The sequence below is a fragment of the Rhea americana genome, unplaced genomic scaffold, assembly GCF_003343005.1.
Source record: "Rhea americana isolate MKP2758 unplaced genomic scaffold, rheAme1 scaffold_54, whole genome shotgun sequence".
NCBI lineage: Eukaryota > Metazoa > Chordata > Aves > Rheiformes > Rheidae > Rhea > Rhea americana.
In genome coordinates, this window is record NW_028186690.1 from 2,171,045 (window position 1) to 2,243,133 (window position 72,089).

General features: G+C 37.4%; 1 long non-coding RNA gene across 1 annotated transcript; it reads left to right on the forward strand.

Annotated features, from left to right (window-relative positions):
- Positions 1-15,453: 15,453 nt before the first annotated feature.
- Positions 15,454-29,437, forward strand: LOC146588116 (uncharacterized). Its single transcript, XR_014897488.1, has 3 exons — positions 15,454-15,510; positions 23,016-23,128; positions 28,857-29,437. It is a non-coding gene; the product is annotated as an uncharacterized LOC146588116 (long non-coding RNA).
- Positions 29,438-72,089: the final 42,652 nt, after the last annotated feature.

A 72,089-nucleotide genomic window follows, 5' to 3' on the forward strand; every position in this document is an offset into this window, starting at 1 on the left:
TCATTAGACTTTTTGAACAATTAAAGCCTGACAGTTCAGCCATGCAGAATTTCTTTTTCTTGCTTAAAAATGAAATGCAGAGATTGTTTTCATCAAATGGAATCTTTGTTTCCTCATCTTCTGGATGCATTTGTAAACAGCTCATTCCCCTGCTCCACTGATTGTTTTCTATGGTCATGACAAGTCTTATTAAATCTACGAATGTTCAGTTTTAACTTTTTTAAAGAATAATCAGGGGAATTGATAATCTGTAGAAAGAGAATAATTGTACTAGATACCATCAGTGAGGATTGAACTTATCATCTAATTTTTGAAGTATAAAATCTGCATACTTGTATTAAAATATTTATGCTTGTGGGTAGAATTTTCCACAGTCTAAGGGAACTGAGCCTCTAACTTCACTGGGTTTAGATATCTAGCTTCTTCTGAAAACTTCCTTCTGCAGCAAATGTAGCAAGTCAGAAAATAGAAATATGTGTATTGTCATGACTGCCTGATTGGGCTTTGCCTTACAAAGCTAATGTAAAAGCTTTCCTCACCTTCCCTGCCATTAAAATATATTCTATGGTTTACCTCAAATATACCAGGATCTCTTGGATTAAAATAAATACAAACATTCATATTCTGGACCAATATCTATCACTATGATCAGTGATGATAATCATCACAAGTTTTATTTTTCCTCATTTCTCTCTATATTGCTAAACTACTGTCAACAGTAAAGAGATCCTACCAGGAGAATCAAGATCTAGGCTCAAGTAAGCTACAGCAGCCTTACTGGATATTTACCAAAATTCTATATATCTAAGCACATATAAAACACCTTTATCATACATATCTAATGATAAAGATACGAGAGCACACAGTATTTTTATAAACAATGGGAGCAGATAAAGAGATATGTGTGGTGACTCAGTTTGATGTGGATGAGGACATTTTTGTTCAGACCCGCCTCTGGTTTCCCAGAGCCAGGCATCCCCACCTGCCTTTAGACAGAATTTATGCTCTTGCAAGGCTGTAATATACGTAATTGCTTTTTTATCCTATGGTGGTCACTGCAGTCTGTTTTTTGCAGTTCCAATAACTGTCACTTCCTTATTCAAGTTTCAGCTGAAAAAGAGAATTCATAAATCTCACTTAATGTCACATATCATTTCCAATATTATCTGGAAAATATGTGAGGGGAAGACACTTAAAAGTCTAAAAGAATCTGTGATTCTTAGGTTCATTTGCCAGAAGGGAGCTTTACTAAAAAGAAAAAGAAATATATTTACGTTGCAAAACTTTTGCCATATGTAAATGTTTGCAAGGAAACAGGTGAGCATCCATACCTTGCCCTAGGATGCAGGAGCAAATTGTGTGTATGAGCTGAATAGGAGCTTGATATAAGTCAYACCTTTTCATGATTCATAATCTACTATTTCTATTAGAAAATAGAAATACTTTTTTAAAAATGTATCACAGAATAATATGTTTGAAATTATTAGGCCTCTCATGCTAATTTAATAACAGACAAAATTAAGTACCCATAGCAGTAATGCTAGGAAAGAATCTTTGAAAAATCCGGAAGGTTTAATGTTTAATGTTAATTTAAGGAATCACTAGCAAAGTCAGCTGCAATGCAAATTGAATCAAATGCAAAAATTAGTTGCATTCAGTAGTTAATAATTTCTCTGTTGCAGAAAGCTTTCATGAAATATTGTGTGTTATTATAAATATTTTATATACAGCTGAATTGCTAATAACTTATGGGAAAATAAGAATTTATACTTGTACTATGTATGTATGTATGTACTTATACAATAATAGATAAATATAACACAGCTGACAGTAATTTTTTGGATATATAAGACAATGCACAATATTCTTACCCATCATAAAGTATCAGAGATGATACTTTAGGCTTACAGAGATAGGCTTACAAATCCAGCCAGACACTGGATAAGGATGTGTTTGTGCAGGGCTGTCTCTGCTTTCCCGGGACTAAACAGTTCGTCTCTGTGTACCTTCAGACAGATCTTGTACTCCGGTGAGCTTGTCCATCTTCTCTTCTGTCCTCTTGCTTACTCTGCTTGCTTCTGGTGGTGCTGAAAGGCAAGCAGGCGCGCCGCCGCCACGTCCGCGTGTGGAGGGCCCGCGCCAGTGCGATGGGGTGAATAACTGTACAGTTGCCCTGTTGCCCCTGCTCTTCTCCCACACCTCGGACCTCGCCGCTGAATTTCAGAGAAGAAACGCCATGCAGTCGCTTAAGCAATTTCACAGAAYTGTGAACTGCAACCCACACTCAGTGGATTATTTTTGTAAACAAAACTATGAGGCAGTAACTGATATTTCTACACTCATGTGACTCCTGTCATTTCACTGTAATCTGCGCTTCACTGTACAGCGCCCGAGTGGGCTCCCATCCGATTCCCCTTAAGAGATGGCCTTTCAGGTCATGCAGTGCCCAGTCAAACCAGTCGTGTGTCACCTGAGCACCCCTGCCCAGAGGGAAATACTGCCTTCAGCTCTCTCCTGAAGCTCCATCACAAAACAGACCGAAAACTCTTATGACAGGCAATAATTCCTACCCTGGAAAATATTGTTTGAAACAGTGATGAAAATCCAGCTTGGAATCCACAGCAGTGATGTATTTGCTCTGTTTTCACAGCAAGTTTGAGTAAACTCYTAGGCACGGGCAGCTCTGTAACACTCTGCCATTCTCAGGCGTAAGTGTTACCCCGAGTAGAGCAGGGTCTTTYGCATACTTAAACCTACAGTTTCATCAACTTGGGAGCTGTCTTCAGGTTTCCAAGCTGCCTTGCGCTTCTGGAATTTGATTATCAGCTGAAAAAAGTGTATAGTAGGACTATGAGAAAGGTTCGCAATAGGACCTTGGGACATGAAAGGGGGAAYCCAGAGCTGTGTTAAGTACTTAGGCTGCAGTTAGGGGAAAATTGTTATTCCCACCAGTATTCACAAGACAGAAGATTAAGGAATGTTTTTAGTTCTAAAACATTAACTATCTGAACATTTTTCAGTTACACAAAAATAGTTCTAACAGGCGTCTTACTTATGGAAGGATGAAAATAAAAGAACATAACACTCTTCCCCTCCTCCCTTTTTTTTTTCTTGTACAGAAGATAGATTATATTTGATTTGCATGCACCTCTGTATGCACAGTATTTTTGACAATAAATAATTAACTGGAATTATGGAATATTTGGTAGGCCACATTGCTCTCCTTCAGGAAATATTTTCATTAACATTTTCAAAGTTTTTCAGTTGTGAAAAAGAGGAGATAGGAGAACCCTCCTGTGGCTACCTTAAAAGCCTCAGGTACCTTTGGTGATTAATGAAAGTGTAGTAGATAAAGCCTAGTAGATAAAGTTATTCCATATCACCTGCAAAGGATCCTGAATGTAAAAAAAAAAAAAGTAGAAAACATGAACTGTTGCTTAATTGCTTAAGCCATCAAGTAGTGAACAGCCACATGGGAAACAATTACTCACTTAGGCCGCAGACTTTTGTAGTCAAAGGCAATCCATCCACAGAACAAGTGTTGCTGGAGCCCTGCCGTAGACAAGCTTTCAGCTGCCCGTGCATTTATTCTTTTCTCTCGTTCTTGTGTCTTCCGACTGCCAGCAGCAAATTCAAGCAGTGCTTTGCTGAGACCTTATCATCAGCCCAAACTCCATCTGAGCCATATTTCAGCATGACTCTCATAAATTTTATTGAACAGCCTCACTACAGTGTTTGATTTCTGCCCCCCCCCCCACATGTAAGTTGTTGGTGTTCACATTGCTAAAATGATTAAGATCTAGTCAGATGAGAARGCACTCGAAAAACTGTGAAATCAGTTGCTTCAGCTGAAATGAAGAACTGAAGATTGTAAGTAGGCCCTCTACTTTTACTTTGTATGACTGGATAAAAATATAATGTAGTCTATAATCACTAAGTGTAGTTTCTCAATATTTTGGATAGGGATGTTAAGTGCCAAAACAACTTCCCATTAGAGTAAACAACTTTGTGGGTAAAATGGAGATGAGTGTAACACTAATACTATAGCCTAACTTCAAAGTTGCTTGTCAGGCTTGATTTGTGTTCGCATTGGTTTGGAAAGGTAGGCAGAGAATATTTCATCTCACTAAGAATAGTGTCAATAACATGTTAATAGAATAGATACCAGTTTTGGTAGCTAAGGTTTGGGAACATACCTTGAAATATGTTGAGTTTAATTTTGGAGTTTGTTGAAAACTTACAGGCCACAGTGACTTGAAATAAAGCTTTTGGTTCTCTGCTTTTCTCAGGTTGGGCACATGTCTAAAATTGGATAGCTAAAAGTGGAGCCATAAGTAGCTCAGAGATCTTGCTCTGAAAAGGTATCCGAGCACCTAAACGCATGGGCTCTTTGAAAATGCCCAAATAAATAGGACTACAAGGATGATCYGAGGGCTGGAGCACCTGCCCTRTGAGGAACGGCTGTGAGAGCTGGGCCTCTTCAGCCTGGGGAAGAGAAGASTGAGGGGGGATCTTATCARTGTGTACMAGTACCTGAAGGGAGGGTGTCAAGGGGATGGGAACAAACTCTTTTCAGTTGTCCCATGYGACAGGACAAGAGGAAATGGGCAGAAATYGAASCACAGGMAGTTCCGCCTGACCRTGAGGGGGAATTTCTTCMCTGTGAGAGTGAYGGAGCACTGGCACAGGTTGCCCYGAGAGGTTGTGGAGTCTCCTTCTCTGGAGACRTTCAAGACCTGCCTGGATGCAACCCTGTCTAACATGCTCTAKGTGACTCTGCTTGAGCAGGGAGGTTGGACTAGATGATCTGCAGAGGTCCCTTCCAACCTTACTGATTCCATGATTCTGTGATAATTGTTGCAGTGGCATAGAAATGAATTGATAGGACTGAAGGACTGAGGAGAGATGAATGTAGCTTGGACTTATCTACGGTGATCTTTCYGTGGGAAGGAAGAGTAGAAGAATTGCAGTGGAAGCTTTATTTGATGGTATATCAGTGGTTTAAACATAAAAACTCTGAATCTAAAGATGTCATTGTTTTTGATTGTATTAATGGATGCAAAACGTAATTGAAAAGTTTCAGTAATTTTTTTTCCAGGCATTTTTGGAGCCTTAAAAATAAAACCTCCCTTCAATCAATCTACTCATTAGAGCAGTCACTMCTGAGAAGCTTTTTCCCGTAGAAAATGTAATTGTTTTGTATGACTAAGCAGCCAAAGAGGTACTAACTCATCAAGCTGATAATGTAGAGCTGAGTCCAGTGCCGAGGAAGAGCCCTGTTGACTTCAGTTTCGTTCTGTGCTTTCAAGGGCAGGATCTTAATAGTAGCATTTCCAGGAATGCTGAAAACATCTGAATCAACACAAATTGAATTGCACAAATTACCTTCCATAAAAAAATAGTTATGATGTTTATTTTCCCTTCAACACTACTGCTAATTTTTATCATCTGGGTTGGCTATGATGTCTGCTTTTATTATTTTCCATTTTACATCTCTGAATTGTAAATCCTAAATGTGACATTTTATTGAAATTGTAGTGGTTTATAGAAACATTAAATGATTTTACGATGTACAGTGAAATTGAATTATATGTGCAAATTTAGAAGTATAGATTATACACACATTTTATGACATGATAAAAAACCCTAGAGTTATTTTTCTTTTAAATGTATACACAGTACAGACTACGTTAATGTTCGTTATTACAGTTCTACTGTATTTAAGGAAATCTGGATACTGGAAAGGAGATCCTTTGATCAGATCTGATTAAACCTTTCCTTCAGCTTTTTTCGGACTGTGGAAGAGAATTCTGCGTGCCTGGAGAGACTGAACTTCTCTTCAAAAGCTTTTGGAACATAATTCAATTCAGTCAGAGCCACCTCTGTAATTCTCTACAAAAATAAGGAAAACTCAAAAGTGTTTGAAAAGGAGTGAAGTTGAACTTTGCTAGAGAGTTAATTGGGGAGGYTTAGGCAAGCTGTACTTTTAAAATAAGTATTATAAAGAACGGAATGGCTAGTGTGCAGATTTTTTTCCATACAACTAAAATATCGTTCTTTTGAAAGAATAAATGTAAAAGTTGGTGTAACAGAATGATGTATAAAAGAGTATAGGTTTTTTTTTTATGTACATAGAAGAATTTCAATATACCCAGTCATCTGGCATAGCTGCAKAAGAAAAAAGATTTTAAAGGAGTCTGACTGTTTCTTAAGCAAATGTATTTTTATGGAAGTTACCAGACTGATGATGTTTTGTGTGCAGTACTTTTTTGTAGTCAAAGGCAATCACTCCAGGGAAAAATCCAAAGACACAGTAGGGAGAAGGAAGGGTATTTTTTCTTATGATCATTTAATCTGTATTGGAATGATGTATGGGCAGTTTGCATTTAAGAGATATAGATGTGCATAGGTTGGAATATGTGACATGAAAACTACCATCTAAGAAGATGTAACTGTTTTCTTAGGTTTGTAGGGCTGTACATTTGCCGTGATCCTAAAATGGCTTCCTGAATACCCAGCTCCTAGGAAGTGGTAGATGAGAAAATATTTACTGTGACGGGAGGAGGGAGATGTTTTTCAGGACTAGAGGGATGATACTATCTCATACTTGGGTACAGTAACCAGCAACAATTACTAAATATAGAGTTTTTCTAAATGTGTTTGTGGTTTTCTGTGATAAATAATTAGCCATTGAATTTCGGGTGCTTCAGGTTTCTCCTTTTCACAAGCTGCTGAATGCGGCTCACTGAGGCCGTTCGGTTCCGCTTGGCGAAAGCGGGGTAAGCAGGAAGGACAGTGGCTAGGCTGGCTTTCCGCCAGGGACGAGGAAGGGATTCGTGTTGATCCAAAATCCTGTTGGAGCTCTTCCTCCACAGAGAAAAGCAAGGGGTGCAGTTAGGAGAGGTACTCAGGCTCAACTTCGGTTATATTAGGGTCTCCTTACGCTTTCTGGCCAAGTGGAGGGAGTTCGGAATAGCTGCGAATTCCATATACTGACACATTAAGGCTAATTTATGCTGCCTGAGAAGTATTAAGAGGGCCTGAGGTTACAGTGACGCAATGAAAATGGATTAAGCTGTCACAGAATAACAAGATGCTGCTCAGTGTCTGAGCCACAGCAAGCAAAGCGAGCGAGCGTGCRAGACCTTAGCCCGCCACCGACATGCAGAAAACAGCTGCGTGTTACCGCCGGTGCTCTACAGCTCTTTCTTTTGAATCCCCAAATCTCTGCAATGTAGCTTTGAACTCAGAATAATTAGTTTGTCTGAGAAGATGAGAGAAAAACAGTTAGAAAAGGTCTGGCTTTATTTTCTGTATCTGCAATTAGCAATTCCGTAATGAAAAAAAAAAAGTCAGAAGTAGAAATAAAAAATGGACCTTAAGTTGTCGTGTTAAGGCTCAGCATGAAAAGAAAAAAGAGATGATATAGGAAATGTGACATAGAAATTTATAGCATGAAAATGTGAGGCTGACTTTATACTAGTGCAAGAAAACTCAAGAAACATCTTAATCCAATTAAAAATATGACTTGTTTACAAGAAGATATTAACAGTTTAATATTTATATATTATAAAAATGTATTATGGGCTAGATATTCTCAATTCTCATTATTCYCTGAGAAGATGAAGCTGAGGGTAGAAAAGCTGGTGAGAAGAATAGCTGTAACTACCTTGAAAAAAGACTTATGTTAACAGCCCATTGTAAAAAAAGTCCCTTTCAGAAGCTGGCTTCCTCTGTAGTCTCCTTCAATTAGCATGAACCCATCATGGATGTGCAATTATACTTCATTAGGGATCCATGAATCCAGGAAATGAAACAATCCATTCTCTTTAGGCTCTGCAGACAGCTACAAGAGATGTGCTTTGTGGACCTAATCTGTTTTCCTTATGTCCCTGCCACAGAGGCCGTTGTTACAAAGCTTGTCTAATGATTTGTTCCAGCCATATTTTCTACTTACGTGGAAATGACACCATCACTAAAAGTTTCTATTCTTTTATTTTTTTCCTGCAAATGTAAGCATTCCATAGGAAGATCAGAGTTGATTAGTGCTATAGTGAGTTAGTTTGCTACTGTGGCAAGGCCTATCAGTAAAGTTGTGATTTATTAACTTATCAGGCTAAAAAAAGCAAAAGAGTTTGTCTTACACTTGGCTTTCAGCAGATGGGGAAAGCCACAGATTAACTGGCAGCAAACAAAGCTTAGAAGTAGCTCACAAAATTGGAACAGATTGTTCTAAACCTTTTGCTTTTCTGCAGTCATGAAGGCCTAGTGCTTCTTTGTTTAAAAAGAAATAAATTTGTTCTGAGAAGCTGAGTCATTTAAATGAATTTTCATTGGCGTATTCAGGCACTAGTGCTTCAGAATAATGTCCTTAATTAATGACTTTTGGAAGGAAGACAAAGCAGAATGAAATTAGATATATTCGAGACTCTGGCAGTAAGAGTTTGCCTAACTTTGAAAGACAACTGATGTGAGATTTCTAAAAAGCTGATGAGAAATCAGAAGTTTCTGTAGAAAGTGCACCTATCAAAAAAATTTTGACATTAATGTGGAAKATAAGATCTGTGTTTCTACATGGCTGTTTGTATAAAGTAGTGACAAGTCTATTTAGCCTGTGTGATATCCATATTTATGGAAGCTGCATGTACTGTAGTGTGAGAAATCATGAGGTAATATATGGGCTGAATTTTCAAACAGAAGACCTGTGAGGCAAACAGTATGTTTACTTGAGGCAGTAGACATTACTAAGTGTGAGTTTTGGCGTGAAAATCAGGCAACAAAAGTCCAAGGTGGAAAGTTTTCCATCTCAGGCTTTTGACGCCCAAGATGTCAACCTTTGCGGATTTTGGAATGAATAGATAGGATTTCTGGTCAAATGAAGAACTTGCACAACCAGAGTGACCACGAACATAATATTAGAGTGGGGAAAAACGGGATGCAGAAAACGAATTCAGGTCTGTTGTTTTTTAGATTGAGACTGATTTCTTGAACTCACACATTCTTAGTGAGAGACCTGACTGTGGACAATCAAGCTGATCTCTTGATCTCAGTGTCACTGTCTGTTCTTTATCAACATTAATTAGGCCAGGTGGAGACAGAGTTCACCTATATCGTCAGGGTTCATATCCTTGGTCTGGGCTGTGCAAAGCTGGGGCTTGAATGTTGGTCTCCATTCCAGATGGTTAGGCTGGTTCACAGCTGTTCTGCAGTAAGCAGGCTGTTTTTCTGTCTCTGATTTCCAAAGGTTTTGGCTGTGTCAGCATTCAAGGAGAACATTTTTTTGGAATCCTGAAAAGCCAAGTGAAAGAGAAACCACCTACTCCCTCAAGTGCAATGGTTGTATCTTGCRGAGAGACAACTGCTAGAGCTCTGGCTGAAAGCTGTGGGTAGGTTCTTAGCACATCCACAGGATGGAAAGAAACTATAAGAAAAAAAAAATCTCATGAAAAGTCAGATGTGACACTGTGACAGAGATGAGATTTTTTTTTTCCTTCTCATTGTTATGCTCTCAAAAATTGTACTGTCTTTTCCACTGGAACTGAACTCTGAGGAAAAAGTTAGGATTTTTCTTTCACACTAATGTCACTATTTATGGGCCTTACTGTGATCTCTCTCTCTCTCTCTCTCTCGTCTCTCTCTCTCTCCTGTCTCTCTCTCTTTCTCCACTGCATAAAGCTTCAGTTTCAGAGAGAATATAAATGTGCGTGTCCCTCTTCAGTAGAGTAGTTTAGATCCCCATGACTATTTGACAAGAGCATGCTTAAATAGATAGACCAAGCTGAATATATACAATGGGCTAAATCAGCTCTTCAATAAAACGAATCACTAAAGTCAATGAAGTAATACTGGTGTCAGTGAGATCAAAAACTGGAAAATGGAATTAAACTCTAATTAAAACTGGCATTCCATCATTTTTTTTTTCACACCGCTATTAAAATAGACTCACTCCATCCTGTCCCCCTTGGTAGTCATTTATTTTCTTTTATAAAAACAAAATAGATTATCACTAAACATCCTAATCTTCCTCATTTCTATATGAATAGAATTGTACTGCAAATGCAGAATGTATTTGTTTCAGTTTTCTCAAAAGAGGGGAAAATAAAGAATTTGTCAAGAGGGAAACTGAACATGACATCTGCTTCACAGCAGAGCAACAACAGCTCTGTTTTGTGTGTCGTCTTTGCATCWTGGTCTTGCTGCTCAACAGCACAATGACAAGATTTAATAAAATGCAGTAGAGGGGAGTATGTTCTCAAATGAGATGTGAAAACAGATGTGTTCTTTAGTTCTAAAGAAGATGAGAGCATCACGCTCAGTAATTTTGGTCTACAATGACACACATTTTACCACTGTTTTTTTAATGAAGTCCTTGTCATGGTTCCATTGTTAAGATTGCAAGACTACTTTTAAGCTTTACTTTATGTTGCTTTCAAACTTAAATTTTGAAAATTAGTCAGAAGAAAGCTCCAGAATTATTCTGAAAGYTGGATCCCCTCCCACCCCCAAAATTGAAGAATTTTATGTTATTACTGTTTCTTTCAAATATCTGTGAAAACAAGCGCAAAGATGACACCTGCCAAAATTATCCTAATATCCTCCATGGCAATGAGGATCACCTATGCTAGCCGCCACAGCAAGTGAGATTGTTAAATATCTGCAACAAGAAAAGCTGATGGGAGAGACAGAAACTTGATGGACGTGAGCAGTTAGGGAGAAGGCCTGCGTGACAGTCTATTTGCAACTGCTTGATTATCTAAGTTGTCCCGTTGGGGTAACTAAGTTGTGTTTATAAACCCGAMGAATAAAAGGATCTCCAAAGAAAGCTTTGGGAAGGGTTTTGTGGTCAACCTTTGAGTTCTGTGTCTTGATATGTGAACCAGGACATAGTAAGGGGAAACTGCGCAAGATGTGGGCTAATTCGTCCTCTAGAAATTCTAAAATGATAAAGCCAAAGTCTCCAGTCTAGATATACAAGGAAACACTGATGTTTCTGGTTCACAGTGAAGACCAGACWTCCTTAGCATCTGGGGCTGGTTGTCCTCTGAAGATATATGGGAAAGATCAGAAATGAACAGATGAGAGCGCATTCGTTTACAATCTGAATTTTAGAGACAGATTTATGATTGTTTTTCCAGAGCACTTTTGGCTTGGAGCATAAGATTGTTTTGAATTGTATAAGGTGATTTCTTTCCTCTCAAATATTATATGAATTTTCAGGATATAAAGTCTAGATATAAAGTCTATTTTCCTTGAGTTATTAATTTTCATGTTTGTAATTGTTTTATGTTTGCTTGATTTTTGGCTGCTGCATTCTTTGCTAAACATTTCCACTTTGATATTAAACTAAACACTTTTTTACTATGAAAATACCATGTAATAGTGAATGTTGTAAGAGGCATCCTTAGTGAAGGATAGTGGTAAAAAAGCCTGGAAGGAATATGCTCTAAAACTAAAAATCATTTTTAATAAGGACTCTGGCAAGTGACAAATTTCTGCATTTATCTCAGAATTCTTAAAATGGTTTGTTCTTCTGTTTAGTAGTTCCACTAGCCTAGCTTGAAAGAATCTGGTATGCACATTTCTTCACAAAGTAATAAAATTGTTTGACAGCATGGATTCATATGGTGAAACCGTTCAGAATTCAATATGCCCAAGAACACTGGTGAGCATCTCTTGTCTACAGGATATGAAAGCATGAAGAGGCTTCTCAGATATCAGACAAAGATAAACATTTTTAGAGGCTGCCAGCATTTTTGAAAGGATAATGCGTACTCTTAATAATCTGCCAAATAAGCTGTTCAAACTGCATTTTGGAGTCAGAYTGTACTAAGAATTTTAGCTAATGAATCTCTCTTATGCTCTATATATCAATCAAACCCAAATACTCTCTGAGCCGATAGTRAGAAACAATTATAGGCACCTTATTTTTTTCTGAGTTTAACTGGCAAAGATGAATATTGATCCATGTCTTTCTATCCACCACTTTGACAGTACAGGAATAACAAAATCTGAATTTATTTAACTGACATCAAGGCTTATTTTGCATTAATGTAGGGAAAGAAACATTCTTGTAATGACTGGAACAAAGGTAGAAAATGATGACTGAACAGTAGGACTGCAAAATGGAGCTCTTAGACATCTGAGTCTTCTCTATTGGAAGAACAGAAATTAATACATTAAAAAAAAATCTCCAAATCCTAAGCATGTAAAATTTAAAACTACTTTTAATTGTGCTAAGTAGTACACCTTATACACTTTAATAGATCAAAATATTCCTCTTAATGCCAATCATTACAGTGGAAGCAACAAAATTGGAAAATAAAAGCAAAACGAGAAGCGTATTTACAGGAGACAACATTTAAAATCTTAATGAGATCTCTCTTGGTGCCAGTACATAAACGGCATGATAAAAGGTCTTTCAAATCAAGGATATTAACAAGTGTTGCAGCTTCCCACACCAAACTCTGAACACAAATGAAAGTTAGAAACAGGTCAGCTCTGTCAAAAGACCTCAGACTCTAAGAAAGGAGAGCTAGTATGAGTGTTCAGAAGAAGATAATCGTATTTTCTAATCAAAGAACTAAAAATACTGGAATAAACAATGAGTTAGAATCATGCAGCATGAAGGGAAGAAAGAGGAGAGCTCGGTATAATTTGTTATGCTTACTTCTGACACTGCTTAGTGTCCTAAGAGGCAAACGTCAGTGGATAGTTCAGCCTCATAGYAACACCTACGGTCTCTGAAAGCTCTCTGTTTTGCACAGCATGTTCAGAAGAGTGGACTACCGTCCGGTTTATCAGTGGGCTGAGCAATGTCTAATGAGCCTTTTCAGGATCAGTGTCTAGTAACATATAAAACGTTTGCACTTGAATAGGGCACAGTTTGAGAAAGCGGACAAAAGCAATAAATCCTCTTTTCTTGTATTCTTTAGGGAAAAAGGAATATAGTCACWAAATCTGATTTCCTGTGACTCTGAGAACCATCATAAATATTGGTGATCTCAACCGAGTTGGTTATAAATCTTAGAATCATTACTTGTTTAGAAAGAAAATCTCTATCAATTATGTATTTTTCTTATTCACTATTTTATGTTTACAACTATTCTGTCTTTATTTCTAGTAGAGTGCAGTGCCAATATCATCTTATGTGATCAGTAACAGCAAAATTATGTGTAGAGAATTCCTAAACTGGTAAATAAGAAACTTAAATGTATTAAAACAGGGATAAATTAATGAATGTGTTAYTAATCACAAAAGAGGATTAACTAAATGAGAATTTAAGATTATGGCAAACAATGTTTATCAATGCAGGCTGCATAAAACAATGAAATTTGAAAGTTACTGAGGGTTCAAGCAGAATAGTACTATGAAGACTATTTTCTATCAAATGTTAGGAATGAAAACTGGTACCATTTTCAAAAACAACTGTAACTGAGTCAGTTACTGATAGGGAATATATAGAGTGTTGTCATTTTAAAAACTAAATTCTATAGGGATTTGAAGAGAGTTGATGGCAAGATTTCCCATAAGCAGAATACATGTAATACATAAAAGCTTCTGAAAAAAACTTAGCAAGGAAAAAGCAAGAGGGAATAGCATACTTTCACTTTGAAATAAATCACATGCATGTAGTTTCCTGATCCTGAAAGTGAGGAAATTCTTTAAGCTGTTACTACTTTCTGTTTAGCTTATTTTCTTTTTATAAGGCATAAATGAGTACAACGTAGGGTACAACTTTGTAAACGTTCTTTTGACAAATCTAATCACTGTTAGAAGAAGACTAAAATAACTGCAGCTGTGCCATTAGTACTTTTCTGTGTTCTGGACATGCCAATTCTAAAATCTATGAGGCAGCACAAAACACCACAATGTCTATYGGGGATCTTCTCTGAGCAATCTATTAATAGTGTAAACAAGATTGCCCTGGAAACAAAATAAAACCCAACCTTTTAATTTTCTGACTTCTTATAATACCACTATGGCTTTTACAAGATATYAAATGAAGGGTTACTTGTACAGTAGATAGAGGACTTGCCATAATTTTACATGCTTAAGGTGCTTTTATGACAGTAAAACAGCTGGAACCTGTGTTAAGTGCATGGGCAGAGTGAATTCTATTTTATCTTCTAATACAATACAATATTTTTAACAGATAATGAAAAATATTTGTTTGCATGATAGCATTAGGTGTTGAAATCAAGGTAGGTTAGGCAATGTGAATGCACCCTTTGACTTGTATGCCTTGGGGGTTAGAAAAAAGAATTATGTCTTAGAAGATAGGGACAAGGTGGGGATAGTTCAGTAATAAAACTATTMTGTGTATAAATCACCAAATGTTATCTGAAATAGTCCATTCACCTCCCTCACACACAGCAGTTTCAGATGTTTAAGCGAAATGAAACCTAGATATAATATTGGAATATTCTTTTACAAAAAGTCATATGGTTCAGATCATTTTACTTACTACAGAAACTGGACAACCCCCAAATCTTTATGATGGAGTACCTCTCCATTCAGTCTAAACACAATGGCTTAGATAAAAATAATGATGCCAAATCATTGCATATTTTGACTTTGGAAAATCACATCTTAGCCAGAATAGTTTTGTGAGGCATATTGAAGCATTGTCCAGGATTTAATTTTATTTTGTATGCAATATACTAGGTAGTAAAACAGTATAATATAAAAAGTAAAAAGATAAATTCATTAAGTGGAAAGAAAAATGGCATTACTTGTGTTTTTCAGATATGCCTGAAGTCACCTTGCACATTTGCAGAGTTAAAACATAGTCAGAAATTTATGAAACAGAAATGCATGAAACTGAATGTTGCAAAACATATTTCCCTGGGAAAATAAGCTCTTTGTTAAAAAATCATTCTCTTCTGGATACTTCTAGACCTTAGTTCTGAYCATGTTACATTGGTGAGATACAGAGCCAAATCTGCATAAAGAGGATCACATGAGTTTCATATGTATATATACAAAAATCAAGAAAAGTCAAGAAAGTTTTAACAAAAGTACCTGTTATATGAGTGGTGATATATACTTAACAGTTCATGAAACAGTTCATATGTTCCTAGGAACGGAATTATATTCCCAAAACAAGAATAATAGAAGGATACAAGCTATTAAACTATAATGGAATGGGCAATCCAATAAAAAATATTCTATAATCATTAAAAAGTTTGAATGTTCCTGTCAAARGAAAGTTTTTATAAGCAGTAAAGAAAGATAAATGTTGCACTGTGCTGTTACGAAAAGCCTATTTGTGGGATGGTGATGGAAAGTGCCTAGGCATAGCAAAGTCAGGCACCAGGGTTGTTCTACAAGCCAGTCAAATAGCAGCTCAATTAGTTATACAAGTCTATTCTGTTTCAGAGATGGATGGATGAAGAGACATTCTAAACCTGTACATTTACAATTTTTTCTCTCTTTTGTTTCTTGTTCTATAGGTTTTTAAGGATCCTTGAGAAATGTGGAGACAAGAAATATATCTTGGTTGAAGCAGAGGTGAAGACATAAATGATATTTAAAATTTATGGACTATGTGTACTAATCTGTGTCATGACTCAGCTTCAAGGGCTGATTTATCTTGACCTGTTCTAGGATTCTGTTCTGTAAGTCCAGTATTCTGAAAAATCAAGTTACCTCAATGTCCATAGGAGTAGTCAGCTGGTCTGATACATGATAGCATATTTAATGTTAAAACATTTGAAAGCATGCAGTTTTTGTGGAGACAAACTAGAATGTTGGTCAATGGTCCCTCAAGAATAAAAGAAGTATGCCTGAATTTTAAAACATTTTAAAGAAATCATGAAAGATCAAAAAGATAAATGGAATGAAGGCAAGTAATGTAGAGGATTGTTTCAAAAAAAGGTTCCCCAGCCATAAAAACCAGAACAGGTCTCCTCACCTCTCAAAAGCCTAAGAGCTATGGATGAACAGTATCTGACCGTATCTTTTTAGGCTTGGAATTCAAACATAAGTTAATACATTCAAAAAATGTATACAGCAGTTTACAAGTTCTGAGATCTGTGACAAAGCAGAATAAGCAGTAAAGCAGAATAAACTCTAAGTAAATATAACAAAGTACTCTGAAAAGGACGTGAAGGCATATACGCTTCTAGCTGAAAAACTTAAGAGAAAATAGGTATTTTAGCAAACTTACCACCTGGGAATAGAAAAGGACAAAGGATAACTAGTTGGAAGAAATATGAGAGTTTCAGACTATTTTGTAGAGCATTTTCACCACTAAATAGCAGACATTTAATAAGATCTTGCAAGAAGGAGATATTTCCTTTTCTTGGAAGGAGGATAGAAATTTGTGGCACCTAAAGCAAGTGAATAAACTGCTCGTTATAGAGGTGTGTTTCAGTGACAAACATTGATGCAAARGTCCTTGCCAAAGTGTTGGCAGTCTAGGGAGTCTATTTAGACMAAAATATTCAAATCAATCGAGATTTATTCTAGGCTAACCAAGTAAGAGTCTAAGATATTGCAGATCTCCCTGGCACTCCTAAAGATGCTTAAATTTTGAGGTAGCCATTGCCTAAAACAGAGTGATGACTGGTGGGTGATCAGGAGGAGGCTGAGCTCTTCCCATTCCTGCTCTTCGCAGGGCGCGATGGTCTTTGGCGTGCTGGAGGGTGCTGCCCTGCGCTGCGCTCGCTCCCTGATGGGAACCCCGCACCGAGCGAGGGGCTTTCGCACATTGCTGCTGCGCCTGCTGCAGCCAAGGATCGCTGCCCACCCGAGGACCCTCAAACGARGAGAATAATGTGGGGAGCAGGCAAAGAACATCTGGCAGCCCTCCAATGAGCTGAGTTTTGCACAATTTCCCGGCTAAAAATAATAGTATTCCAGACGTGGAGTTTGTGCCATGCTTGGAAGTAAATGGCTAAATCTCAGTTGCTGGGTATCCTAATTTCTGAGAAAAGCCAGTTGGACTATAAAACATGCTATTAACTTAAGTGGGTTAAAACAGAAATAAATGATAAAGAAACAGATATGAATCCCATAGAAGATCATGAGAATTTTAAAGGTAAATTATATGTTTATCTACCTGGTCTAAAAAAAACAGGTCAGTACTGAGACTTTTTAGTGGGTAGAATGATCACTATTAAAATGCATACACTCTTCAATTTCTATCTCTATGTTCACATGCATTTTTATCATAGGCAACACTAAAAAGACACAGCACGGTGCTTCTCTGAAAACAGAGTACAAGGATTTGCATATTTGTATTAAAAGGGATTTCCAAGATAGGAGGTATTGTAACTTCCAACACAGTGGCATATTATCATGAAATTTGGGTGAAGGATGTTCTAAAACAGTGTGAAAGCTTATTCAAAACTGCAGATAAAAATACAGAAAAAATATTTTGGGGGAATGGATTTCTCAAATAGCTGATGAATAAGAGAGAAATTCAGGCCAGAATGCTTAAAAAGAAATTCCTTTATTGAGGCTATCTTGAGATTCCTAGATAAGTATGAAAAGGTGCAACCTTCTCCTCATTTACCACTGTTGTTAGAAATAAGGATTTCCTCCCAAAAGTCCTCTCAATATTTATTTTTGTTTGGCTAACCAAACAAACTCTGTTAGATCATCTTTTGGGACAGGAGAAATAATTGAAATCTTATTGAGAAATCTGTACTAACCCCTCACTAAGCAAATGAGGAATCAGTTCAGCTGGAGCAATGAAGGGAGATATAGTACAAGGGTTATTAATCTTTCAATTTTATCTTTAAAAATCTTTTTTTTTAAATACTCTTTATATGGTACCTCCCTCCAGCAAGAGCACAGCATATATTTCTACGGGTAATATATTAGTCTAGAGAGGCTGAAGAGAGAGACAGGGACACTGTGCTGTGCCCCCGGATCCAAATATCCTCGCTGGGAGGGAGCGCTGCTGTGCACGGTAATGTCCTTTCAGAGCCTTCTGCATGCAGCTGCAGACACGCCGGCTAAAAGATTTTGCTCGAGCAAGTAAGCGTATGGGTATGGCAGCTGTGATTTCTACGGATGCCAACACTGCTGGGTTTGAAATGGAAGACAGTATCTTTTACTGATATTGTGTTCTTCTTTGCTTTGGTTAGTCTAATAAAAGAGAGCTTCTCCCAACAAGCCTTGCCTCTTAGGAGAGTCTGTGCTGTGAAGCGCTAATAGGTTTCTTTTTCTTAGCTGCTAGGTTCTGAATTGCTCAAATGGGAAAGCAATTACTTCCCCTTACGTCCACCGTGTTCTTCTTACTGAGAGAGGATGCTATCTTAAAATGTAGAACATTTTGATATGGAGAAACAGTGGACACTTAGTAATTTAATTATCTACAATACTGAATCTTGATGTATAAGGTGGGCAAAAGTTCAACATACAGTAAGGCTGAGACTCTAGGAAGAGTCTTTGACTATTTTAATCAATAACATTCAACAACTTAAGGATTTTCCTTCAGAAAGTATTAATCTTGAGGTAGACAGTGGATGCTCCTCTTACCTTTAATGAACAGAGCTTTTTTTTCCATCTTAAAAATGTAATAACTTAAGCCTTGAACAGTGCCTGTATGTTTCCTATTTATCTTTTGATCGGTATTCAGTTGTCTGAAGAAAAGAGTTTAACTACCCAGCCTCACAGCTTCTGACTAAGCTTTGTGCAATGGCTTTCCCAAACAGTTTCTGATCTCTTGATTCTGGAAACACAGTCTCTCTGGATACTTCCTGTAAAAAATAAAATAAAAGCTATAAGCCAAAATGCAATTTTCTATGAAAAGCAGTTTTCAAGAACATTTTTAATTGGATTTTATTGATGTAGATAGTAATAGTTTCCAGTTTTTTCTTTATATATTTTTCATTATAATTTACTTTTTTTTTCTTTCTGGATGTATAGTACTGAGTTTAGCTGCAGAAATATGCAGCCAATCACAAGGAATGTAATTAAAAAGATAATAGGAAAAGTCTTTATAAACTTCATTTTGACTATTATCTAGTGAAGCATTAATATTTTGAAGAACATCTAACATCTTATTTTTCTTAATAAAAGTTAGAAGGAAAAGAGAAAATGTCCTTATTAATCTGTTCAAGTGCCAATAACTGTAATTTCCCTAATGAAAACTGACAGCATGAGGTGCTTCTGTGACATGTAGTTTGCATAGCTGTATTAGATTTGTAACACATAGAAATGAGTTTATATCCCTTAAAATAGTTTGAACTGGTTGGTTACTCTCACTGTTATCTATGTTCCACCAGAATCCTTAAGGAAAAGCRACGTTTTTTCTTTGAAAGTGGGTTTCTCTCTAACAAAAAGAGAGGGTGATCTAGTGTTTTGGGGATGGGCCCTGGGAGGTCGCAGTCCCATCGGGAGCTGCCCTGTCTCCTCTGCCCTTGGGCACTGATCAGCCCTGGGGAGCCCGGGGTATCCTATGGGCTGTCAGGGCCCCCCATCTCTGATACTGGGTTTTGGGCTGCTCTGCTGGTGGCCATGGAGGTCAGTGATAGCTGAGTGGAAAGAGCAGTGCCGTTATGTGAGGGTGGCATCCACTCTACAGCCCCTGCGAGGCCCGTAGGCCTGGGCGCGGGCAAGGGTGAGTAGAAGTTGCACCTCACCARGCCCTTCCAGCACTCCCTATATCCCTAAATTTGCCTGCTGTCTCTGACCTGAGTCCCATATCTMCTCAGGGAGCCCAGTGGCTAGACACGGGCTGCTTGGCTTTCAGTGCACCTTGCAGACTCACGTTACCACTCACATGAACCAGGCTTGGTGTACATGACCACTTGGAGAAGGTACTCACCTCCTCCAATTCAGGCTGCATGGTTAGATTAGAGCCAGGAATATCCCTGTCACATCCTCATGGTGTGATGTGAGCAGCTCCACCACCCTCTCCCTAGAAGGATCTCATACGCCAGGCCCGAAGTTGCCCAGCTACGTAGCACAGGCCAACAAACCTGGAAGAAGATCCTTTTTGAGTTAAAGATGTATAGATTTATGCTGAGGCTGTTTGCTAGGACAGTGAGTCAGCTAAGACAGTAGCTATTCTTCAGTTTAATTCTAGTAAAAAACAAACACCTTCACCAACCAATTGTCTTTGCTCTTCTCATTTGTCGTGGTCTTGGACAAACAAAAGGCACTATACTCTTACGATCGCATCACCTTGTTGTCATCCAGAAGCTCTGCAAAGCACTTAGCAGAGAGATATTTGGCTTTTCCTGTGCTACTAAAGGCACTCATTGCAGCAAGTAAACCTCAGCYGTCAGGACAAGGTGTGAGTGAGTGAGTGCTGCAGGTAAATTCATGCCTGCAAGCATGCTCAGTCTTCTGCGAATGCAGGCCTGTGCCTATCTCCCCTTTTATGAAACAAAATTTTGTCATACTTTCCAAAACTCGATTTGCTCTGCTTTCTCTAGAATCTAGATCCTTTCTTTGCTGGAAATGGCTTTTTATTATCCGGAAGGGCCCTTTCCAGCTGCAAAGAATACAAAGAATTCAGTTGATCACAAGTTAAAAGGATATACAGATCCCAAGATGCCAAATCTTCTGATGTCCAAGGGCATTTCTCAAAACTTTCTCACTCCTCTCTCATTGGAAGCATTTGCCTGGAAGTCTCAGGCTAGCGGGGCACAGACARTGTCCCCTGTCTCTTCTTCTCGTATGGTAACCCAAGAGATGGTGAAACCAAGGAGCTGAAGAAGGAGAGGCTAGGAAGGGAGTCACTAACATTGAATCTGGGAGATATCCTGGCTGTCTTTTTGAGAAGAAAAGAGATGAATCTGGAGGTTGCATGTGAATCACGGTCAGTTGCATACAAAACTAGTAGTTGCTCACAACATCCTCCATATGTTTGCAGTTTCTGAAACTCCCAGATGTAAACTGTGTTACAGATACTTTCTTCTATCAACTCTGGGATATTTTCATAAAAAATAAGTTTGTTTGACAAGCTCTGTTTTTCCATAAAACCATACAGATTCAAATTAATTATGTTTTCCTCCCTGAATGTGCTTGCATGCTTTGTCAAAATGCATGGCTGGCCATGTGATAGACAAATTTGGGGTTAACTTGTGATCTGTCCTGTTTACTCTTCAAAAGAATCACTATAAAATTGGCTTTTTTTAAATGTTCATAAGAACATTCTTGGTGTTTAGAGTGGTTTCAAAAATAGCATTCAGACAGCTTTTGGACCTTTTCTAATACCTGTGATTTTTAGTTTAGCTCATCATTTAGATTAAAAAAATCTGTTTAGTAGTTTTTGTTAATAAAAGAATGTTAAGGATTTATTAATTTATTTATTTGTAATTAATGAGTAAAAGTACTTTGTTATCTGGGAATACTTCATGCTGTTTCATTACATGACATACCTATTAACATTTTTTTCTTCTTTTTGATGTCCAGATGACCTTGTCTGTACATAGTATTGAACCAACATAATATTTAGAATTTATTTTAAATGATTATTTAAATTATTTTCTCATTATTTGAGTTTAAATAAGGTTAAATTATAAACTTGTAGTGTCATCTATTTTCCAGAATAGAATGGTTTATAATAGGCTTGTTTCAGTCTGAAAGCTGATTGTAAGCAAAGCGTAGTACATTGAGGTGAATTCCTTCTGAGCTTACATGTATCCTCTATTTTGTTCACAAAATTGATGCAGTTAATGATGATAATATGAAACTCTGTAAAGGTAGTGAGATATTATAAGCATTTACCCACAGAAGGCAATAAACTGCRGGGAAATCTCAGGGCAGTTGAAGGGGAAAGAGAGACAAATAGGTCTAGCTGTAAAAAGGCAATCCAGACAAACATTTTTTGATTTCAAACCCATTGCAAAATTTATTTAAAGAAAACTGGTTGTTTAGCCTCAGGCCTTCCATTCTTGTTGATAGAAATAACTTCTGTGCTCTTATAAATCTTCTTCCCTAATACTTAAACAAGTGACAGGGGAAAACTTTTTTTTAGTCATGTTTTAAGACATCATCTCTTTCTAAGATAAAATCTAGAAAGATTTTAAACTAAAACTAACTTGAGGGTTTGTTCTTATTCCCAGCCCGCCGGCATATTCAAATTCACTCTGGTGTGGAATAAACTTCTTTTGAGAAGGCAAGAAGTGAAAATAATAACTCTCTCTGTGAAGGAGGCTCATTCATGATTACTAGGAGCTCTTTTAAGCATAGCATAGCTGAAGTAGTCCATTCCTCGTAACAGCACGAGTGTTTAATGCTGTGTTGAATCAGGATATACTATTGTTGCATTAAATAGAGGAGGTAAGAACTGCATTTCCAGAACATCTCAGACAACTAGAAGCAATAAAGTATGCTATTAAAGACACTATTTTAATTGAAGTCCTCATATTAAGCAGTTGTCTCCTTTAACTAAATTAATTAACTACATATTATAGTATTTTATTTATGTATATTGTATAAGTCATAAAATGCTTCAGTGGTCACCTGATACGGTCTTGGCTATGTAGGAGGATGCATAAGATGCAAAGAATGTGCTTTATTTGAGACTGCCTCATCAGATGACTTTTTAAGAAGATATTTAGGCACCTGCGGTTTGTGCAGGCCCTCAACAAAGGTGAAATAGGCCCATAACCAGTATTACCATGGAAAAATCTCTGCTTTCCCCTTGCCATTGATAGTCAAAATGCAGGAAAGTGTTTGGGCTGCAGGAAGAAGGTTCAGTTGCTTCACCTCAAGGTGCGGACACTGCCTGACTTGTGTGCCAGGGTCCGTGTAGGTGYTCAAGTAACATTTTTTTTTCTCGTACTTTCTTGGCCAGCCTGAAAAAGAGCTGCTCCCCTTTTCCAGACTGAATGAATTGAATCCTCATCCAGATTTAAAGAACAAGTGAAATGAATGTATTTTCTGTCTTTTGATGTTTCTGTCAGATGAAAACTTGCAATTAAGACATTAACACTGTCAAAAGCATGTTATTGCCTTAAGTTAGTTGTGCTTCTCCAACTGACTTTTTAAAATCCCCTGGGACAGTACAAAATAGGAAAACCTAATATTTTTATTATTTTAAATTTCAGTTACAGATTTCTGTTTAACTCAGAGAAAATGTGACTATCCATAATCATTGCTATTGAGCAAGAATGCTGAAATATGTATCTTAGAGAATGAATCGACATTGCACAGAAGGAAAGTAAGTAATGTTCAGACTTAAAGGGTGAAATGTCTCTAAAGAAATTCATGGGATATCTGCCTTTACATGTTGTTCAGAAGCTCAGATTCAGACTTCAGRTGAGAATATGCATTACTGGTACTACCACAGTTATTAAAAATATTCCAGTTCTTTATCTCTAACACAGTCCTCAATTGTTATACCTATATAATCTACCACACTTAATATGAAACTTAATGTTACAAATATCAAGACTTTTCTATATTATGGAAAACATGAATTTAGGGACAATGGAAGACATGCTCGGCTGGCATATACTACCATTAAAATCAATAGAGATGTGATAATTTACATTTGCTGAGGGTCTGGCATATCATCTGTACAGAACACATCATCCGAATGTGGGAACTTGAAAGTGTGAATAGCTGTCCAAAATTTTCCACAGGATGATGTTAGCTTTTATGAAACAATCATCTGACTCGACAGTGTTTCCTGTTAGATCTGTATCTTCGGGTTTAATGTGTCACATATGCAAAAGTAGTATTATGTTCCCCTTCCTTCTYCTCCAATAAAAATTCTTGAGCTGTGGGCTGAAATGTCTTTTCAATACACATCATTATTATGGATCCTGATAATGCCTACTTCCTCTCACTTCCTGCATTTTCCTGACAAACTAATTTCGTATCTTACAGATAGTCTGACAGAAAAGAGATGGTACGGTAGAACAACAGAAAAAACATCCCTTAGTCGACTGAGGATATGTTAGGAAAAAGAGAGAGGAATAAAGAGAGAGTAGGCAGCAGTTTTCCAAATATATAAAATTTTTCTTTGCAACAGTATGTAGAAACTGTATTAATCTCTCTAGATAGATTCTTAAATCAGATGCTAATATACCACATTGAAATGCTAATTTGGAGCGTAATTGACTTTTTAAAAATGAAAATATCATTTAAATTCTAGCAGTTGACAAGTACTGTTCTAGCAAGATTTTCTACCCCAGGATCATCTTCTAGAAGCACTCTGGCCACTCCAGTGAGACACAGCTCACAAAGAGCCATGCTTCCAGTTTGCCCAGGTTGATACTGGTTGATTCAAATTGTTGCTGGCATATTGACATCTTGCTCTCCTGACAGATTCGGAAGGTAGAAAATGGAGAGCCAGTGTTGCCTAAGGTCACCAGCCCAACCTCTGGAGGAGCCCTGGTATGTGGTGGGACAGAAGTCTGGGATCTCACCTAACATGGCATGAGCACCTACCCAGCCCACATAGTTCTTAGAGAAGTCATGTGGTAGCTACTGTGCTACCTTGAGTTCATATTCCTAAAACTATGAGATATCCTTTTTAAGAATTTATTTCAAAACACTATTTCTGGAACAATATATTCAAATCACTTCTGTCCAAACATCCTTATTCACAATTCCCAATGATTTCTTTTGGGTCAAATATATTCTCATGTGGTTGTTTTGGGGCAKTGACTAATATGGTGGGGAAACTATAACTCTGACAACATTAATGAATCTCTATTTACTTAAAAGAGGCATTTAAAACTTAGGACTCAAAACTTATACTTACTGTCCCTTAAAGATGTTTTATCACAGCTTCTGGAGAGTGCTTCTTTAATGACCTGAATGTGGAATTTATTTGGTTCTTAAGAGTGATGGTTAAAAATGGAAATGTGTATCCTGCAGGACAACTGATATTTCAAAAATTATCTCTTCTCTAAATTGGAGGAAAAGATAAATTTTGAAAAAATTCACAGACTGGAAAATTCTGAGAAATTTAGAATTCACATTTCATTTGCACTATATATTAATGAATATATTCCCAAATTAATCACTATTCCCAAATTAAAATGCCTTTTCTGGCTTCTTGTCTTCCTTTGACTCAAGCTGTGTTTTTACKTGTTTTGCTGCAGCTTTGCCTCATACAAATTTTTCTTTGAATATCTCATGGTACTACTCCTTGTGGATGAGGCTCTCTGGGCAACCTATGTTGTCCGTGAGGGATAAGCACATGGCAACCTCAATGCAGACTGAAGAAAATGGCAGTACACTGAGAAGTATATAAATCTAGATGAAGATCTTTTAAAGGAGAATGAAGTGATGACAAAACCAAAATGCGCTTCCTCAAGGCACTACAGCAGATCAGAAAAGAGCAGTTTAGGACAAAGGAAATCTAAAATGCAACATTTAAATGCAGTATGTTGCAAAACAAATTATTTCGCTGGGATTCCCCGCGTCTAGTATTGGATTCAGCAATAAGAAACGAAACAGAACAATTGAACTCAGTGGAAGATGTATTTTTAGTCAAAGAGTAATTTAGATGGAAAATTTCCACCAGAACTAGTTTTTAGTGGTTCAGCTGCTACTGCTAACATTTTTTTCTAATTATTATGTCTTAATTTGCATATACAACAAAAAATAATAAAAAAAAGCTCTCCAGGACCAGTAATACCAAAACAGACAACTTTAGAAATATCATATATTCAGTGCTTATTTACGTGTTGATATTTGCAACAGTGGAACTATAGCYTGGATTTAGAGGACTTAGCACTTTTCACTGTTCAAAATTGCTTTGATTGGCCTATAAGTTCTCTTCTGATGTGAATATGACTGGCCTCATTAACACTGTACTGTTGAGTTCTTGTCATTGCACAGGTGCAGAACTGAAAAGCATGTTGTGCTTCAAAGCACCTGCTGCGTAGGCTCATCAAGCCGTGACGATGTGCTTCTCTCTGCTCCTTGATGCTATTGCATTCATAAAAATCAGTTCAGTCTGTGACTGTCATTTTTATTTTGCTTGWGCATGAATGCAGTTCTCGTATTAAAAACAGAGATTTACGGTGACTGTATTTGAAATCCTTTATGTGCATTCTGAGTAACACTTCTAGTAAGTTTACTGGCAGTTACATTCCTGGGAACAACTRACTGAAAGCGACTACCGCAGAATAATAATAGAAAACATATTTTAAAAAATCATTTATTAGTAGTCTTTCAGGAACTCTGATTCTGACAACCACTAAGGAAAAAAATACTTAAATTCCAGAAAAATGCCACTGACGTAGTCTGGCCTTAAGCACAACCCTAAAGTTAAAGKTGCTGTAAGCATTGTCATGAATAGGAATGCACTGCTGAGACAGTAGCCATAACAAATATTTTTACTCACAAGAACTTCAAAAGTTTTGTTATTTGTGACTATTGAGATACCGGAGAAATGCTTCTCAGGTTAGGTACCGGAATACAGCATCTTAGGAATATTTTCAGAACTTGTGTACATGCAGGATGGATTCTCAAGTCTATGTTTGTATTTATAGTGACTAAGGRTGGATTGGCAAATATATCTATGAGACTTGTAATTTTATATTATTCAAACACTTTTGGAAATATCACTAATATTTATGCAGAAGAGTATAGTTTGTTTAAGAAGCTCTGTCTTCTTTAWAATAATGATAAGTTTAAAGTTGGATTTTTGATAGCAGCTAAAATCAAATTTGATTTTAGAGAGCTCCCTTGTCTAGCTCGATAAAATTTTGCTGTTGTGAAGTTTCTGTTTTTTGTCAGAAAGAAGAAAGGAAAGAGTCTATAGACTATATAGGTCTAAAAAAATCTATAGATTTATTTTATAAAGCTATATTTTATCTATAATGGAGTTATCCTTCCTGCCATGTGATTGTAAATTAGATAACAATCCTTGAAAGAGGGCATTCTGATTTCACCTCTTATTTTCACTTCTTAGATAACAAAGTAACTATTCCTTTTAAGTACATCTGATAAGACTACATTAAAAATGCTAGTGTCYAGTTTTTCTGTAGTAGTGCTAGTACAAAAATCTCCTAGTATTTAGCCAATCTATATAAAAAGAAAAAAAGGGGTCGTTCTCTTAGCGATTCCTAAACGTGCTAGAAAAAAAGGAAACCTGCTCAGTTTGGGATTACTACTTGTTTTGTTCTGTTGTGCCTAATCAGTGCCACGACAGCTCCCTCACACTGCAGGACAGGGCCCTTCGGAAGCCTGTTACGGCACACAAAGAAAATCCTCCTCCGCTTTGATTCTGAGGCCGGCGGGGACAACTCTGCAGGTCCTACCGTTTTGCTGAAGGTAGAAGAAATTCGGTAGATGCAGGCCTGACTCCAGGAGAAGAATCAGGGKGAGGGCATACGAGTGAATCCCAGTGGGAACTTTTCATATTCAAATGGTCTTTTTAGGTGACTCAGGAGGCAAATAGCATATCCCTATTTCCTCTATAAAATGAGGATTCTGATATCAATTTTAGCGACGAGTTGTGAGAATTAATGCATTACTGCTTAGAGTCATTGGTTGTAAGATTCTAGATAAGAACTAATTATTATTATCATTAATATTAAAAATAATTATGAGGAACTGTGGCCAATTTCTACCATTTTCCAYGTTAGTTCTTTGATGCATCTCATTGATTTCATTTTGACTCCTTATGGAAAAAGGCATAGTGAGTAATACTGTAGTAAGGAAAAGGGGTAGATTTATACCATTAGTTCCTCTTTCATTTCTGGAATGTTTTGTAGTAGATTAGCCCTTTTTATATATATATATATGTATGTATTAATTAATTAATTAATTAATTTTTTCACCATCAGTCTGATCCTGTATCTCCTCAGGAAAATTCAACAAAGGCAAAAAGGAGGCAAAACATGTATGTTTAGATCTGAATGATTTACTACTATATATCCTTACATGCAGGAAGCCCTTCAGAATAATTGATCTTAAAGCTTTTGGCCCACTGAACACCCTTGAATGTAGGATTACATATATATATATATATATATATATATATATATATTTATCCTGTTCTCATGCACATTGCCACAAGGAAATTCCATTAAAGTTAATGGGAGGTAGATGAGCATAAGTGAAGAAGACTACATCCCTGAGGAGGTAATAAAGATGTTCCATTTTCTGCCTMCATAAAATGTCAGAGCCATCTAAGACTAATCTTGCTTATTATTAAAGGGAAAAAATTGCTTGAAAGTTGCTGGATAAATATAAGTGAAAATAGAAGACCTTGTCTGTATGCCTAAATAGGAAAGTAAAATATAAATGATGCTTAATACATTTAKATAGATACATATAGAAAGCTAACTTTTAGATGCAACAAATGCACTGTTATGGAAAACTAGGCATTATGTAGAGTAGCCATGCTTAGGGAACAAGAGAGGCAATGAAGCTGCTCCCATTAATCAAGGAAATCCATCTATGTTTCTACTCATTCCCACGGTATTAACAACTTGATTTTTTAATTCTGGGTATGGGTACAAGATGGATGATCATTTGATGAATATTTCACAGTAAATGAGCAGACTTTTCAGCCTGGTCACAGACGCACAACACTCCTGGATTATTCTGTGTCACTGGCACGTCAATGGAGAGCTGAAGAGGTTTTATATTAGTCATGTTCCTTCCTTGGGAGATGGATCTGCAGTGGTAATGATATTTTCTCTCTCAGTCTTTCAGGAAAATAGCACGGGCGTCAGGCTGTCCCAGCCAATTAAATATCAATCCATTTGAATCTTACACATGCCTAGCAATATCACTTTTAGACCAATGTAATTTTAATAGCTATCTAACCAAAGATTCAGCAGAAGCAGTAGCGTGTGCTAGATGCTTTGAAACTGATTGTGCTGTTTCCTTGATGAGGAAATTTGGGCATTACAACTTCTTGGATCTTAAACAAATGTCAGAGCTTACAAAACACGTTTTTTCCCTCTTTACTGCAGATGACACTGCATTTCCTATGTGTGCATGAACTGGAGGGAGAAGGGCAGAGGAAATGAAGACCATCATACAYGCTCTTGATCCCAGAGCTAGTTAGACCTGCCATCTGGGGAGATGAAGAGCATCTTTAGCCGTACCTTCTCTACCAGCTGCTTTGAGGGAGAGGCAAGGGGCACCTTGCCACACAAAAACACATTATTCTACCCCCTAAAATAACTTCAGGCTACTTTTTACAGGCATAAGATTTCAGCATTCACGAGATGGTATCTTATTTCTTAATTTTTCATGCTATTCAATAACGTTCATGTTTTGTTTACAGCCACCCTTTGGGACATTTTTAGTGAGAGTTTCCCTAGTTCCCTTCAAGAATTCTGCCAAAGAATGTATTCCTGCTCTTTAATATCCAGTTCTCTAAAACGAATTTCATCTGATTTTGCCTAAATTATTTTATCTTTTTCTTGTAAAGCTTATATAAAGGTTAAAGTGCCACATTTYCCCATTGAGTTACAGGTATTCATTGTCAAGCAGCATCACTGGAATATTTAGATATGTTATTAAACTAGTGATACCTTTGGGCCTCTGCTATTGTTTGTGAATCTGTTTACTTTAATGAATTTACACCTTTTAAGAGTTGATTGCAYGTATATTTGCACATTGTGGATTCCCATGGAAATTTTTAACCACTATTCAGAAGTTATGTTTGAATCTGAAGTTAATGTGATGATGTGAGATCAAGTAGGTGTTATAATCCTATATACCTTCTACTTCCCTGACTTTCCAAGATGATTGTGTGTACTTAGGAGCCAGAAAAAGCCACATAGACTAATTCTTATTATGGTGTAAGTRGCTCTATTTTTACATCCTTTTTCCTGGCATAATCAGGAAAAAAACCCCAGTTTTACTTTCTGCTTTATTTTTTCAACTTTTTTTGCTTTTGAATTTTTGTGAGGATCCTTGATACATGGTTGTGAATCAAGAGCCCCAGTATACCCAGATATCTATTTAATGCAACAACTGACTATTGCAGCATTATTCATACAATTCAAGCATTGCATTACTTATAAGACAACAGTGAGGTGAGACTGTATTTCAGCTTTAATGTATGTCATAAGATCTGWGCAAAGAGAAATGGGGCGATAGTAGGAGCGCCACACATTATTTTTGACTTTAAGTGTTCTCCTCCCTTCTTTTATATCGTACTTAAAAWTTTGAAAAGACACAGTTTCTGCTTTGGAACAGTAAGAGAGAATTTATGTGGTTTATTCACATTTTAAATGAGAAGGGTTGTAACAGCCCCCAGTTTTGACAAAATAGCAATATGAAATTTTCATAAGCGAATTAACCTCACTTTTACATTTTGAAGGTAAAGTTGCACATTAGATATAAAAAACAAATAAGATTAACATGACTTATTGATAAAATCAAGTCACYGTTCTAATAAAATAACATCTATAGCAGGTTATTCTGGTACTAACAGCCTCTTTGGTCTTGTAGAACCAAGATGAATAATAGCTGTGAAATCTGAGAAAATAGCCCAAGACAAAACCTCCATGTCCCTTCCTAATTCATTCAATTTATTTGTTTGCTTGTGAGCTATGTGTATAGCTATGTACACCATAATCTACTTAGGATACCTAATTCGTTTGTTAATATCACATTTATACCACTTTAACATTAGCAGYAGCTTTGAGTGCTTAACTTTGCACGTACCTTTAATTATTTTTTTTATTTCAACAAAGCCAAGCTTCAGATGTATGTTTTGAAGACTTGAAGTGCTTAAACAACTCAATTATCTGTTCTATGTATATTGATCTAGTGAATTAATACACTGAAAGTTTTATTACTTCATTAATGAAAGCATTTGGCCCCTTCCATGTCAAAGGCTAACCACTGCACACTATCCTGCATTTATCTCTATTATATTAATAGCAAACCTCTTCAACAACTCACTTTCTGTTTATGCTATTAAAAGCTTTAACACAGGCAATAACGCTTTTTAAAATCATCATTTCTTTGTATTTATATTATGAAGATGMCTGTGAGGACTAGTCAGGAGCTCTTTTACAGCATAGATATTGCCTTCTGTTTAAAGATCTAATAGAGTTTTCCAAACATATATTAATTAAGCATCAGAGGGCCCCTTTGAGGCAGATATGGTAAGTAATGTTATCCTTGTTATACAAATAATAAAGAGGTTTCGACTTGCTGAAAGTCACACAGCAATTTAGTTCTAGAGATGGAATTAGAAATTAATTGCCCTGTGCTCTAATGATTCTTTCACTATTCATTTTTTCAAGTATGATGCTGATAATAAATAACAAACTAAATACACAACGGGTAGTGAATATCATGGAGCAATCAGATTGTTAGTGTCTGTCCTTGGCTGCTTTGCAGCAGAGAGGTTAATTCAAATGTGATGCTTTGGGTAACAAATACCAATAAGGGATATATTCTCTTCTCAGTATGTGTTTGTAAGTCTCATTAATGATAATGGAAGTTATGTGCCTGCAGGAGAGTGAAAGGAGAATACATCTATCATGTCAATGATCCATGAAGTAAGAAGAAATTATATACTCAACTATAAAGGCACTGAAGGAGTCATTATAGTCTATTAGGTAAATAATGTGTTTTTTAAAAGTCCCTACATAGAATATGCATGTAGCTAATAAACTATAAAACTCAGATGGAGCCATTACATTATCTTTGGATTACTGTGTTTTAAGACAGGGCTCTCCAGCTGAATATCCGTGCATCATTTGCAGAAGAAGGACAAAGAGTTTACCACAGTTTTCTGGAGAACGTGGAACAAGCMCACATGTTGGAATATGCCTGTAGCAATCTGCAAGGGCACAGATGACAGCAGCCAATACAACAACTTGTCAGTTTGGCTTACAGATCTTTTAACAGACTCAGTAAGTGGCTTGATACCAAAAGCCTTCTTGAAGAAGTCAACTAAGCTTTGCAAATGGGACAAGCATTTAATATTTGTTGAATGAGTACAGAGCCAAGACTCAGTCACCAACAGGCAAGCACCAAAAGGAGAGTTAGCTACTTGTGATGTAGTGGAGGCTCTGGGCATCTTTTTAAGGAGCCTGCAGCTTCTGTGTTGCAACACTAGCAGTGAGACAGCGGGCTGATATATAGAATGGAAATTACAGTGCATATGTTACCTAACACAGAAAGTTAGATGTCTTTGAAGACCTGTCTCTGAAGCCAAAGCATGGAGAAGTTGGAGTTGCCTCATAGCTAGCTGAGRGCAAAGAGGAAGTCTAGAAATATGACTAAACTTCCCCCATCCAAGTGCTACAGTACTCTTACAGTRTATGTATGGCAAAGATGATTTTTATTTCTTGCATCCCAGAATCTCATCCCTCTAGACAATCTGAAAAACAGATTGCCAAGACAGAYGGGTCAGAACACAATGTTAAGATGTAATTTGGCTGAAGTCAAGCAGCTGAGTAAAGAGCAGCAGCCAAGAAAAATAGCCAGGTYGTTTGGCACCAGGTCCACTTCACTATCCTGTAGATCTCATTGCTTTCTTGATTCCTCTGAAGATAGTTCTCATGTGACATTATCTCCAGCCAAAAACATTATTTTAGCCTTTCTTACTGTACCTGATTCACTCTGAGTGTGAAATAGTGTAGTAACTCCAGAAACATTAAAGGAAAGAATTTTATCTGTGCCTTTTCAACTACTGCTAACTTTTGCTAACTACTGCAAAAATAAGCTGCTTACATCTTCATTTAGATACATCATTAAGATTCAGAATAATTACATCCAGGACATGTTTTACCTTTAAGGTGAAAAGCTATGTATCTATTTAGATGTTTGAAAGTCAGCCTCTTTGGAACATGAAAAATAATAGAGAAAATAAATTGTTTCTCATCAGTTACCATAGCAGTTGTGAATAACAAGAAAAGAGTTGTTTTCCATCTGTTTTCTATATCTCCAAGTGAAAACAAACAAAAGAAAATGGAGAGGAGGSAAAGATGTGTTTAGCAGTTTCCTGCTTTTTTGGAACACAAGTAATTGTTTGAAGTCAGTTAAAAAACCTGTGTTAGTGATTGCTATCATCAAGTGCACTTTTCAGCATTTGGAAGTCCACGCTATTCATTATATAACTACTTTTATTTCTGTCATGTCTGGCTGTCAGTTGCCTTCTGTCAGTGGGTTCAAATTAAGTAAGTATTGCTGTTCCAGCATTTGGAAATTGGGGGAAAATGTGGAGGCAGTAACTTTTACAAAGTTGGGGTGTGGGCTATTTACACATTTCTGATACAGCTTGTGTAATGCTTCATCTATCRTAAGAAATTTGCAATAAAAGACATGTGTGGGATTAACTTGCATCAAACATCTGTGCCAGGATACTAAATGTTGGTCTAGCACTGCTGTGCAATGCAAGCTTTATCAGTAGTAGGCTGAAACCAAAGGTTTACAGCAAAATATTTCACTTGTATACATCTGCTATGGTGAAGCGGCTAATTGCTGCAATAAATTAAAAGAGATAGGAAAAATAAAAATCAAGGACATTGCTGATTAATTCTCATCTATGCATCTGTGATGAAGACATCATCTGAAATTTGAAGCTTAGTTTTGTGTCATTGAATTTTGGAGAAGATTTGGCATTAACTTCAGCCGGAGAGGATCAAACCTTCAGCTAGTGTGTTTCTGATTTCAGACTATGGAGATACTAATCTATTAATATAAGACTTCATCATATAAAATCTGTATTCMTTTTCTCATTTCAGAAGAGAGTTAAGCTGTTTTGCCATATGAGGCCCACCAGATCACTAATGGGATACRTGGGAGCCTGGTAATGAGTTACCTAAATAGGTGCTATGCCCTCAGAATTCCAGGTTAAAAGATCTTGGATAGCTAAGTGAATTCAGAAGAACCTAAAAACCTGATGCACTGTCTGAGAGCAATTTTCAGATTGAAACTACCATGATGAGAGGAGAAATGGAGGGCAGGCAAAAAAAAAGCCAGAATTGTATCKGCATTTGGTGGAGGAAGAGGATGAGGAGACGGAAGTAGAGAACCAAAGACATGAAAGAACTAATGAAGCTAGGCAGAAAAGAGGCTTAGAGTGAAAATAATGTATTAGGGTGTAAGGACCTGAAAAGTATAATTCCATTTTCTAGTTCTTCTGCTTAGAGAAATGGACACTTAGGACTGCCGGGTAGGGAYCTGCAAGAGCTGCAACAGCAGCTGTGGCAATGGGTGGTGCAGCTGCAACTGCTTCTACAGAGAGCTGCTTTGCCTTACACAAGGGTGACATYAAGGACTCTTACACCTGAGAAAAGACTGTGATTAACTTTTAAATATTGTTGTTTAGTTATTTATGAAAYGGTACTCAAAAAATGGTAGTTCCAAACTTGTGAAGGAGGGCTTCTATTGGAGGGATATTACTATGAATGTATTATTTGCCATCAGTATTAGCAAATCTCCCTTTTAGGCATTCATGTTGCAGCCATGAGGAGAAAAGGGGATTTTCACTTGCAGGCAGTGGGCTGATTTAAAGCGAGTTACCAAGCTTTTGCAATCACCGCACTGAGCTCTTGTGAGCCCCGTGCCCGTTCTGGTAATTTTGAACTCATTTATTTATAGAGGGGATGGTTGTATGAGGGATGTAGAGAATTTATTGTTCTAGTCTGCAGACTGGCCATTAATTAGGATTGGAGCAATCTTTGAGTAGTCAGTTGTTAGTTTTCATTCAAGCTGTTTTATGAAGTTGGATCTTTCACAGACGAAATGACAATATTGATATAAAAGTTTAATAATGTTTAGATAAAATGGACTGCAAACATAAATTTTGTCAGCTAGCCTTATTGGAAGCCTTGTCATTGTACCTTGATTAGCTTTTTTTTCAAAGTATGAAAGAACCATTCGTAAAATTTCTTTTAAAAGTACAGATTAAAATGACAAGCAAAATATACCTACCAATATTCTACTTAGAAATCAACTTAAGAACTAAAATAATGCRTTTATGAATTTACACTTTCCTGACAGTCTTCAGCTGTATATCAGTCATGATAACTCGCGCTATATCTCCCTGAATCCCAATCATGCATTTGGAAACTGCTGTAATTTATCAAAGCTGCAACACCAATCAAGTTCTGGCAATAAGTGAGGTGCGAGGGGCTCTCATCTCTATTCGGAGCATGTTTCATTCAGCATCAATAGAACACTCTGATTTCTACCTATTAATAGTCCAGCTTTCCAAAAACAATCACAGAAGAAATCAACARAATCTCAGCTGATAAGCTTACCTGAGGTTTGACACTACACCAAAACGTCCTTTGCTTTTCTTTCTCCTACCTGAAATGACAGTGGCCCAGTAACCTACTTTTCTATCATAACGCAAGACCTATCCAGGGAATCACTGAATATTCCAGAGCAGACCATAAATGCTGTTTCATTAAAACAATGTGTACTTTCCAAAAGCATCAGGTTTGTACCAAACCTAATATTTCCAATATTCTGATCTAAATTTTCAGAAATGGCCAATATCTGTGGATGATAATRTTCATTGTGTTGGCTTTATTTATTTATTTATTTATTGTATCAATTCAACACGCTCCCCACCAACTGATATTATAAAAGTAGATGTTTCCTCAGTGATATATTTAGATTGGGCAATTGAATTCGGAAGATGTTTCTTCTTCTTTTGAAAAAAATAGCAACATGAATCCAGAAAACATCTCCAGTTATTCTGTCTTAAAAAAGGGTGCCTGGGCTAACCTAAAACCAATATAAGCAAGGAAAAACTGCAGATAGAGAATTTCTTGGGCTGGTGGTAGTTTTGCATGTACAAAGACAAGTATTTTATGTTTGTTTTTGTCTATACTCATATTTGCTAATATAGTTTAAATATTTTCTTTAAAGAATATAGCCCTTTTATATTTTATTTCCCCATAGAACCAGTCCTATAGATACACCCTTAACTTTGCCAGAAGAAGAGACTTGGTCAGTAATTGCACTGATAGGAGCAAAATTAATCACATTGATAAATGTTACAAGGAGCAGATCTACTCCATTTTATTCCATACAACTGCAATCAAATGAATTTCCTTACAGTGTCGCTTACTACTACTGCAGAGTGGTAACTAATTTAATCAGCCACTAGATGTCATTCCTTTTTCATGCAAACATAACAAAATGGAAATATAGGCAATGGTTTCCTTGCTGTCTTTTCTCACAGCCTCTCTGATCTTTTGATTTTTCTTTCATGGCTACCTAAACTTTGTAAAGCAAAAACCAATGAAATTCTTCAGCCTTTTTGTGCCCTCTAGGAGGTTTTATTCTGATTAGTAAAAGGTGACTGACTATAAAGGTCTTTTTCTCTTTTGGTTAGCTGTGCCCATTAAAAAGTGTAGCCATTTCTTGCCATTTCATATGAAGAAGGGCAGGCCTGAAAAATCTAAACAGTCTGCAGCGAAGATTATATTACATTTTATCTTCAGTACTCAGATTCACATTGTTAAAAAAAAGAGGTTTTAATTCTTTTGGGGAAAGAAAAGAAAGATTTATGCAACGCAACATTATTTGTTTTCATTATTTTCATAGCTGTGCTTAAAAATTACCAGTTGAAAGTGACAACAATGATAATAGAAAAAAGAAGTGCAATCTTGAAGGCGATAACTTGATAGCCTTTAGGATAATCCCTGCTCCAGTYGTAGCCTTTCATTAGGTGTTCTGGATGCAGCACCAATTTTTCAGGTAYTCCTTGCAATCATTTAAATAACATTATATTGAAAAAAAATAATGTAATCAATGAAGCATAACAATCCACATCCTCTATTTTCTGTAATCTATGATCACAGTAGGGATGATGACTTTCTAGTGCACTATGAAAGTAATGTGCTTTTTATTTTAATATGTGTGGGTATTTTTTTGAATTGTCATAACTTTTTAGACCACGAATAACTGACTAAGGGAATGTTCTACTAAAATATTAGTCTGCAATGTTGTTGGTGTATGTATTTCCTAACAAGCGTGGTTTGGAACCAAATATCGATAAGCCTCCTTTAACTTCCATATCACCTTCTTTTCAGTCTGTTTTAGCAGACTACTGTTTTTTTTGTTGAAAAGTGTAATTCTCTGACATATTTGTGTACCATATTATTAGAACTTTCTCCCATTCTTCAGCCAGCTTATTTAGCACAGGATCTACAATATGTTAAACAGTTATAATCCCCTGAAAGAYTGGCAGGTCTATCATATTAATCAGCATTAAAATATTGCAGAATCATTAAAAAAAACGTTTTTGCTGGCCATACCATGAAGTGTGATTGCTTTTTCATTACTTTTTACAGAATAAGGAAGAATTTGTGTTTTGCTGCTGGGGAACGGCTATGAACAACAGCATTTCCTTGAGAAAAGAGGAATTTGATGAATCTCAGATCTACAGTTCTAGTTCCTCCATGGATTCCTCCCTACGCACTAGACTTGTTATTTTGGTCTCTTTACTCCTCAGGAACTGACCCTCGTATGCCATGGGTAAGCTGTTCGTGTGTTTCAGAGAGAAATGTGTTTTTAGCACAATGCTGATACAAGCTGGTCTGGATCACTGSCTGTAGTTTGGCTCACCTTTCCCTATCAGAATGAGCTCTCCCATTGCATGTTTTCACTTTGGTGGTCGAAAATCACTTGCTTACAATTTAAAAAATCCTCTGCATACTCCCTGAGCATGAGCTATCTTTCAAAGGTCTGTTCTGTGGCCATGAAYTAGTATTCTTTCTGCAAAGATCAGGTCTTAAATATTTCAGGAATTTTCCTATTATTATTTGAAGATAGCAGGAACTAGTCTCAAATATTTCATATTTAGGATGTGCAGTTAAAATAATATTTTTCTTATTGGTTTACAGCACAGAAGACAGACTTCCTAGTGTAGCTAAAGCAAAAGGTGGAGTTAGTTAACTCTCCAGAAGACTAATCTGGATCCTCAGTTGTGGTAAATTCTTTTTTTTTCCAAATAATTCATTTCATTTGAAGCAGTATGTTTCAATACCTTCAAAGAAAGATAGGAAAGTAGGTTTCACCTTGCCATTACAGAAAAATATATTTGGTTCATGTGGAGGAATGTTATACAGGTAAASTACAAGGAAGTTCAGCCTATAAACATTTCTTCTTTTCCAGTGGTTTCTCATTTCTTCTTGGAAATATGGTATAGTTGGATAAATCCTTCATACTAGATTTGCTTTTGCTTCCCAAGTTTTTAGCCTTTCTATCAATTTATTTTAATGCTAAGCTAAGTTAAAAACCTGATAGATGATTTTCAGAATTGCCTAAGTGGAATTAATGGGCTAATAATGTCTTCATGCTTTTGAAAATCCCTGTAGATGCTGATCTGCATCTTTAGGCAACCAAATTTCAGAAATAACTTAGAGTCATATTCAGTTAATTTCCATCATGCTTGCTGGGGCATCTGTTTAAGAGACCAGTGAGCAATTCAGGCAGCCTCCTGTCCGGGGACACGCTGGGAGCAAATCCTGCTGAAGGGAAACTCAGGATACAGACTGTGTTTCCCAGGGGAAATCTTAGTGGAAGCACTGATATTTAAGTACCAGTGATTTGCATGTTTTACATATCCTCTTTTCAACTGTAAAATTATGGTATTCTTAAAAAAAAAAAAAAAAAAAAAAAAGAAAATTGACCTTCATTGGGCTGCATGCTACATATTTTAACCATAAGCCCTATTTCTGCAATCACTAAATACAGGAGTGCATGTGATCTTCCCAAAAAGACTGAGAAAAAAAAAAACATATAAAGGACTTGGCAGGTGGGCTCGTAGGGCAGTGCAAACTGCTTCGGTCTGCTCCAAACGTGCACGCTACGGTAGCGGCAAGCATCCGTCCGGGGTGCTGCGGCGGGCGGCCCGAAAGCAGCCTGCCCCGGCCGAGGGGTGCTGCGCGGTGTGTGGGCACGGGGTGCTGCAGACACCCCTGCTTTCGCTGCGCTCTGAGCCGGCTGGAGGCAAGCCAGGCTGAGTGCAGAAGTTGTAGAGTCACGTTACTGCAGGGGTGAACTGGAACTAATAAGCCTCGGTAAATCTCACTGACTGTGAATGGGTTTCTTACTTCTAATCCCTAATTCATTTTTAAAAATAGGATTTTTACCCTAGATCAACATACTTGCTTAACAGCTATGACAGCCGTTTTGTATTACAGTGATCTTTTCAAAATTATTTTTTAAAAAAGGACAGAAGAATAAATTACTTGCTGTGSTGTAACTAAATCTTGATCCTGAATAATTATGAGAGTTTGAAAAGTAGCTCTGTAATTAACATTATCGGATTAATATTGTTGATTTAAGTTCTTGGAAATACTGAGCATAACATTCCTATTAAATCTAACAGTTACTCTTAGCCACACACAGTACTCATAAAAAATACGGCTCTGAAATTTGAGAATATTCATTCCTCTGCAGTTTTGAAATAGAATAGTGATTTTTCATCCAGTCAATAAATATAGATAGTTGACATTATTATCATTACCCTGAAACTTCACACTCTTTACTTCATTTTAACTGAATGTTTCGCACAAGCTTGTTTTATTTAATAAAGCTGGATAAGATTGTTTTTAACATCTAGACAAGCTAGACCTGATATGAAATGACTTTCTCAGTTCAGCAGATAGACTGTAAATTATGAAGATGTCTGTACACAAAGGAAGTACTGCAGTTAATTTTAACATTTTTTAAAGCATGTCAAGCTTTTGATAACACCAGGGAGATGAAAATGGAAAATTTCTTGAGCAGAATGCTCATATCAGCATGCTTTTTATCTCCAGTGTAGGCCATTGACTAAAATGTCATCAATCTCACATAACATTTATAGTCAATATGTTGGAGAAATTAAAAACATTCCAGTTTAGAGAAGTTACATGTGTAGATTACTTAAACACAGGACTTTGTAATGTTACAGTCGTGATTTATCTATAAGTCTTTTATAGTTTTATTTCTATTCCTTCTAAGATGCTAAATATTGCCTCAAAATATCCTACTATCATAAGCACAAATATTTTGTAGCCTGTAAAAGATCAGTTATTATATTGTAACTTGCTACAAATCAGCAGATTTTGTTCATGTTGCATACATTTGTTATCTGTTCTTCACTAAAAGAGATTTATAAGGTTATTTTAACCAGATTTTTCACAAAAGAATGCTATGATGCTATCATACAAGTAATTTTCTTTAATTTCAAAAGTCATCTGCAGTAGAATCCATCAAAATTCTATAGTTCCAGGTGAACATTTTATATTTTCTCTCTATAAAGAATTGTTACGATGTTTGTCATGTTGCTAAGTCCTATCATATGCAATATCAGTGCAACTGAACCAAATTCAGTTATAGTTTCATTTCACCTACCTTTTGATGAGCAGAGTGCAGATGTGTTTATCTGAACTATTCATCCTAAGCCTCCTTTATAGCTGATGAAAAGAAAGCAGCACTTTTAGGTGTGATTCATACAGTTTTTTTAGATATCTAAATAAACTGTCCTYGGTGTCTGTTTATGTCCACAAACTATGGAGGCAGTAAAATAAGTAGCTCAGATATAGACATTTATGTGGTAGACATCACATTTGTTATCCCTGCCCCAAGTGGGCTTTGGATTAGGTCTTAAAAATTCTTGAGCTCTTGTAATAGATAGTGCTCAAAAGCAAAATTACCACAGCATATTGGTACTACAGACAGCAAGAATGCTTAAYGCAACGAAGTTATCCAGAAATTTCTGTGGGAACATCTGCACCCCTGGTTTAAGGGAATAAAATGAGTCTTTTTGACATTAACATTTGTAAATCTAGAAAGATCCCTTCCAGAAAATGCTGCAAACTTTCTACATTTCCTTGCATCAACATGCTATAGAAATGGTCCTTTGTGTATCTGCCTCTCTTTTATCTATATGAATCGTTTGCGAAGTTAGAGGCTCTACTGTGATCAGYTGGTCTCATAAAATAAGGCTGTGGTGTTTCTCTGACTTAATTCATGTTTGTATGGGAGCATGCCTTTTAGGAAACTTTTTTTTTCTTGGTTTTAAGTGTCRCTGAAGGACAAAGCTCAATCCACAAGTGCATATCCCGTGCTTGCCTGTGCTGAAGCAGAGCGTGGATGCTTTCGGCGCCAGCTACAGTCACCTAACAAGCTCAAAATCAAAAAGGGACAAGGAAGGAAACTGATGATGAAGTTTGTTGAGCTCCCCAATCTGCAGAGTAAATATAGCCTTCTGGTCTCAGGAGATATATGTTTATAGCATAGTGGGCATATATCTACTTTACATGCTGAAGGTCCTAGGTCCAAGCCCCAGTAGAACGAGSAACAGGAAATCTTTGGGAGGTTGGACTAGATGATCTCTAGAGGTCCCTTCCARCCTTACTGATTCTGTGATTATACATTAATAACTTTAAGCAGCACAGAGGATATRCTATTCACACATTTCCACTCTGTCACATAACTTTTTTTGCAAYAGTTTAAACCTCAGCCATTGCCCTCCATAAATGATGGAAGAAGTTAGAGGCTACCTTGTTGCCACTGAAACCTGCAACATGAGCATAGGCATAAGACACACAAGGCAGTGCAAAATCSAGCACAGCAGGAAATCAAAGGAATGTGCTGCTTGAGCTTTTTTCTTTCGTGCTTGTTTAAAATAAATTCTTGATATCTCCATATTTAGATATACAATTAATTTTTAATAAGGTMTCATAATTATTTTTCTAAGTAATTAAGAGTAGGAACTATTATACTTCTCTATGTAGAAAACATTTATTCAGCAGTAATCATATGCAGGCGGTATCTTTGAGAAAAGAGCTTTTTATCTACAAAACAGAAAATGTTTATTGAATTAAATTCTTAATCCCTTAACTTTCCTTGCTTCTGAGCATATCTGGCAAGCAATATTATGTCTTAGTGTAACAATTTTTCATAGTATATTTAATTATTATTATAATCATAACTAAAGTCTACTTTTCCAACTTGCAGAGATTTAGTGTATAAAAGGAAGAGAATACAAGCCTCAGAGTTTTTTCTGCATGACAACTGAAGCACATGTTACAGTCATTATAATTCCAGGCTGGAAGAACTGTTAGATAAAGAATCAGAGCCATACACCCCTACATGTCAGGCCTTGCAAATTAATGGCTATTTCCTAGGTACTGCTTAACCATAACATCAGTTACTGCTGAAATGTTTCCTTCTTCTGTAATTATCAATAAATATCTCCTGATACATGCAAATATACATCACAAAGCACAATATCACATTATTTCTCTGTTCACACGATTTTTCCATTATCCCTCTACAGAATATGAAATGTAAAGTAATGTAATCTGATAGCCTTCTCTGATGGAATGACTGGCTGGGTAGATGAGGGGAGAGCAGTGGATGTTGTGTACCTTGACTTCAGCAAGGCTTTTGACACTGTTTCCCATAACATCCTCCTAGATGAGCTCAGGAAGTGTGGGATAGATGAGTGGACAGTGAGGTGGATTGAGAACTGGCTGACAGGCAGAGCTCAGAGGGTCGTCATCAGTGGCGTGGAGTCTAGTTGGAGGCCTGTGGCTAGTGGCGTCCCCCAGGGCTCAGTACTGGGTCCCATCCTGCTCAACTTTTTCATCAGTGACCTGCATGAGGGGACAGAGTGCCTCCTCAGCAAATTTGCTGATGATACCAAGCTGGGAGGAGTGGCTGATACACCTGAGGGCTGTGCTGCCATTCAGAGAGACCTGGACAGGCTGGAGAGCTGGGCAGAGAGGAACCTCCTGAGGTTCAACAAGGGCAAGTGCAGAGTCCTGCACCTAGGGAGGAATAACCCTAGGCACCAGTACAAGCTGGGGGCTGACCTGCTGGAGAGCAGCTTGGCAGAGAGGGACCTGGCAGTGCTGGTGGATGACAAATTGACCATGAGCCAGCAGTGTGCCCTTGTGGCTGAGAAGGTTAGTGGTCTCCTGGGCTGCATTAGGAGGAGTGTTGCCAGCAGGTCAAGGGAGGTGATCCTGCCCCTCTACTCAGCCCTGGGGAGGCCTCATCTCGAGTCCTGTGTGCAGTTCTGGGTTCCCCAGTACAAGAGAGACATGGAGCTACTGGAGAGAGTCCAGCGTAGGGCTATAAAGATGATCAGAGGGCTGCAGCATCTGCCCTATGAGGAACGGCTGCGAGAGCTGGGCCTCTTCAGCCTGGGGAAGAGAAGGCTGAGGGGGGATCTTATCAGTGTGTACAAGTGTCTGAAGGAGGGGTGTCAAGGGGACAGGGACAAACTCTTTTCAGTTGTCCCGTGTGACAGGACAAGAGGCAATGGGCAGAAACTGAAGCACAGGAAGCTCCACCTGACCGTGAGGGGAAATTTCTTCCCTGTGAAAGTGACGGAGCACTGGAACAGGTTGCCCAGAGAGGTTGTGGAGTCTCCTTCTCTGGAGATGTTCAGGGCCCGCCTGGATGTAACCCTGTCTACCATGCTCTAGGTGTCCCTGCTGAGCAGGGAGGTTGGACTAGATGATCTGCAGAGGTCCTTTCCAACCTTACTGATTCTGGGATTCTAATGAAAGACAGAATTAAAAAATAAAAAATGTGAAAATTTAAGAATTTGTGGTGAATTAAATTTCTCACAGATATCAATAATTCTATAAACAATAATGTAAGGGGCAAAAGATCCAATAGACAGTATTGCTAGAAATGTGCTTCTAACATGGCAAAATAGAAAATAAAGATTGAAAAAAATAGGAATAAARGATGAGCAATATTTTTCTGAAGAAATGGTATTTGCAAAACACCTTATTTTAAAACAAACAATTTGAAGAGGTAATATATACCAGACCATTAATCTTTTTTAAAAAAATCAACAACGGCTTCTGTTTAGTCATAGGAAAGTTTTGCACATACTTCTACTGACTTACTCGGCATAAAGAAGTGTGTTCATGCTAGGATAAAAAAAAAGTGGAAAATCATATTTTAGTTTATAGTATAAGTCTTCTACRTGCTCAGGTGATGGGGAAACATGAATTCTGCCTGAATAGTTCCAGAAAAATATATATTTTTTGAATTTGTTGGAAATTGTACCTCAAAATGTGGTCCTCTTAGGTACTACTGAGAGAGACTATCTCTCAACTGTCTATGACAGTAAAGGTAATTCAAGTTGATGCTTAGCTATAATTTTTAATTTAAGACAAATCACAAAAATTTTTTCATCTGTGTATGAAAGMAGAATAGGAAATACTTTTCATTACGGAAATCCTACCAATACAAATATTAAAAGTTGAAACGTAGCTGATAAACTGATTCTGGGCTAAAGCTATGAAGTCTGGCAGAACTGTGTTTTCTATATAGTGATCCAGTTGCCACAGACTGGCAAGAACTACACATCTCATCTAATTTCTGCCATGTAAACTTTAGACATATACCGTAAGCCAGGTACCCCAGTTTCCTCTATATTCTGTGAGGAGAGGTTGGCCCTACAAGAGGGCAATCCATCCAGTCCTAACTTAGATATCTGCTTGCGAGTCAATATCCTTGTCTTCTTCCAGCCGAACTGTTGATCTGGCTGTMACACAAGAAGAGTGGTACCTATTCTTCACTCATAGGTTTTAACAGAGGGAATGGCCAGACACACGGTGCAACTGAAATGTTTTTCTTAAAATGCTTTGAAAAATAGAAGGTGATTTTTGAACAGATGGCACATCCTCTTCATCTGCACTAGGTAAAGTCCAAATTCAGTTAACACTGAAGTGTAGGGAACCAGGAGTAAAGTTGCCTACTATGATCTCATTTGGGCTAGTGAAAAGGTAAATTAAGTGGAAGTGTTATAAAATTTTAGCTTCCTTACTTTCTAGCACTAGTTTTTAATGTATATACAYAGAATATTCAGCTTAAGTTCCTTTTTCTTTTTTTTGAAAAAAAAAATTACCTTAAGAGAAAAGAAGTTAGAATCTAAATTCACCGCTCAATGGAGAACATCTGCATGTACATCAGATAAATTTAGAGTGCCCAGGTGAGATTCCTAAGTGCTTTGTATTTACCCAATATAAAGGTCCAATGTTTCTAGGGCAGAGTAGTAGCTGTTCCAAAAAAATATGAGTACCAGAAGGCATTAGTTGGTTAATGTAGCACATTTGCACTAGCACTAAGAACCCACTTGTGTGATGGGCAGGATGGATTTCATAGCATGTTAAGTCAGATTTTTCTAGTCTKAGAGATCCTCTTATGAAGAGAAATAGAGAGATAGTACTTGTCAGCTTGTGAATTACTTTAACARTGTGTGTCAGTATACTCTCTGTTAGCTACCAAGGAATCTTTAAGATAACAACATTGTGAAGAAATGATAACCACAAACATATTTTTTATGTTTATGCTTTGATACCTGGCTTAAAGGTACCACAGCATTTACAATCTGTCCATGGTTGCACAAAACCAAGAGAGCTTAGCACCAGGGAACCTTCAGGCTTAGACAAATCGAAAGATGTGCCACAACTTTGCAGGATTTATAACAAAATTGAGWAGTGAAAATTAAAGAAGTGTCACCACAACACTACCACGCAGCTTAAAGCTGAGCTTAATGTATAAAGTTATCTCCTTGCACCGTGAATTTTTCACAGTTCCAAAGGAAGAGGTTAATGATTGTGGCAGGCTGATCTGAGAAGAAAGGATGAATCAGGACATTACATTTTCTTTCCTACTTCTTCTATGAAGAGAGATATCTACCTAGTTTAGCATATCCTTCTCAGTCTGTTGAAATCCTCGTGTTAACAGTGTGTGTGAGAAAGGCAACCAGTCATTCCCCCACCCGCAGTTCCTCTCCCTCCCTCCCCTAATCCTAGCCGCGCAGGCTTTCCACTTTGCACTGGTACCTCTTTTAAGGCAACCAGCACAAGAATATGAGGAAGTCATTTGTGCCTCCTGCTTTCCTACTGTTTTTTTTATCTATTCCATCATCTTCTATTTATTTTTTTTTTTCTGGGAATGGGAAGAAATTAGTCTGAAAAAAATGCCCCAGTAAARCGAGGCTAGAGAGAAGTATTATCCCCTAATGGTCCTTAATGTGGTAGAGCTTAGTACTAATTGCTCATTATTCAGGAGTCTGGACTCCATTCAGTGCACGAATTAATTTCCATTACTTGTGTGCTCTGAAGGCACAACACTACAGGCATTAAGATTTAAAGGCTTTTTTCCCCTCTTCCCTCGCTTTGTCTTTTCACAGACTTATAAAAAGATCCAGTAAGTTTAATGAGTTACAAGCAATTGGAAATGATCATTATATTTCTTCTGCATTTCCTCCTCTTCCAGCTAAAGTTGATTTTGGAATCCTATCCATATGGATCAGAATTCAGACATTACATTAAGCCCCCATTTTAGTCTGCAAAATAAGTGCATTTCAGATGCAGTTGTGTTTATATAATTATTTTTTCAAGAATATGCATTTTCTAACAACCATAAAAGGAACTTTACTTTGAAGACTTTAACCCTTGTTAAATTTGGATAAAATTGGTCAACAGGTCTAGAAGTTACTAGGAACTTGCTAAGAGATAATGTGGCAGACCCAAGGAAACTGCAGAAGCCGCCACTTGTTAAACACAGGGCAAAAAAGTTTTAGCTCCTCAGTTGAAATTGAAACAGATATTGGCTTAATATAAAATGTAATGCTTGATTTACAATTTCTTTACACTTTAAAGATAAAAGAATAAAAGAAAGAAAATATCCAGGAAAGGGGCTGAAGAATCAGTTGACATTTTGGTGATGATGCTGAATTATTAAGATAATGAAACAGAAAACTGATTTATGAGTTATACACTCATGATAATGAGGAACTGGAGAATGAAAATAGCACTTAGAATTCTGTGTAAGTGAATGTAAAAAGTGTAAAACCCCCAAAAGCAAAAGATGTTTTTAACTGTGTAGATACAGTGATAGAACATGAACTAAATATTTCGATTCAGGGAAAAAAACTGGGAAACATGTTCAGTGCTTGGCAGGGACCAGCAAACCAAACTGAATCACAAAAAGTAAAGAGAAAGCAAAACAACCGCATTTTACYGCTCTAAAAATGGAAGGTGAATCTACATTTGGATACTGTTTGCATTTCTGGTTCCCCAGACAAGGATGATAAAGACGGTCAAATGGATGGACAGGCTTCAGTGTGACAAGTGGCTAAGGAGATTACACTTAAATCTAGAAAAAAGGTGATTAAGAAAAGAATATGAGAAAAATCTATAGGCTCCTTAGGGAAATGAGGAAATTAAATAGAGATTTTTAGCTACCTCTTCCTATACGTAGTTCTCTATATGAAATTAAGATGATTCAAGATAAGATGAGATATTTATTTGTACAAAATATAGCCATGAAACACTTTGATATACAACACTGTTGATTCTAAAATTTTAAATGGATGGTAAAAATAGTTGAATAAATACAGAGAAGAAGAATTTTTTAGAGGCTAATAAACTCAAAAATGCCATGTCTAGATTAGGATTCCTGATGTAGCTAGAGGCTATATTGGGAAAGTATCACTGCTGTTCTTATATCTGTCCCTGACATCTGCAATTGTATGCTATCATAGACAGAGTTTATGGCTGGACTGACATTTTTTCTGATCCAGCAAGATCATTTTTATGTTTTATTCCTTCATCCTTTTTAAACATTTCTGCAGTAACACGCTGTGTGCTCAGCCCTTTTAGTTTGTTGACATCTTTAGGGACAACTTTTTAATCCAAAAATTTTCAGTGAAAGCATAAAATTTAAATGAGTCTCTTCCCAGCACCACAAGAACAATTTTAAAGATGACTTTGCTATACACCRTAAATATTTATATATCAATAATCATATAGATCTCCACCAAGGTGGCCCCAATTCTAGCTGACAAAAAGAAAAAGTGTATAATTTTGATCTGAAGCTTCTGAAATATATGAATTCGGCTCTTGGTTTCCTAGGGAGCCTAGCCACAGTGTTATTCAAGGGACTGATGGATATTGTAACAGCGAACGTTTGGCATATAGCTAGGTATGTACAAGAGGAAGCTAATCTCTCTATGAGTCGCCAATGAGTCAACGAAATTCCTCACAAGGCAGCACYTTAATTTACTTGCTGCTCTTATATTGCATCTAACCCGTATGGCAGGTGCACTGCATAGTATGTTCCACTGTCCAGGTCCTGAAATCATCCAAACTGGGAAAAGTCCTGGAAAGTGCTGTTACTCCCTCCCTGCCCATGTGCCACATTTCCTGCCTTTGGAAATGAGGTGGAGGGGGGGCGGGAGGAGAGGTGTGAGCACTCTGCGCACGAGCTGGCTGTACGTCAGATGGATGCACAGCAGCTCACAGCCCTCCCACATCCCACGTGCAGATGTATGTGTGTACCTATGTGGCCTAACTCCTTGGAAGAAATTTTCTTTCTATGTGGCGGAGGCTATATTAAGTAGTGTCAGAGTGGCTTCCCAGCTCAATTAGGCAAGGTAATTAGCCAAAGGGACGCAGTATGGTAATCCTCCTGGAGGCTAGTGCAAAGGCTATGAGAAACAACGACCACTAGGCTCAAGGCGAATTGTTCTTTTCAGGATTACTGTGTTTTCTAGGCTGATAATGTGAAGGAAAAGGAGGATGGGACAACATTATTCACAGAGCAGAACAGCACATTTCCTACAACCTGATTTCTTATGAAACTCTTCTCCAAATAGACAATATGAGGTCAAATGTAAGATTTCATTCATATAGAAGCATCTTATTTCTTTCCTGTGGCAGCTTTTGTAAAAATAAGCAAAGAATAGCTTACACAACTCAAGGTGATTTAAGCCCCATAAAAATTAAAGACCAGAAACTTCAGAGCATGGAAGAGAATCCTCTGGTAAAGAAATCAGAAAAGAGTCCCACCCACAAAGTCTTTTTATTTTCAAAGAGCTGTAATTTGTTCATGTATATTCCAACAGATAAAATTCCTTTTTTGTCCTGTTGACATTTCTATAAGCTCATCTCTACATACTGTAGAAAACAAAGTCTTATTTTTTATGTAAGAAGACATACAATAAATCTCTCCTTTTAAAGGTTTTAAAACCTTTTCACTTTGTTGTATTTAGAAAACCAACACTGAGCTCTAACTGAAATCAATGGGAGTTTTACCATTTATTTAGAGGAAAGTAGGATTAGGTCCTTATAGATTCAGTGTGATTAATATGCATGACACTTCTGGAGTCAGTGCAGTTTCTTCAGACTTGTTTTTGTAGCTGGCTGTAGGAAGAGAACAACAAAGATCTGCATCTCTTTGCATATCGCCCAACAAACACAACTCCCATCAAGCTTTCCTTTTCCCCTGTCAGATCTAAACAGAGCTCTTTTGATATGAGATTACTGATGCTGACATTAGCCAATCATTTATAAAAACAACCTCAACATCTCAAATCTACCTTCAAAAAAAGAAAACAGTACATCGCTTCAATTCTGAACTGAAAAGTAGCCATTCTGTTTTATCTGTATKCTAGAAAGTACAGTGCCAACCTATATTCCCTTGAGCGAGTTTGGTGATGTCTGTTACTGCCCTGAAGCCTATTTCCACATACAGCACCGTTCTGACTATGAAGTGTTGTACAAAAATATTTAGTTATGCAGTGCCTTAGGGGACTTTCTTTTAATAGAGACAGTAGGGAATGTTCTATATTTCTCCATAAAAAAGACACAGTTCCTCCGAGTTTATAAATAGCTGTGAAACTCTTCTATTAAACATATATTTACTACAGAAACATGGATTTCTATGGTTTTATAATTATTTCAGGCTTAGATATTCCTGATGGATTCAGTCTCTATATCATCCTCTTTTGCAATTTTTAATTATATTCCACCATTATTAAAGTAGCGTTGATGCAAGCATATAGTTTGGTACAGAAGAAAGATATTACTGATTTTAAGATTATAAAGCATCTCTTTGAGTGATTCAATAATCTTTTGTTTGATTATTCCATGCATTTCTCCCTTAAAATGAAATTATCTCAAACCTGAAAAGATTCATGACTTCAGGTAAGTATTTTCATCCTTGAATGTACTTAATAGTTCTGAAACTAAACTGAAGACTGCTCAGGTGTGGTTTCAGAAACCACTTCTGCTGTTTCTCCCTTAAAGATCTTAAGCAAATTATTGCAAGAAGGATTATAGTACTATTTTGGTATTTAATAAAGTTAAAGAAATACATGAAGATAGAAGCTCATTCAGCTGAAACCAGGTAAGTGCAGTTTTTTATAGTACCTAGGAGGGTCAGTATGGTGAAAGAGCTTGGTATTATTATTTGTTATTATGGAGCCCAAGTCTCCATTATGTCATTTTTTTCCTATACCAGAGTAACTGATGAAATCTGAACATAAAAAAATTAAATCAATATAGGTAGGCTTCTTTGAGTGTGATTCAATATAGTCATGTTGAATAAGGGAATACAGAATCAGATCTAACTCTACCCTGATTTTGCAGTCCCACCCTATGCTACTAGGCTTATATTTCCATGCACTTTAACATGGGTGCAGCCAAGAAAAAGGGCATTTCCCCTTCCTCAAAGCCTAGGACCTGAAGGGACCTTAGCTTAGGTGAGAAYTGAGTCTGACTTGGGTAAATTCAGCTAAAACAGAGGAGATGCAAATTTCACCCAGCTTTAATGACAACTTCTTTAAAGCAGCAAGAACTGATGGGAGCAGAATTTTTTGCCAGCACAGGCAGCGGTGGCAGCCAGAGGAGATACGCAGTTCACGTTTCCGTACCTGCTGTTGGCAGCAGCGGGGGCCTGCAGTGGCCCATCACATTCACAGCAGGGTCTCAGAGTTCCCCCGCGGGGGCCAAGAACTGTTTTGTTCACTGGAGGAGGGGATTACAGTTAGTTTTGCTGCCTTAGCTTTTGCACATGAGTACCCATGCATTAAATTATTTCATATTGATTCTAATCCAATACATTTTGCAGAGGAAAGCATGACGCCGTTTGSCTTCAGGTTGCCCTGTCTTGGGGCCACAGAGATGGAAGTCTTTGCTAGGCAGAACTTCCAGTATCACCCTACAGACCTGATAAGATGTCCGTAAGCAGAGAGTTGACTCCTGAATTTTTTCATTACARTTGGCCCTGATAACACTGACTACAGTTATCCACCAAGCTTCTGGGGAGAGCGAACAAGTGGTGTTCGCAGCCTGCTCCAGCTAACACCCCACGGGCCAGCCTGCAGTGCCCGCTCACCCACGCTCAGAGGAAGGACGCTTTTTCTGCACGTGCTCTYCATCCGCGGGAGCTCGCTGTGGAGTTACGTGCCAGAGTCTATCACAGCCYGAGCGTAGCACAGCTTGGCCTGCATGAGGTCAAGCCTCTTTTTCCAGAATTTAGCCTTTTGGGTAGCTCTGTGAATAACGATACATTTCACTGCTGTACTCCCTTACTTTGTCATTATCCCTTTTGCCCTCTCCTAAGCAGGAATGTATAAAATTAAGAAGCTTTACACAGGATTTAAATAGCTGGTTATTAGCTGAAAAACCCTGCATGACTATCTTTTAAGGGTCAATGTATCTGCTACCCTTTTATAGGTATATACCTCTTACCTATCTGGAGTATATATAACTTTGCATACTACTATATTTTGCTTTTGATTTCTTTCCTTGAACTGTCTTCTATCAGACAGCRCTTTGTGTAATTTCCAGTTTCCAGTTTTACTTCTGAGGTTTCTCAGGCTCACATTGTGTATTTTCTTTTGATGTAAGGAATAAAAATAGGAGGTTACTAGAATTTTTTTAGGTTTATGAATATGTGTGATGCTTTTTCTTACATATCTTATCCATTCTTTGAAATTTACCTTTGCAGTTATTTTTTGCAGGCAATACAAAGGGATGGCATGGTTATCAAATCTTTAGAGCAAGAACAAAGAATAGGGGAGAATGTTAATGTGAAAAATTCAAGCGTAGAGTCATGAGATCTGAAAGAACAAAAAGAAATAATACAGGGAAATCTATTAAATATTTCTTGATCCTTGCTAGTGCTATTGGAATAAAATGTGAAATATGTGAGGGAATTTGAGAAACTAAACTATGAAAGATGGTTCTGAACAGCTGTTTGGGGAAAACAGCTTGTAATTTTGAGACTGGAAAAGACTTCAGAATACAATATTAYGAAATGGAGACCATAATATGAAAGATGCAGTTTTTCTCCTCTGAGAAAATAAAGATTAAGGAACTGACATAGGGAAGATCAGGGAAGTGCGGTGAATCTGTCTCATCAATAGAAGGATTACGAGGCCAACAGGTAGACTTCATTTCCCATGACAGGGGATAGAACTCAGTATGAAAACATATTCTGAGCTGAGGAAGATATATTACCAGGACAGTAAAATTTGGATTATGATCTTAACCTTACTTATAGTGATTACAAAAACCTTGAAAACGTTTTATTCTATAAAGAAATGGTGGATGTAAAGCAGGAAACAAAGCCTGAAAATAATGTGCTAGGATTACATACCCTGAAACAAAACCATTAGATGAACAGAGCAAAATATTACACAATCTGTACTGGCTTTACAAGTTAAAGCATAGACTGATTAATCTYCATTCATGCCAAATAAATAAACTTCAGTGCTTTTGGGAATCAACTACAGWACAGCTGCATTCCTAAATCAAAAAGTAAAAGTTAGTAAAGAACTAGTTTCAGAAAATTTGAGGCATAGGGAAAAGCTAATAATCCAAAGTGTCCTATCAATGACCATAGTGAAAAATTGAAACAATCCAAATGAATGAACCTTTGTTAATGTTATACTTCTACTAGGAATATTAAAATCAAGCACTGCATCTCTAGCCATGTTGCTGAGTGCTCTTCTTTATTATATCTAGCTTTATTAAGAAAGGTTGACCTAGATCATAGTTGAAAGCACTGTTGATGTAAAAGGACAGAGTAGTCAATAATAAAAAATAYTAATGGAATGATTTAGGGGTATTTGCAGCCAGCGCAGTCTATTCATGAACAATATTCTAGAAGAAAAGAAGTAACAAATTTAGTTACAAACTACAGCTTTCTATAAAAGATCAGGAGGTTCCTGTTGGAGTCAGATGCATATTCCTATTTATACCTTTGCTATGTGTCTGGGAATACTGGAAATGATGGTTACTAATATCAGGTGTAAATTTAAATGATGTACGGTATTCTCTGTCAGGATATGAACTGGCGAACTGACTTTGCTTATGACTCTATCATCACTTGTACTATAAACTTTGAAATGTGTAATGAAAATGGTATTCATCTGAGTCATAAAAAGCATGAACATCAATGAAAGTTATCAACTGACAGCTATTAGCATAGACAGGATCTTCCTGAAATATTTAATGCTAAATGACAACTCTATGGGGAATGAGCTACTGAAGAGCTATAAACATAGCCTCACAAATGTTCTGCTCAAATTTCATTTCCTCCCTTTCATCCTTTGTTCCTCGGAWGATATCACTTTCCACTATAAATGGTCTTACATGCCACATACATAAAGATAGATAATTAACATGGGAGACCTGATCAGTCTTCCCAAAATACCTTGCAAAGATCCTATCATTATATCATTAYTGCTCCCCAAGGAAGGTAAACAGAATGGAGCGTGTATTTGCACCTTAGGCATAGGGTGCACAGTCTGTTATCTATCTTAAAAACATCTTGCCATTGACGCYGAGTTGCTGGATGTTGTACAGGGACACCTGCGTCACAAGCATGAAATCCTTCCAGTTGACTCTGCTGCAGAGGGAATAATTTCAGAGAGAAGTAGCCAGAGGACAGCTCAAGTTTCACGAATACTTTTCTGTCTACAGCTCTGTATAATATGCTAGAGTAATCATTAAATCACCCTCACTTTCTTGATGATCAAAATGGCTAGGAAAGCAGTATAGGCTATTATTAAATATCACAGGGAGATATTCAATGCTTATGACATTTATTAATTTGTAAAACAAATGATGCATCTCTTATAGCTTTGCATCTCTTCATTCATCAGCTGAATGATAAAAGTTTGTGTCAATTCCACTATGGTAAACAGGCAAATGAAATCTTTACCTATACTGGAACAAACAAGACAACATTTGTCCTTGCCTGTAGTGACAAAGTCATTGCCTTGAGCTTACATCTATCATTACCATCAGTTAATTAGAATGAAGAAAAGCTTTGAATGCCCTCACTCTAATTTATCATTCATGACTTCTTTCTATATTAACACAACTGTCAATCATTTSAGTCCTTAAAAATATTTATTAAAAAAAAGCATTATAAATGTATTTTCTATAGGGGTCAACAACAGGAGGTATAAAGCCCCTTTTGTGTGTTGAAATTTGAGTTTTAACCCCAARTCACTTTCTCAACCACCTTCTAATCTCATTCTTGTTATTGAAGTAATGTGATCTTCAAGTGGCAGCACTTTACTATTTCAGTTACAGATATTCCTAAAAACTTCTTACAATTGCAGTGGTAAAACATAAAATGAGCTAAAACAAAGATTTTTAAAGTGTATTAGTAAAACAACTTCGCTATTTAATGCAATACAAATACAATTCAAATATTCTGACACTTAAATTTTTGAAATCATGTCTTTGGGTCAGTGAAGTCCAAAGAACAAAGGTGTGAGGCTTCTCCAGTCACAGGAGAGCACAGCACACATCCAGTGACATTTTTTATTGCCTTTGATTTATCATGGTTAAATATTTTCTTCCTCTTGAGAAGCAAAAATGGGCTACTGAAAGAATAGGATGTGAGAGTAAACTATGGGTGAACAAAATAGCAACCAGCTGTGGAAATGCTAGTGGCTGGGAAGARGCAGGTACCATATAAAATTAATCCTCTGCCTATACAGCCCCAAAATCATCTATGGAAATTTTATCTTGTGTGTAAACTCTGTGGGTATTCACATATACACGTAAAATTGAGCAAACAAGACACCTGCTTATAAATGCCAAGCTTTCCTACTGTAACCTTAGTGGTTTATAACTAAATGCTTGATTATAATGCTGGAGTAAATTTCTAAGAGTAGAAYACTGCAAGCTTCTTTGAATAACCTTTAACTTCTATTTGTAGCATTGAAAAAATGAAATGTCTCAGACACACATCAAACACATCACTTCAACAGGAACCCACCTTTCCATAAAATCCACCATAAAAATTCCATCGTTTTCTTTATATTTTGTTTCCATGTAAACAATGTTAATAATTGTGTTTTGCAATAGAGATGTTGTAACAGAGATAGGATATAAAAAAAGCAAGAGTTTTATGAAGTAGCAGTATCCTTTATCAGACCCATGACTGCAGCTGAAAGGAAAAAGAGACAAAATTTCAAGCACACAAATCCTCCTTCAAGTTGGATATAGAAGCAACATACTTCAAATTAAATACAGGCTGGGAATAATTAMTCTCAGTTTAATTTAGTTATTTAATCAATAAAACAATCCCCCTCCCCCMAAAAAAGATGCTCGGCATCTATGAAACACAAGGATGTGGCAGCAAAGGGGAAGAAACTATATTTGGAACCTTGTGGGACAGAYACAAACATAGCAAAAATTCTTATATACCATGAAACCAATGTTTCTATGAAATCCATTGCTTTTGGTATTTAGTAGAATAAAGAACTGTGGTTCCCAGTATCTTCTTCTGAAGCTGAAGTTGTTTTGAGTTTATTGTTCTCCCTTGAAGATTAGAACTGAGAGGTCAGAGACGGCACGGTGGTTTGGTGGAAAGTGTTTCCTTGTTGCTAACAAGTATTTCTTCTGYCCTTTGCTGCCTCTCTGTATGGGTTGTTCTGCTTTGCAGGAGTTGTTTGGTTTAATCCACAAAAGACATTTGATGCATCAGATGAAGTATTTCTAATTGGGACCACAGAGCTCCTGGTGGTTCTTTTAGGGCTAGGGTGGACACAACGGTGGTACTGGATATGTACCACTGAAATAAACCAAGACAGAAAAGTTTAACTTTGCTTCTGTTTTCCAGCCCTCTGGTACAAAATTCAAAATAACATGCACGAATTACTCTAGTCCAAAACCTCTCACTCATTCCCACAATCAGTAGTTCCTCACTCCTCAGACATTTCTGCAAAGAAGGACAACAAGCTTTACACATCTGATTCATGTGATAGTTTGCTTTTGGTATAATGTTCTGTATTCAGACTGAATTTACTTTGATCAATTTCTCCATTTTTTGGTATATAACACTAAATTTTAAGGAAATTCTTGCTATTTAGTGAGCAGTAAAGCTAAAGGGAGACTAGTTTATCATCACTGATGTTAAAGTATTTTTATAAATGGAGTGATTCTTCACCAGGAATGCCACAGCTAGCACTTTTCTCAAAAGATCAATTAGACAAAAAATGTAACTCTATAAATACTAAAAAATAAAAGGCTTGCTGTACATGAACTTTCTAATTGCTGTGCTAAGCCAAATAAGTGCCCTTTTATCTTTCAGCATCATATTTCATGAGGAATATTGAACAGTTGTATCAATACTTGAGAGGAAATAACACAGGTGCGTGAGAAGAGTTGTTTAAATGCAGCAAAACAGATAGTTGTGCTCTCCAGTAAATGAGACAAAGCATGGAAACATAATATTTCCTAAAAATATATATTATCTAATGATCTTGACCTAGTAGTTAAATCAATACAGCAACTGAACTCCTTTCTAAGAGAGCTAAAGAGGAGACCTAAAAAAGTAGTGTTGCAAAGCAGAAATTTGGGAGATTTATTATGCTAGGCAAATCCACTCTGTTGCAAAAGAGAATACCGTATGACGCAGGAGGTCATGTGCTGAACCTTYATTAATGTTTCTCTCTTTAAATAAACATGCTAGGTGAGATTCAGCTCACCAAAAGATAAATGTCTACATCTGAGTTTGCCAGCCTGGGCCCCTTTATATGCTGTGGACAGAAATGAGTGTTTTCATAGTGAGGTTCATGGAGCTGTTTTAGCTGTCTATTTCAGGACAAGATTAAGTGTGTCCTAAAAGTGTCCATTTTTCCACTGAATATAAAAGGAGGGTAGGATAAATAGCTCAGCTGAAGAGGTATACAGCTAAAGAGGTATACGGTATTTATAGCTAGACGAGATGAATCCCATACAGTTTACCTTTTTGACCCAGAATTAGATCCTGTATTTCCATCTCTGGCAAAACTTCTCAAGAAAATCTGTCAGACTTCAAAATAAATACAGGGAGAAATATGGAGTCAGAACCTTCTCACTTCCTTGATTTGGATCCCTTTTACCTGAGTTTTCTCTCTAGTGAAAGTACAGAAGCATCTTCCTGAGCCAAGTTCTCAAGATGTTTGACATACTCAGCACTCTTGCTGTGGGAGGCAGAGCTGGTGCCTTACACTGGACAGTATCTTACCCTTCAACGGTTCCATTATACTAAGTGTATGTTCTCATAAAATGATGCTTGATTTAATATAACTAAAGGTAGCACAATCTGGCTCTTCATACTCATATCCCTTTTATGGCTTAAATGAAATCAAATTCCTTTTGAGTAATGCTCCAAAGAGTCAGCCACCTCTGTTATAGCAAGGTGCTTATGGAGTACGTTGGTTTCCTCAAATGATCCAAAGCAAACTTTATAAAGTATTCACTCTCTGTAAAAATAATTTGTAAACTTTCATGACATTTCTTGTTGAAAGTGTCATGCAGGTAAAGGTCAGCTTCCAAATATTGCCAATAAAAATCACTTCAGAAGATTAAACTGAATAATTTACAGCAAAAAAAACACATTTTTTTTATTGTATTTTAAATGTCATCAACACAGGCAAGAAATTTGCCCTAGCAATTTCATTGTGTAAATCAACTAATACTTGCAATGTCTCTTATCTTCATTACTAAATACAAATTTCACTCAAGGAACAAATGTTCAGCTAACAAATTTCTGAATGTCATAAACACATCCATGAGTTCTACTCTAAATATTTTAGTACACCGTAAAGGGGATAGATACACCTCTTATCCATAAAATRTAGATTTATGTCACAGGAAAAAAACAGTTTTATAACCCTACTAATAGTACTTTAAATCCAAGCTGGGCTACAATACATAATAAATTGTTAGTTGTGCCATTAGATCATGCCAGCTGCAACACAGTGTTAAGACCCATTAAGAGATGACTGTAATTAGTGTAATTTAAACACATTAGCTAAAAAMAGTAATAAATATTTTTAAAAGTTATGGACTTGACATTTTTACCTTAACTAATACAAATACACCATGTAGATATGTKTGTTTGTATTATTGCTGCACTTGATTTTAAATTTTCTATCTTTTTCTTTTCCAGCTAATGCAATTAAGACCTGTATCTACCATTATTTTATCAAATTATCCCCAAACTTTTATGAATAAATTCACATCTGCGTGGAGACCCATCAAACACATACCTACCTTGAGCTTGAGTTAAGGGGTAATCTGCAAACACAGATAWGGAAATGAGTATATACATCATTTCTGAACAGAATTCATGGGATAGTCTTCAACGACTCTGTGAGATGATCAACAGTTTACCAAGCACTCTGAGCAGAATGTACCACACGGATATAGTCACTGGTACCCTGCCAAAACTGCATGCACTAAATAAAGTCCCATTAGCACAGAGAAATGAAGTAAAAACTAAACTTGTTTGGATGGTTAAAAAAGAACATACTAAGTGAATTCAGAGATCAGCTGACTGGTCTAACTGTGTGGTCACTGTGGTAAAACCATATTGTCCTGAAGATTAAAATAAAATCATCAAACATGATCTCAGTTAAAAGATAGCATCCATGCTTCAGAATGCAAGAATATCTTCAGTTTTCTATACGAATGAAGAGTTCAAGCAATCCCAGCTCTGCAGAAAGAACTGAAGATACCTTACCTGCAGGCACATTAGTAAAGGTCTGGGTTTCGGGTTTCTTTCTTTTTCTTTCTTTTTTTTTTTTTTTTTTTCAACCATTTTGATCATCTGATGGGCATTAGGATTCTAACAATTAATATCTACTGACAGTAAATCAGAAAACCATGGATTTCTGTTACTTACCTGTGATGTGGGTACTTATGATTCGTTTGGACAGTGACATGAGCTCTGCTAAGTCCTGTAACATGAACTTAGTAACATGAACTGCCCATCAGTAGGAGGATGTGCTGAAATTCCTCTGGCAGGACAGTGAAGGAGTCAGGAAYGGTCAAGAAGTTGGTTCTAATTGTGTTGCATTTTCCCTTACATGCAGCAGGCACCTCTTGCTGCTGGTGAAGCAGGGAGCTGCTATAGGGACTATGTGAGGCTACTCTGAAGGACCTGCTAAATACCTCTGGGTCAGAGGAGGATTGGATAACATATCCAGACACTTCTGTTCTGACTTCTCATTTTGAGCTAGGGCATTCTAAAGATCTTATCTACAATAAATCTCAGAAAATCTAGCTGAACCTAGCCATAAAAGGTGAAGACAGCTTCTTTTTATTTACAGGATATTCTAGATTTATAATGAGACGGACCATAGCTACAAGATTCAATATCAGGAGATCACCTTATTATCCAAGGTAAAAAAAGAAAAAAAGAAAAGAAAAGAAAAGAAAAGAAAAGAAAAGAAAAGAAAAGAAAAGAAAAGAAAAGAAAAGAAAAGAAAAGAAAAGAAAAGAAAAGAAAAGNAGAAAAGAAAAGAAAAGAAAAGAAAAGAAAAGAAAAGAAAAGAAAAGAAAAGAAAAGAAAAGAAAAGAAAAGAAAAGAAAAGAAAAGAAAAGAAAGAGTTTACCTTTTGTCACCTGGTTTCCTATCTATAGCATATAGGTTTTAGGACAGTACCCCATCCAATTGTCATTGCTGTCTCTTCTAGACATAAAGAGAAAGAATTAGGAATTTCCTATATTTTGTATGCAATGGAAAGACACTGCAGTTTTAGCAGCCTCTGGGACAGGTCTGTGCTTATTAGACACATGAAGCAGATCAGCTTGATTCCTATATTCTGAATGAAAACTAGTGAGATGCAGTACAATAGCAATTCCCCACTGCACTGAGAATTTGACTCACCTTAGAAAAATCTTCCATTTTAAACAAGATAAATCCTTATCTGACACTTGATAATCCATATTGCACAAGACAAAATATCCACATACTTTATTTTGACTTCTATATCTACACAAATCACCAAGAGACACAGGAACTAAAGAAACAGTGGTAGTCTTTGTAATTGTTCATGAAGCTAATGTTCTGTCATTAAGACTTAAACTGAAATTGCTGAAATATGTGGAGGTACTTAAAGTTTCATTACTTCTTTTCTGTTTTAGCCAATATTTTCAAGCATTTTTCTACTGTAAAGTATAAATTATCCATCAGAAATTTGTCATATAAACTCTCCCACTTGTGATATAATAACGGCTATCTATAACTTTAAAAATGAAGCTAATGTTTTTATGAGGTCATTATTATCCCTTCGACAAAAGGATTACCCAATAACTTTGCTGTTACCATGTAAATGATTACAGGTGCCATTGTACAACTTCAGTTTTAGAATATCATACTATCAAATGGATTTAAAAGTACTTATTCTCTAGTATTGTGATAATATATATAAAATTAACTCAAAATAATTCAAACAAAAGTGAAACTACTGTCACTGTATATTTAAGGCAAAGACAAAATACTGTTCTATTTTAAGTAAAAATTATACGTATTTTAGGGACATATATGTTATCTCATATTTGGATGATCCATTTGGATGGTTTAAATTATTCTTTTTCTTGATTGAACAACTTGAGAGAAAATGAATGATCAGCACCAGTGGAGTTGAGCCAGGCATCAGCAGGGAACAGGTTGTTAAAGCTGTGTGAGAGAGAAAATGGRTAGTCAGTGCCTGTGACGGAGAGGTCGGTGGGGACTGAAATCACCGTCATCAGCGCCCTTCTTGGAACAGGACCATTGACATCCATAAATTTGACATAGGTTTATCTGCAGATATGAACTACTTCATCTGCTATACTAAATGTCCTTATGGGAAGTACGTACATGAGATCATACAGCCTCTGTGTGCCAGAATGGGTCTGACACAAGCAGTCAATAAAGAGTAGCCACTGTCAGAGGAACATTTTTCAAAAACAACCACTATCCTGCCAATCCTGATTCTCGGGGAGTCTACAAAATACTCCCACAAGAGGAGGATGGGAACTGAAAGTCATAACTCCAGGGGGTACTAAAATTGATGGGCTCAGGAGATACACCAGTTTTATCGTATACTCTTCTTCTCTTTCCATCCCAGAGTCAGCCTGAGGCTTCTTAGTACATGCAAAATTTAGAGTTATCATCCCAGCATGAGGGATCATGTCCAAAGCAGACTGGTTCTGCTGTAGATGCAGGGAGATAGGTGAATGGAAGGAGAAAATCTGTGACAAAGAGAGAAGTGGGATCCACAAAAGCATCTGCAAAGAAAGCCAAGTGTACTGAGATGCATTAGCAAACGCATAGCCAGGATGGAACTGAGGATAGTGTTCCAATGGATTTTGAAGAAAGGGAAGCATTAGTGTGTCCTGCAGAGCAGTAGCAGCGATCATTTACCATTATTTTCCCCAGCTCTGGAACATCCAAAATAAAACAGCTGGACATCTTTTCTGTCCTCATTCTGTTGCCCTAGGTGATTTCTGTATTGGCATATCGACTGATGCTGATGGCACTGATATAAGAGACCACTGATTATGATAACCACAAGATCTACTGACCTTCTGATGCWTCACAAAGCTACCAGACTTCCTTGTCTCTTGATATTAGGAAACAGTCAGCTCTCCCCCGCCCACATCCCTCTCTGCTTCCAAAGTGTTAAATGCTATTTCTCTCACAGATTGCCTAGCAGTGCTAGTTACAGTYAAACCCAAACCAATGATCTCTTCTTTTCATGGAGCTGGAAGGTTGCTACTATGTCAAACCCCATGAAAAGACAATGTTTCCGAGAGCTTTTGTGCATTTCCAACTGTATAAGCTGCTCAAAGAAAGATACTATCTCCTTATAAACCTTCCAGCCCTTATTTCTTAGATCTTCATGATTTTAATAACATTTCTGCTATTTAATATATTAGTAGTTGAATAAAAGAATTATTAAGTGCTCTGTTTTGCAAAAATGTGCAGAATGAGTAGATACATATATGCATATTTGTAAGGTATTTTTAAATCTTGAGATAGAAAGTGATGAATATATTTAAACTGTTCCAGATATCATTGAATTAATATCTGTAAATTTTATCTTGTCTAGATAAAATTGATGAAAGATGATCTGCTTTAAAACATTCTCTTATTATTGTTTTCATTGTGTTTCGTCTAAAATTTCACAGCATAAAGACACTTGGATTTTCTAATGACCAACCCATCAAAACGATGGATATTAATATTTTCAACTTTAAAATGAAATGAAATAGAAGCTTTGAGCTCAGCATCATAAGATGTTCCACAGAAAATGGGTGAAGAYGGAGACAAAGTGTTGCTACAGACCTACCAGTAGAGACAGTAGTTACTTTGTAAAGTGACCACAGATAACGCTTAGATGACGTAACTCCTAGYTATTCACAAGGTTACAAGCATGTACTTGTTTCACAGTTTTTAATATCAGATAGGGATTTTACCATAACTTCTCTGGTAGTGATGTTAGTACTAGTCATGTCTGGCTATTTTTGTATTAGTTTTTGAACATTTAGGTTGCTGAATTTTGTGTGAAGTGCAACCTACRTAGAGAATAGTCTGGGATAGCTGCCAACAATAAATTGCAGTAATCCAACCTTGTTGTTATAAAGGCATGAATCAAAAGCTCAGCATCTTGCTGACTCAGCAATCATCTTAACCTTGTTATATTCCTGAGATGGTRATATGAAGTCTTATCAATATTGTTGCTATGACTCTCTGAGGAAAGCTGAGGGTCAAAAACGACTGGAATTTATCATGAAGAACGTTTCTTTGTAGGACGTCCAGCAGTAGAAGTGTGAATTCATATTAAATTGTCACTAAAATGAGAAAGATATAGCTGCCTGACTGTAGAAGCACAGCAGTATATAGGCAGCAGCAAAAAAATTAAACTAAAATCAGTGAAATGAAATAAAAAGGTGATATTTGCATTTTCACTGACACTTACCTGRTCTTAAGGTTGTTCTGTAGTTCTCTGAAGACCAAATACAGTTCTCTAGTGTGTTCCACATTCTCTGAAATAGGAAATTTCCAGGGAGCCCACATCTATTTTTTATGGTTATCTCACCATATAATTTAGAGGTGGAGGTTGTATTTATTTCTTAAAGAACAGTCCATGATAAATCAGATACAATTTTTGGTAGCAGAGTGATATCCAAATCAAGATTAAATATTTCTTAATTTGCATATTGATTTTATTACTATAATTTCAAGAAGCACTAATTTTAATGAACACTACTCTCAGATACAACATCCTCTTGTATTTACATACTGTAAGGTATAGCTACYGTAGTTCTGTAAATATTATTTTTTCAATATTAGTAGAAGACCACAGATTTTTGTATTAACTCACTGCTGGAGGCGAAGTATAGGCTTACTTTAGCCAGAACTGATTTTAGGTTTTCTCTGTGAGAAATTGTATTGCCTAGTGRTGAGGCTGACTATTTTCTTTTGCTGTAGCTTTCTGTGGTAAAGATCTGGTAAACCTGAATAGTCACYGAGCAACAAACATCACCCCTTTAGAATGAGATAATTGAGACTGTGGGATAACTTTAGTAACAAAAAGGTGAAGATAGCAAAACTTTAGCAGGGAAGCATTAAATAAAGAGTAAGTGGACTTTGTTAAAAAAAAAAAAAACAAAAACAAAAACTCAAGCTTACATAAGGTTGGAAGCAATGGGAGTAAAAATAACCTTTCAGTGCCAATTAGTAGCACAGRTTTTTCAGTGGAAAATCAAGCATATAAATGACTCATACCCAACACTTCCCCTCCTGCCATAAAAATTCTTGCTGAGGAATACTGAAGGTGTGAGTCTTAGGATCCAGAAGGGCATTGGAAGAGAGATCCTWGGAAGAGAAAATCCTAGGAGGTTTATTTACAACGATTTTTAACTATTACCAGTGAAGATTTTCTWTAATTAGATAATGCGAACTGTGATTGTTAGGATTATTGTAATTTGACTATTATATAGTATATACTTATTSAACTTATATATTGATTAGACTAATAATTGATAATTGATTAGATTAATGATAAATTCTTAGATAGTTATACAAGGTGTGACCATATTAGGATTTTGCACATAATAAATTCCAGTATTACAATCCTGATTCAGCGGAAATGTTCTGACAGTTCTTCGTATGATATTTCTGGACTTTATGACTAATTATAATTTTGAATTTATCTAGATGTCTCTTAATGTGTACATTCTGACTGTTGCTTCTATAAACAAAAGAATATAGAAAATATCTGGAGCAACAAATATCTTTGGAGGCAGCAGAATCTGGCTCCAACTTTCCAAGTCAAAAGAAWGGAAAATGAAAGATTATTTTTAGGTAAAGTCTTCCAAAAGTCTGTGACAGGCAGTGGGTTGAAAATACCTTTATGATATGAGACATATAAACACTTTTTCAGGAAGATAAATTTCACTGTCGTTACTGTTGAAACCAAAATCTTGTTATCAAACTGCTCAGGGAGCAAGGCATTGATGAAAATACTTTTAGCTGTATGATCACAAGTTTATGTTGAAAAGCATTAAGGTTCATTGTTGGAATGAGACCAAAGGTSTGTGCCAAATCAGGTCCAAGTGCCAATGATTCACAGAGTAGTATTTGATCATGCATTTTTTAAAAGAACGTTACAGCTATGCATTTAGTTTTTGCCTTTTTACATCCTTATATTGTGGGGTAAAAAATCTGAAGGCTAGGGAAGTTATAAACTTTCTTAAAGTTCCTCTTACCTTCATGGCAGGGGAGACAAATGGGAGCCCACCAGTTCTTAGCTTAATTTCTTCAGTCACTTCATTAAATCTTCCAAATGTGGAAGATTCTCTGACACATGGCCACCGGGAATGATTTGGAACTGTCTAGAGAGAATATTTATGGTTGTAGGACCGCAATCCCCTCCACTGACCTCAATTCTCTTGGGTTTTAAAGCTCAATGGAGTCAAAGGTTGGAAGCTTCCAGCTTTGGCTATTTTGTGATAGATTAGTTCCTTTGGAAGGTGAGACACTGACTGACATTTGTATTTAGGAGGTGACTGGACATTTTTATTTGGGGGATGACTATTTGCAGAGCAGTTGTTTATCCTGTTTCTCATTTTCTATAAAAATGCTAGTRTTGTAAGAGGTCTGGTAGATGTCCCTTTCTTCCAGAGCAGCAGTAAGTAGGCATGCTTCACGCAGGGCAGCTTCACCCAGGTTCTGCAGCAGACGAGCAAAATGGAAACTAGTGAGGAAAAAATGATGCTGGAAAGAGACTTGACCTTAGCACTGATCATGGCACACGTATATCTCTTTCAGCTTACATTGTAGAGACCTCCAGCTATGATTAGATAACAGATATGTTAGTTGTAAATTTAAACCATTACAAAATGGTGCAACTTTCTTCATGAAACAGGTTCAATTAGTATACATTTCAACTGACTGTTTTGATGAAAAGGCCACATAGTAGGACAAACCTCAGATCCTCAGATCTCTGGGAAGCATGTTCTTAAGTGTAGATAGTAAGCAGGTACTTCATAGAGTGGTATTAGCATATTTTCTTGCATATTTCCATCATATTTCCCACCTCAAATATCCACTCTTCCCCTGAGATCTAGTTTAAGGTTTTCAATATGTGGCTGGAAGTAGTGTCAGTAGTCTTTATCTTCAAATGAAGTAACAAATGATRAACAAATTCTGGTCCTGTATGGTAYAGGGACCAAAACTATATAAAAAGGCATATCTGTTAGACTCTTTGCAAACACTGCTGAAAATTTTTATTCCTCCCCCCCCAAAGGAAAACTGTGAACACTGAACACTGCTGAGAGCCTTTCAAGGAGTTTCTTTAGAATGGGAAAGATACAGARAAAAAAGGTTGGCTCAGAAGAACACACTTCCTGACTGGTATTACCCTGCTCTGGGCCAGATTGTGAGAAAGCTACAAAATCTCAGTTAGTACAGGGAAGGAGATGAGTTTTTATTTTATAATAACAACTTCCCTCAAGGCAGCTTTTCTCTCTACAGCTGTCTTTCACCTCCACCCCCCCAGTGTCTCCACTGAACTCATTTAGTCTACAGAGAGCAGAATTCCTTCCTAATGAGAAAGTGCTTTTCACTGGCTAAAAAGTTCATAACAGAAACTAAGTTATGAAAGAAACAGAATTGAATTCAGCAGTAAAATCAAGATTTCTACTGCTTGTGGAAGCCACTCTATAGAGACTTTACATRAAAGACTTCATCTATGTGAAAAAAAAGTTCTTCTGGAAGTTTCTTTTTTGAGAGAAGATCATAAGTTTGCGCTGGATACAAAAGAGTATATAAAGAATTTATTTCATCTCACTTTCTAGGGAACTTTTGAAGTATTYTTGTATATCTTTTGATTTGAAATGCAAGGGCATGTTGTTTTTAGATAAATTTATCTGATAATTTTTAAAGGAATAGTTTATCTGTAATCTTCAATTCTTAAATAGATACAGTTTATCATGTCCCTGTGTGCTTTGGTGAACAGAAATGGCCCCAAGCATATGTTTAAGACSTTTGTTAAATTGGAAACTTGCTTTATTTCTTGGTTATTTGTTGTTAAGTGATATGGATAGTCTCTTGAAGAAAGCCTAAAGCCTAACTGGAAATATTCACCTGTATAAGAGAGCCAGAGTGAAGGATGTAATGAGTCCTTTAAAACCTTCAACTTTTTGGAGAAAAAAACCCACAAATGAATATAACTGATAACTAAAAAGAGCTGCAATCTGTAGAACAGAAGGATCAAAGAATTCTTTTTTTTTAAAAAAAAAAACTTTTTTTTTTTAAGAATAACCTCTTGTACCACACACATTGGACATGCAAACAGAAACATCAATTTGTTGAACTGAGGTCAACTGTTGGATTGTTGATAATTCTTCATTGTACCTACTTCCTTTAAATCCAGCTTGCAGATGGAGGTTTCAGCCCAGAATAAAACCATTTTATCATTTTCTTAATAAGCATAACAGTCAGTTTAAAAAATAAATGTTTTCATCATTTGTTCATATTGTTCATAGGAACAATAAAGCATATGTGTTGATCAGTTGTATTGGATCCAGGACTTCTACTGGACTGTTTCATGTTTTATCTTTTGACTGTTGGTGGTATGGAAAAATGGTAAATTTGCAGCCCAATATTTTTTTAATTCATCCTGTGTACTGGGAGRAAAGGGATAATAGAAAGGTAATATAGAATTACCTGTGTTCTAAATATAGTTTTTTATCATCATGCTTGTAACTTTTAACTAAAGGGGGATAAAATCTACAGTGTTAGATTCTGTGATGGCTGTAAATAACCTGGCAATTCCCACTCCCTGAATGTGTTAGAGCAACACAATGTCCCCAGATGACAGCTGSAAAACCAAACTACAATTATTTAGCAAGCAGAGAAACTGTTCAGAAACCATACAGCAGTCTCTCTGTTTTTTTGTGGTAAATTAATAATAACAGCGATAGAAGTAGAGCCTGGATAATGACAAAGCTATCTAGGGASTGCATATAATGATTCAGTCCCTCCACCTGGAAGATGCTTTTCATAACTATTTTGACTTTTATAACATTATTCATAAAAGTATCCCTTATAAAATAATATTCAACCAATCAGTTGTCTGTTTCCRCTAAAACTAGGCTTTTCTAATCACAGAATGGTTGAGGTTGGAAGGGACCTCTGAAGACCATCTAGTCCAAACCCCCTGCTCAACCAAGGTCACCTAGAACATGTTGCACAAGATCATCTCCAGGTGGGTTTTGAACATCTCCAAGGAAGGAGATTCCACAACCTCTCTGGGCAACCTGTGCCAGTGCTCTGTCATCCTCACAGGAAAGAAGTTCTTCCTTATATTCAGATGGAACTGCATGTGTTTCAATTTCTGCCCATTGCCTCTTGTCCTATCACTTGGCACCACTGACAAGAGTCCGGCCTCATTCTCTTGACACCCTCCCTTCAGGTACTTGTACACATTGATAAGATCCCCCCTCAGTCTCCTCTTCCCCAGGCTAAACAGGCCCAGCTCTCGCAGCCGTTCCTCATAGGGCAGGTGCTCCAGCCCTCTGATCATCTTTGTAGCCCTACGCTGGACTCTCTGCAGTAGCTCCATGTCTCTCTTGTTGTGGGGAGCCCAGAACTGGACACAGGACTCGAGATGAGGCTTCACTAGGGGCTGAGTAGAGGGGCAGGATCACCTCCTTCAACCTCCTGGCAACCCTCTTCCTAATGCACCCCAGGAGACCATCGGCCTTCTTGGCCACAAGGGCACATTGCTGGCTCATGGTCAACTTGTCATCCACCAGCACTCCCAGGTGCTTCTCTGCAGAGTTGCTCTCCAGATGGTCAGCCCCAAGCTTGTAGTGGTGCCTAGGGTTATTCCTCCCTAGGTGCAGGACCCTGCACTTGCCCTTGTTGAACCTCAGGAGGTTCCTCTCCGCTCAGCTCTCCAGTCTGTCCAGGTCTCTCTAAATGGCAGCACAGCCCTCAGGTGTGTCAGCCACTCCTCTCAGCTTGATATCGGCAAACTTGCTGAGGAGGCACTCTTCCCTCATCCAGGTCACTGATGAATAAATTGAATAAGATTAGACCCAGTGTGGACTTCTGGGGGACACCAATAGCTACAGGCCTCCAACTGGACTCTGCACCRCTGATSACMRCCCTCTGARCTCTGCCTGTCARCCAGTTCTCAATCCACCTCACTGTCCACTCATCTAACCCACACTTCCTKAGCTTRYCTAGGAGGATGTTATGGGAGACAGTATCAAAAGCCTTGCTGAAGTCAAGGTACACAACGTCCACTGCTCAGATTCCAAATGGGCCTYAGCCTTCCTCATCTAYSCAGCCAGTCTTTCCATCACAGAAAGCTATCAGATTGGTCAAGCATGATTTCCCTTTGGTTAATCCATTGCTGACTACTMCTGATCACCTTCTTTTCCTCCACTTGCTTAGAGATGACATCCAGAATGAGCTGTTCCATCACCTTTCCAGGGATGGAAGTGAGGCTGATTGRCCTGTAGTTGCCTGGGTCCTCCTTCTTGCCCTTTYTGAAGACTACAGTGACATTAGCTTTCTTCCGGTCCTCAGGTACCTCTCCTGTTCTCCAGGACATTTARAAGATGATGGAGAGCAGYCTRGCAATAACATCTGCCAGCTCCCTCAGTACTCGTGGGTATGTCCCATCAGGGCCCATGGATTTGTGAGTGTCAGGTTTGCCTAAGTGATCTCTAACCCAGKCCTCCWTGACCAAGGGAAAGTCTTCCTTTCTCCAGACTTTCTCCCTTGTCTCCAGGCTCTGAGATTCCTGAGGACTGGCCTTAGCAGTAAAGACTGAAGCAAAGAAGGCATTCAGCAAATCTRCCTACTCTGTATCCTTCWTCACTAGGGCATCCACCCCCTTCAGCAGCAGACCCACATTTTCCCTAGTCTTCCTTTTGCTACTGATGTATTTGATAAAGCACTTCCTGTTGTCCTTGACATCCCTTGATAGATTCCAAATGGGCCTTAGCCTTCCTTATTGCATCCCTGCATACGCTGACCGCATTCTTATATTCCTCCCAAGTGGCCTGTCCCTTCTTCTACATTCTACGTACTTCCTTATTTTGTTTAAGTTTTGCCAGGAGTTCCTTGCACATCCAGGTGGGCCTCCTGCCCCCTTTGTTTGACTTCTTACTCATAGGGATGCACCACTCTTGAGCTTGGAKGAAGTGATGCTTGAATAACAACCATCTCCCTTGGGCTCCCCTTCCTTTTAGATCCCTAATCCATGGGATTCCTCCAAGTAGGTCCCTGAAGAGGCCAGAGTTTGTTCTCCTGAAGTCCAGGGTTGAGACCCTACTTATTGCCTTGCTTTCTCCACACAGGATCCTGAACTCTACCATCTCATAGTCACTGCTGTCAAGGCTGCCCTTCACATCTCCAACCAGTCCTTCTTTGTTTGTTAGTACAAGGTCCAGCAGCACACCTGTCCTCATTGGCTCCTCTACTACCTGTGTCAAAAAGTTATCATCAATGCTCTGCAGGAGCCTCCTGGACTGTTCATACCTAGCTATGTTGTTCTTCCATCATATACCARGGTGGTTGAAGTCCCCCATGAGAACCARGGCCTGTGACCGTGAGGCTACCTCCAGCTGTCTATAGAAGGCCTCATTAACTTTCTCTTCCTGGTCAGGTGGCCTGTAGTAGACRCCCACAACAGTGTCCCCCATGCTAGCCTGCCCTTCGATCTTTACCCACAAGCTCTCAACTGTCTCCTCCTCCTCCCCGCCTGGGCAGAGCTCTATGCGTTCCAGTTGCTCTCTTACATAAAGAGCAACTCCACCACCTCACCTTCCTGGGCTGTCTCTCCTAAAAAGAACATAGCCATCCATGACAGCATTCCAGACATACGAGCTATCCCACCTTGTCTCTGTCATTTCAATGAGATTAGGGCCCTGCAACTGCACACAGATCTCCAATTCCTCCTGTTTATCCCCCATGCTGCCTGCATTGGTGTACAGGCATTTCAGAGAGCTAATTGTGCACGCAGTTTCCCAGGAGAGGTGCAAGAGGATCCCCCATAGGTAAAGATGTTAGCTAAGGGTATTAGCAATAGCTAAATGTATTAGCAACTGCAAAGATTGTAAGTAAGAAGCCTGTGCTCCACACATATGGATTGTATGGCATCTTTGCTTTTTATTGGGAAGAGAAGACTGAGTAGTGGGTATTGTACTAATTAGGTCCCCAGGGTCTCCTGATATTTGCCGAATAATATCTCAGTAGCTCGGACTTCTTTCACACCTGGAAAGTACAGAACAAGGCAAGCACTGAAAATCATTGCCGGATTTTCTTTAAGCTTCCTGATGAGTTTAATAAGGCTGTGTTACTGTGTTTAATTAAGCTGGTACATATTTATCAAATGCTTGTATAGAATTTTGTTTTTATTAAAATCTTTCTATTTTGCAGTGAGCTTCCATTTGAAAAATATGTTAATAGCAGCTTCASAGTGTTGCCGTAGTATCAGAGAGGATAAAGAGACGTATACCTGCTCTTGGAAATATCTGGTGACATTGTGCATATTTTGCAGAGAAAGGCAGAGCAATGTTACATGAAACTCAATGTAATTTACCTATTAGCAGATAATCCTCCTGAATAGCTCATTAAAGAGTTTATAGAGTGCTTAGATGCATTTGTTAAACATGACTTATTGCTTAAGACCTGCCTTTGATCAAGTGCTTTGGACTCAAGATTGGGTTTTCCTCTCCAATCTAATTTAATGAGGGGAGGAGTCCCCTTTTCCTTTTATTCTTGACTGAAATACAAATCTTTTATTTCTAAGAAGTCTTGGGCTTTGGCATTTTGAAAATTTCAGTATCTTAGAAGATTTCTTATGAGAGGTGTTAGCCCACTGAAAGCTGCCTCTGCAGTTACCCACTTAGCAAGACTGGTGCTTTTTGTGCCCGACAGCTCCCTCCCGCCTTGCAGCATGGTGCAGGGAGGAGAGTAGGCAAGAAGGTGTTTCCACTATGTGAAACATATCTCTCCCCTCACTTCTTTATAACCTTCCTTTCCRTGCAGGAACAAACCTCTTCTTCACTACTTGATTTGAGATCAATGCAGTGATYGACAGTGAGCTTTAGAGGCTCAGCCGACAGCCTGTTTTCCTAACCTGCCATGTGCTATCCTACACAACCTTCAGGCAACCTCTGCTACAGCAAGGCAGCTTTACCTTCCACAGATCTCCTTTCCAGCTGGTGTAAAGGCACATAGATCCCTCAAAATTAATTAAATTTAGATGGACTTGCACAACTGAGAATTTGGCTGCCTGCTGAATTCGTGGTGACTTCCTCAGTTTTGTGTCACTCTCACGGCTGCCTATGATCTAATAAGGAGCTGCTGTTTGCACAGCAATCTGAAGCGATGAGCCTCTGCTGACAGGCTTCTACTGTCAAGCTCCAGAGGTGACCAGCAGCGGTGGAACCAGCGCTCCCTTCCTGCATGCTTTCGGTCTCCTTCACCACTTCTGCTGATGGTTCAGCAAAGCCCCAGAGCAGYGACAACCAGCAAAAGAGGAGTGTGAAAGTCAGAGATAGGCTGGGGGAAGAATCAGTCCCTCCAGAGAGAACAAATGGCACYGATAACCAAGGCATGGAGATGTTATATAGATAGGCCCCCTT